This window comes from Triticum aestivum, chromosome 5D (genome assembly GCF_018294505.1).
Source record: "Triticum aestivum cultivar Chinese Spring chromosome 5D, IWGSC CS RefSeq v2.1, whole genome shotgun sequence".
NCBI lineage: Eukaryota > Viridiplantae > Streptophyta > Magnoliopsida > Poales > Poaceae > Triticum > Triticum aestivum.
Genome location: NC_057808.1, coordinates 427,910,470 through 427,975,696, shown reverse-complemented (window position 1 = coordinate 427,975,696; position 65,227 = coordinate 427,910,470). Strand labels below are relative to the sequence as shown.

General features: G+C 46.6%; 2 protein-coding genes, 1 long non-coding RNA gene and 1 pseudogene across 7 annotated transcripts; 2 read left to right on the top strand and 2 right to left on the bottom strand.

The window, feature by feature from the left end:
* Nucleotides 1–24,956: 24,956 nt before the first annotated feature.
* Nucleotides 24,957–27,408, bottom strand: LOC123122384 (protein POLLENLESS 3-LIKE 2). 2 transcript variants are annotated; one of them, XM_044542577.1, is made up of 4 exons: nt 27,056–27,406; nt 26,732–26,944; nt 26,483–26,638; nt 24,957–26,346 (listed from the first exon to the last, which is right to left on the bottom strand). In XM_044542577.1, exons 1-4 carry the CDS (start codon nt 27,404–27,406, stop codon nt 25,318–25,320), a joined length of 1,749 nt encoding a protein of 582 aa, XP_044398512.1. In that variant the 3' UTR covers nt 24,957–25,317. The 2 variants fall into 2 exon arrangements, with proteins under 2 accessions (XP_044398512.1, XP_044398511.1); XM_044542576.1 differs by having other exon boundaries at nt 26,483–26,944; nt 27,056–27,408.
* Nucleotides 27,409–27,621: 213 nt separating this feature from the next.
* LOC123122386 (uncharacterized) lies at nt 27,622–32,635 on the top strand. Of its 4 annotated transcripts, XR_006460207.1 has the most exons (7): nt 27,622–28,016; nt 28,117–28,262; nt 28,351–28,445; nt 28,590–28,663; nt 28,827–28,919; nt 30,014–30,107; nt 30,712–32,635. It is a non-coding gene; the product is annotated as an uncharacterized lncRNA (long non-coding RNA). The 4 variants fall into 4 exon arrangements; XR_006460206.1 differs by having other exon boundaries at nt 28,117–28,209; nt 30,014–32,635; XR_006460204.1 differs by having other exon boundaries at nt 30,014–32,635.
* A 529-nt stretch (nt 32,636–33,164) lies between these two features.
* On the top strand, nt 33,165–36,996 carry LOC123122385 (myb-related protein Hv1). The gene is made up of 2 exons (XM_044542578.1): nt 33,165–36,067; nt 36,198–36,996. Exons 1-2 carry the CDS (start codon nt 35,805–35,807, stop codon nt 36,733–36,735), a joined length of 801 nt encoding a protein of 266 aa, XP_044398513.1. The 5' UTR covers nt 33,165–35,804; the 3' UTR covers nt 36,736–36,996.
* Nucleotides 36,997–45,622: 8,626 nt separating this feature from the next.
* Nucleotides 45,623–45,764, bottom strand: LOC123126378 (uncharacterized; annotated as a pseudogene).
* Between the last annotated feature and the right edge of the window lie 19,463 nt (nt 45,765–65,227).

Here is a 65,227-nt window from a genome sequence, read left to right as displayed (position 1 = left end):
ACAAAATAAGTTCGCGCTTCCATGTTTCGGATTGAAATACCTGGCCGCCCCAATTCCAGCCCCGCAAAATCTCCTTCTCCACCGTCCCCTTCCGCGCCCACAACACTCAAATCCCTAATTCGCTGCCAACCCGAGCAAAGTTTGAATCGCCCCTCGTCTCGTCTCTTTCCCCACCTCTGTGCCGGACGATGATGACGAAGACGACGGTCGCGCTTCACCACCGCACCGAAGCTACCTCATCTACGCCCTCGTCCACCGCACCGGGTGGTCCACTGACAACGTCGGCCGCCGCAACTGACGTGCCTCACAGACACCGACTTCTACTGCATCAGGTGCGCTTCACCGACGCCATCTCCCACCTCACCGGGGCTACTTCCCCGAGCACATCGTCGCACCTCCGCCCCCCGAGGCCGTTGGGGTTTCACCAATGGTCTCGTCCACCGCATCATAGCGCTCCTCTGCTGCTCAAGATCTGCATCCGTGTGCGGCCAGCCAACGCTAGCGCATCACCCTCAACGGCTCTGAAGTAACCCGCACTCTAGCTAGGCGAGCATGCCCAATCGCCGGCCCGAACTAGGTATCGACATATCACTCCCTTGTGTACTATTCCGACAATGTTTGGATATCCTTTTACTACTCTCTTAGCTTACACGCCTATGCAACTCTGACTTTAACTCTTATTTCTTCTAGAGATATCATCTGAAACAAGCAAAACCATTTTTTAGCAAAGCATGACGGCCAAGGTTGTCAGAATCGCGATTCTGTTATACGATTCTACGACTTTACGATCCAAACTAACCCCTATGATTCTACGATTTTAGTTCTTAGAATCTATGTTTCTACGATTCTGATAGTGAAGATTCTATGATTTGCGATCCTACCATCGAAGTTTTGGTCCGATTCAAAATCGCGATTTTGACAACCTTGATGACGGCGCTATGGGATGTGGTACACATCCTGCACACCGATATAACCTTGTAAGTACCTGTCCTCTGGTACAACGGCAAGGTCAATTCCTCTTATTTGATCAACCATTTGCCGTGTCAAAAATGCAGAGGGGGATGCAAGGAGCACAAGGCCTGCACATCCAAGCAGGTGGTAACATGGACTTGTACATGGAACATCCCAAGTGCAAGTAGAGCTGCAGTGAGCCTGTACAACAAGCTAGCATAAGTACGTGCATTTCATTTAATTCGTACTGGCCTGCGTGTATGATTTGTGTGTAGTGGCGGATCCACGAATTCAAGTTACCAGGGGCGAAAATTTAACTTAAAAAATACGAAGGTACTTGCACTCCGGAAATCAACATAACTTGAGAAATGTGAAGCAACATGCACTTTGAAAACCAGCTAATGATCCAAAGTAGTTCCATATTATAAATCACCAATTGATGTAAGCACTAAAAAACACAAAATGCAACGTGGTGTACAAGGACTATTAAGATCGACTGTACCTGCTTGAATTATTTGTTCTCTGGATGAAAATATCGAAGTGTTATTGCACATATAACCAGTGCGCAAAGTGCATATCAATATATCTATCCTGCACAAGTATGTCAATAGTTTCAAACAACATATTAGAAAAGTATTTATGCTACGTTGTCATGATACGGGAACTTTCTGGTAGATGCCTCGACATTTCCTCAAGCCATGAAAATGTACTATAATTTGCTTGTCATCAATTCCTGCAAATCCCTCTCTCTCTCAACATAGCAGATCATCGTTAGACACTAAATCCTTCAATGGGAGCTTGCAAAATGCTTGCATTAGATCCCTCATTAGACACTATATGTTCATCACCAGGAGCATGTAAAATGTTTGCATCAAATCATTCATTAGCAGTCTGTTCATTAGACACTTCAAGCTCAAGAACAACATGATCTTGTATGTTTGCACCAGAAACTTGATTAGACACATCAGGTTCAGTATTGATTGGGGGAGTTGTAAAATAAGCAGAAATTGGTTTCATTTTCTTATAAATTAACTACATACAAGCAGTTTTACAACACCGTCAGGTTTAACTATTGGTTAGAAATTGAACAGTTGAATTAGATATAATCAGGGATGTGATGTACCTGCTCGTTGCGCATGCTACTCTTGCAAGCTGTGACTGTCCGTCTGCGCAAGCCCGATGCCATGCTCGTGCTGCCACCGCCTCCCACGCAGGCTACAACCAGGGTTGGATCTTCATCTTCTTGTCCTTTCATTCGCTTGAAGCCCGGCGACCGACGTCCAACGAGGGAGCGAGCAAGTGTTGTGTCGGTCCGTCCAGCGGCGGCTAGGTTAGGAGTGAACCAGATTGGAGGTTGGAGCGAATGAATTGGAATTTTTCCTACTATCGATCGATATGGGAGGCGCTCGTTTGGGCTGCGAGACTGTTATAGGGCCGGCCTTGCACTTACGTTATTGGCCCATCCAAATTGAAACATTTTTCTTCCTTTTTTACATTGCCTGCTCGTGCGCTGGGACGAACAAAACTAGCCTAGGCCAACCTGGATGACTCAAACTAGGTGCACACTTTTCAGCCACCCGAGGCGGCCGCCCATACTTGCCCCAACGATGGCATCACCCCTTTTTGCGTGTATGATTGGGGTAGTGAAAAATATTCCAGTGGCGCTTTTGATTTACCCACAGATTGGTTGAATTGCTTGTTTCTATGAACTGAGTTCGCCAATAATGTGAAGGATGCATGTCTTTTCATCCTATTGTAGATTGCTTAGATCTCGATATGCCAAATGTAATCGCATGAAATATACAGTAAAAGTCAGTGTGATGTGTGTTGCTACAACTAGTCTGACAACCCGTCCTCATATAACATATCAAGGACGCGCCATCTTATCAGATTAACCATTCGACTTACCAATGCAGTGTGGGAAGAAAGAAGTATTGGGACTGCGTATCCAAGCAATTGATGCCATGGACTCCTTCGTAGAACCTTGTAAGCGAAAAAGAAGTTGGAGTGTGCCTGTACAAAGAGCTAGCGTAAGTTCAGTTAACTGCTTCTTGGAATTTTAGTTAGCCACTTATTGCAAAATTGTTCAATTATGTTGCTTGGCTTAATTTAGTTTACTACTGATTACATAATGCCATAGCCTGTTAATCCTATTATAGACTGCGCCTATCTATGTGTTTGATACTTATTGTTAAGAATGACCTGTTTGCCTGAACTTAAATAGCTACTTAAGCACGTAGATAGCTGGTCATATGTACTTCTAGGGTGTACCATAATTCACGTGTAATTTATGTTCCAATACCCTGTTCATTTAAATGGTTTGCTGTTATCACTTGTAGCACTAGTAATGTTTCCATGTTCATAGATAGAAAACTGTCAGGTTTATATGAGGGACACCGTCTTTTTAACTTATATATATATATATGTGTGTGTGTGTGTGTGTGTGTGTCGGAATCATTTTGCTTACATCAAAGAAATTTATAGATGTCCGTGTTGCTGGTAAACAGTACCGACTTGTTACTTTAATATGTTGCCAAGAACTTGTTAGTTTTACTAGTTCATGTGTAATTAAATATGTTGCCAAAACTGGTTAGTTTTACTAGTTTGATGTTAGTTTATTATGGCTCTTAAACCCTTTATTTATGATTGCTAACATTCAAGTTTGCAGGATCCAACTGAAACTCCGTTGGCACAACAGGTATGTTTTCAGAAACTTCCTTGTTTACCTGGTTTGCTGCTGTAACTTGTTCCTGTAATCATCTTACCAACTTCAAGTTTTCAGGATCCAATTGGAAGTCCAATTGCACAGCAGGTACATTTTCAAAAAAAATATTTGTGTAACAGGTTTGCTGCTGTAACTTGTTGCTCTAATCAAGCTACTGATTACTCAACTTTTCAGGATCCAAGAGAAACTCCAATGCCACAACAGGTTCCTTTTGCAAAACTTGGTTATTTAACTGCTTTGCTGCTGCAACCGGTTGCTCTAATCATGTTACTGGCTACTCAACTTTTCAGGATCCAAGAGAAACTCCAATGCCAAACTAGGTAACTTTTGGAAAACTTGTTTGTTTAACTGCTTTGCTGCTGCAACCGGTTACAATGATGTTAATAACTACTTTTCAGCATCCAATTGAAACTCTTTAATTCCTTGTTTGTTTAACTGGTTTGTTGTTCTATGTCCCAGTTGAGATGTTTTGCTAACTTCAACTTTTTGGAATCCAATCGGAACTTTAATGGCAAAACAGGTTATCCCAATATCAAAGAGCGAGCTCCCCATGGATGTTGTATCATCCCACAGCAGTGGCATTGGCCCAATCATGCATCATGAATTGCCAACTGCTGATGCGCTATAGGCTAAACTATTGGTAGAAAGAGATTCTGCTTCTGCACTTAGAGATGAAGTTGACATGTTGAGGAAGCAAACATCACAATCACAAGCAGACAACCATTAAATATTTAGTGGATTTCAAAACAAAGCAATCCGAGACTGACCGCATTGTTAAGGTCCGGGAGGAAAAAAGGAAATTAAATTCCCACTTGGTAAATCATAGGTGAAATTTTTTTCCATCGTTGAATAACTTTTGTGTTGTTTGTTCAATCGATCAAACCATTTATTTTAGAGATCATGTAATAATTGCTTTTTTATTTGGTTTGTAATTTTTTAGCACGAGTCTGTATTAATTGATAAGACTCTGAGACATTTCATTTTGATTACTGTGCCAGACCTACAAATATACCAATCGGGCTGAATGTGCATGCAGCAATAATAGTAGTATAGATGGTCCTTAAGTGGCGCGCATCTGAAAGGGCCAAGATGATGTACGAGCTTCGCTAAAAAAATGATGCTCTTCTAGCAAAAAAGTACAGCAGCCTGGCTTATGTATGTTAGTTGATACTCTTGATCCATATACTCTATAAGTGATTATATGTCTATTAGTTTTGTACATTATTGGTTGATTGACTCGGTATTTTGAATCTTGATACATTGCTTGTGTACATATCTAAATGGGAGTACACATTATGCTGCGTGTGACACTTGAGTTGGACATAAAGTGGTTTCAAATATTCGAATTCACCTTAAACTGGATTCCAGCTTCTGAATTCGAGTATCGGCATTTGTAAATCATATTCATATATGACAGTGGAATACATCTTTGTTGTGCTTTTGAAGATATATATAAAAACACATAGAATGATTTATAAAGATTCATATAAGATTACAAAATGGATTCGAATTTAGTTGTCAGGGTAAACGTGGATGCTTATTGTCCCAAAATTCAAAAGAGGCGGCAAAATATCCACTCCCACGTCGGCTGCCCGAAGCCAGTGTTTGTGAGATGGAAATTACTGTCTACCCCTTACACGGACAATCCATCAGCCCCATTTCCACTACTCTCAACAAGGTAGGTTAGTAACTTCAATTAGGCGTGACACGACCGCCTCTGAGCCCATTCAGACACGGTGGGCACCAAACGTGGGTGGCAAAACACATTTGATTCAAGCTCGTCTGAAAGTCCTCTGTCTCTCCCTCCATTTCCCCATTCATACACTATGGGCAGCAAGACAAACTTGACTCAGCAGAAATCGATGTAGGCAAATATTTTCAATAGGGGCAGGTTTGTAACTTCACTCAGACGTGACACAACCGCCCTACCTGCCAGCCCCATTCATACACCATGGGTGCCAACCATGGGCGGCAAAACACCCTCTCCTCGCCCGAAATCGCTCTGGGCAAATATTGGGGAGATGTGAGATTACCGTCCTATCCCCAACTGACGAGATGTCCAAATTTTAAACGGGGGCTACGTTTGTAACTTTCCCATATTTCAGACAAGCGCGTCCTAAAAACATGGTTCCCCATACCCTCTCCCTCCATTTTCCCATTCATACACCATCCGCGCTAGAACACCATCCCCACACCAGGCTCCTCCGTCCGCCACCCCATCCATCGCTGTTGTCCTCCACCCCATCCATCGCCGCTGTCCTCCACCATGCCGGAGCGCCTACCAAGACCACGTCGTCCACTCCTAGACATGTACGTTTCTCATCCACGGCGACGGACCAGGAGCCTTTCATCGTGTCCTCTTGCTTCATCGGCGCTGTCGTCCTCCTTGTCGGGGCCGCTCCCACGACCTTCTCGTCCACCGCAACGGGACTTATCCCCCGATGCACCCGTCTACCATCGTAGATCTGCTTCAACGCCACCGACAGCCGTCACACCCCCGATGCCTACACGGCGCCGCAAGAGAGGTGGTACTTCATCTCTGCTCAACTTCTTGATATCAACCAGAAAATAGATCGTAACTTGGTTACTGTACTTTCTTTTCAGCTCTCAGAATTTAGTTCTTAGTTCAAAGCAAACAATGGTTGCTAAATAGCATTTTAGCGGTTTGCTGGTTAAAATCTGCCATGGCACAGTCATAATAGGGTTTAATTGATCATGCTTAGGGTTTCCCCCCTTTTATGATCACTATACGATCAGCATACGTGCTTCATGTCATAATAACACTGCTCCACCCATCAAGCTAAACAAGCTTAGTTGTTCAGATACGAATATGATATTATTAAAACAAAGTCGTTTAATTGGTCAGCTAAATGTTCCTAATTTAGTTTCGAAAATGCATGTACGCCGCTCAGAAGTGGATCTATAGGGTGCCCACGGTGGGCCGCGGCCCATCCTGGGATTTTGGGTCAGCCCAGGCCCCGATTCCCCTCTGTTCTGCTGCGCTTCCGATCTCTACTTGCCCCCAGCCACCTGCCTCGTCGGCGACTTGCCGTCCTCGGATGGCATGCCTCTAGGAGGAGACGTCGGACTAACAGGAGGTTAGGAGCCGCTCGCCCAACAGCGTCACCGCTGCCCGGGCGCAGCGTCGTGCCTACCTTCCCAGTCCGTTCAGGGCTCAGGCGTGCAGAAGCCACTAAGCCAACCCGATTTATCCTGAGATACGTCCTCAACACTCAGTAGCCACTCCTCCTCACCCATTTTCTAATTGGTTGATTACTCATTAGGCAGGACTGTCATTAGGGTTTGTTGTGTACTGAGCGCTACCTACACTTAATGGTTCAGATGTATTTCAGTAATCTTTAGTACCTGTAAAGTTCACAGGGTTTCAAAATTCCGGCCCTAGGAACAGACACTAGTCATTTTGGATTGTTGGTCATAGTGACATTTGAAGGAAATATGCCCTAGAGGCAATAATAAAGTTATTATTTATTTCCTTATATCATGATAAATGTTTATTATTCATGCTAGAATTGTATTAACCGGAAACTTGATACATGTGTGAATACATAGACAAACAGAGTGTCACTAGTATGCCTCTACTTGACTAGCTCGTTAATCAAAGATGGTTATGTTTCCTACCATAGACATGAGTTGTCATTTGATTAACGGGATCACCTCATTAGGAGAATGACGTGATTGACTTGACCCATTCCGTTAGCTTAGCACTCGATCGTTTAGTATGTTGCTATTGCTTTCTTCATGACTTATACATGTTCCTATGACTATGAGATTATGCAACTCCCGTTTACCGGAGGAACACTTTGTGTGCTACCAAACGTCACAACGTAACTGGGTGATTATAAAGGTGCTCTACAGGTGTCTCCAAAGGTACTTGTTGGGTTGGCGTATTTCGAGATTAGGATTTGTCACTCCGATTGTCGGAGAGGTATCTCTGGGCCCACTCGGTAATGCACATCACTATAAGCCTTGCAAGCATTGTAACTAATGAGTTAGTTGCGGGATGATGTATTATGGAACGAGTAAAGAGACTTGCCGGTAACGAGATTGAACTAGGTATCGAGATACCGACGATCGAATCTCGGGCAAGTAACATACCGATGAAAAAGGGAACAACGTATGTTGTTATGCGGTCTGACCGATAAAGATCTTCGTAGAATATGTGGGAACCAATATGAGCATCCAGGTTCCGCTATTGGTTATTGACCGGAGAGGTGTCTCGGTCATGTCTACATAGTTCTCGAACCCGTAGGGTCCGCACGCTTAACGTTACGATGACGGTTATATTATGAGTTTATGTGTTTTGATGTAACGAAGGAGTTCGGAGTCCCGGATGAGATCGGGGACATGACGAGGAGTCTCGAAATGGCCGAGACGTAAATATCGATATATTGGACGACTATATTCGGAATTCGGAAAGGTTCCGAGTGATTCGGGTATTTTTTGGAGTACCGGAGAGTTACGGGAATTCGTATTGGGCCTTAATGGGCCATACGGGAAAGGAGAGAAAGGCCCCAAAGGGTGGCCGCACCCCTCCCCATGGACTAGTCCGAATTGGACTAGGGAGGGGGGGGCGCCCCCTTCCTTCTTTCTCCTTCTCCCTTCCCTTCTCCTATTCCAACAAGGAAAGGAGGAGTCCTACTCCCGGTGGGAGTAGGACTCCCCCCCTTGGCGCGCCCTCCTCCTTGGCCGGCGGCCTCCCCCTTGCTCCTTTATATACGGGGGCAGGGGGCACCCCATAGACACAACAATTGATCTATTGATCTCTTAGCCGTGTGCGGTGCCCCCCTCCACCATATTACACCTCGATAATATCGTAGCGGTGCTTAGGCGAAGCCCTGCGTCGGTAGAACATCATCATCGTCACCACGCCGTCGTGCTGACGAAACTCTCCCTCAACACTCGGCTGGATCTGAGTTCGAGGGACGTCATCGAGCTGAACGTGTGCTGAACTCGGAGGTGCCGTGCGTTCCGTACTTGATCGGTCGGATCGTGAAGACGTACGACCACATCAACCGCGTTGTGTTAACGCTTCCGCTTTCGGTCTACGAGGGTACGTGGACAACACTCTCCCCTCTCGTTGCTATGCATCACCATGATCTTGCGTGTGCGTAGGAAATTTTTTGAAATTACTACATTCCCCAACAACATTGACCCAGATTACTACTGCAGGCCAGGTTTGTTGACAATTTTACTTGTCTTTTTACTCATTCGTTATGATATTCAATTATTCACGTTGATTAGGTGCAAACAATAAGTGCTAGACCAACTTCTTGATTCATATTTTGGACGATCTCTTATTGCAGTTACAATTCTGCATACTTGTTCTAGTAAGCTCACAAGTAATGATTGATTCACTACCTCTATGCTTGCCTTGTCATATTTGTTGTCAATATTCTTTTAGGCTAGATCACCCTGTTTCAAAATACTGGAACCGCAGACATGAGTGAATAGTATTTCTCTATGTGATCTCTTCCATCATGTGTGGGCAACGAACACTGCAGTGTATAGGAAGAAAGTGTCATATCCACCTTTTACATAGACTATGATCTTTTACATGGAATACAATCTGCCTACTTGCTTTGTGTGGCACTACCAGCACTCCACCCTTGAAGCTAAACATTACGCCATTCATAATTTGTTAGTTTATTTGTTCAAATATGAATTTGATATGATTCTAATGTTCCTACTTCAGTTTTTAAATGTGTGTCTTCCGATTATAGAGACATAAGGAGTTTGTATTTCTGTGTGTGGTCTGGTCAGCACGGTTGGGGGTGAACTTTGTATACGCAGGGGTTTATAGGGAGACACTCTTCGAGTTGAATCCGCAATGCATTCCATAGATAATCTGACTAATTTTTATGTTTTCATGAATCTCAGATACTAAACAGCATCATAATGATTATGAGCTTGCGCGCATGAAAAGAATAAAGCAGAACAATGCCATGGCTGTCAAACTTGGCATTAAGGGACCGAAATCAAGTGTGGATGCAATGCAATGCAAACGCTCTCCACCTACAGATTAATGCTCAGAATACGATCCTAACAGTGATTTTGAGCTAGAGGGAGACCTAAGTCAATGTAGCTCCCTAGTGGAGGAGTCAGATGCAGATGCCCTATATTATTCACCCATCAAGGTGCTTGCTCTAACTTTCCAAGGTTATATTGGTCGCACATATCTTGCAACTGATGCTTTGCATTGCTTCTACTTTGTTGCACTGCCATTAGCTTAGTTTACACATCATGTATGTGAATACGACCTGCCTATCCATTTTCAGTACATATTCCATCTGTCATCATACCATATTTATCCATTCAAATGTTGTTCTTGTGTATCAGATGTTCAAAAGGAAGAGGGCGATTGCTAATCATGGAGGAGAATGAACAAAGTATTTGGAAAAGGTAGTGACACCTGATAAATCAAATAGCCCATTAGGTGTAGTTGCAATATCACCAGACCTAGAAAACACGGCCACAACTCTAGTAGACTCTCGCCCTACTACACTGGCCATCTTTGATGCCCTAACTCAGCAGACCCCAACTGCCGCAGAGAGTATATATGATGATGCCAGTTGACATAGCACCATCTCTACGACGCAAAACCCCCATTCTAGCAAAGAGTACACCTAATCCAGTTGCCAAATCCCTTTTCGAATGAGAGAGAGAGCCCCAAGTGCAGCAAATAGGACTCATGTTCCACTTCTTCCCGGTTTAGAAGACGAAGCTTATGTTGTTGTCAGGAACTTTGTGCGCATCTTTCCTTCATGCAAAGATTATACCATAGACAAAGAACAATTTCCAATCTTCCTCTGCAACTTACGCATAAGTAATGTACTAATGTTATTCTCGTTAATTACTGTATATGTTTCTGCTGATAGAAGACACAAGATTTCATTCTTTTAAATAGGCGAGGACCAAACTGGATAGTCAAGATGAGCAAGGGTTGGTTGCGCTTTTCAAGCACTCGTTGATGAAGTATCGTTGCTACCTGAGGCAAGCGCACTTCGATGGCAAGCCTCTAAACGAAATTACTGTAAAGTCTCCGGTGCTACATTTATCAGATAGTGACTGGAATAATCTTGTTACACATTGGTCTTGTCTGCAGCGTAAGGTACTGTCTATGATATCACATCACAATTTGAACTACATTTTTGCATGTGCCTTAATGTCTCACTTGTACGAAAACTGTTTGCAGAAGAACAATCATTCTCAAGGGACCACAGAATCTCGCGACTATACTGCACACTACATTGCTCTTGTCAGTACCTCTTGCCCTGTATGCCCATACTTACTTTCATAACTTGTTGATTATGTAGCATCACTGCACATGTTAGCCTCGTTATCCTCCATTTGGTGGACATTATAAGATCCGTATCGACTCTTACATAGATTTAGAATCAACCCAATGCATTTGAAGAGGTTTAGCTTTGCAGTCCTTTTGTAAGGACTGAACGTTATCACTGTACTTACATTAACAGCTACTCCCTCCGTCCCATAATATAACAGCGTGTTGTACAGTACACCAGTGTTCAAAACACTCTTATATTATGGGAAGAGGGATTGGTTCATTGTGTAGCATTCTGCATCTTATCTCCCTCGCCCACCATTTACTAAAAAATATCAGATCTATATTTAATCTTACCAAAAAGCTGAATACACAGACAATGTCAGTGCACAAGTGTAGCCCATTGCTCTTGTCGGTACATTTTTTCATGTAACGCTTGTACTTCCAGGGATTGGTAGTTGATTATGTAGCATCAATCTGCATCTTATCTTCATTATCCTCTTTCCAGTATTATCATATACGTCGATTTTTAATCTTTGAATTATCAAAACAGGAAATGTCTGACGATGATAGGATCCCTGAGTGCGAGTACTGCACCGATGACGGGGGTATGTGCGGCAAGCATCACCTGGATAAAAGTAGGTGCTTCACCCACATGCTGGAGGAGACCATTTATCATTTTACGGTATGTAATGATGGCAAGTATTTTATCATAATTAAGCATGACTTGTGCTTTTTTGATTTAACGTGTAATTTTCGTTTTTTCACAATTCGACTAGTGTATCCCCTACTATGCAAGAATGTATGTCTTAGGCAAGATTGGTTTCGAGGATAGAGAGAGTATGGAGACAAAGAAAGCTCACCTAAGAATGAAACATGGTTTCACTTTTGTGGTTAAGTGAGGGAGTCCTGGATTAGGGGGTCCTCGGACAGCCGGACTATATCCTTTGGCCGGACTGTTGGACTATGAAGATACAAGATTGAAGACTTCGTCCCGTGTCCGGATGGGACTCTCCTTGGCGTGGAAGGCAAGCTTGGCAATATGGATATGTAGATCTCCTCCCTTGTAACCGACTCTGTGTAACCTAGCCCCCTCCGGCGTCTATATAAACCGGAGGGTTTAGTCCGTAGGACAAGAACAATCATACCATCACTACTAGGAAAAGGGCTATAGCTAATATGGACATTAATGGCACACCATGTATGTGGTGCGCCACTGCTATATAGCAGTGGTGCACCAGATACAGGTGCGCCATTATTGACATATTATTAATGGCGCACCTGATGTGTGGTGCGCCATTACTAGTTTAGAAAAAAATTGTTAGTAATGGCGCACCAGGTGATAGTGCGCCATTACTAGTTGATGACATAGTAATGGCGCACCTTCACCAAAGTGTGCCATTACTATGTGTATGACTTGGTCAAACCTTGGTCAAACTTAATAATGGCGCACTTTGCATAGGTGCGCCATTACTATGTCAAACTTAGTAATGCGCACCTACACAAAGTGCGCCATTACTAACTTTGACCAAGGTTTGACCAAGTCATATACATAGTAATGGCACACTTTGTGAAGGTGCACCATTACTATGTCAACTAGTAATGGGCACTATCCCCTGGTGCGCCATTACTAACTTTCTTTGCACCCCCACCCCCCCTTGTGGACCGCCTTTTTAGTTTTTAAAAAAATAAAAGAAAATGATGGAAATGTCAAAAAATAAAAGAAAATAAGTTTTCCATGTGATATGTGGTCTAGTTGTTAGGAAAATTTACAAATATGAATTTCAACTTTATTTGCAAAATCTCTCTGGAATTTAGTAAAATGGGCATAACTTTTGCATACGAACTCGGATTAAAAAGTTTTTTATATGAAAAATCATCGTCTCGAAAAGTTACATCTGCATTGAACCGGGGGAACCCCGTTCAAGATTTCCAGAATCCCCAAAAACCTAACAGAATGAAAGATACGGGGCTTTTAAGATCTAGAGGGGGGGAAATGGAAAAAGTTTCAAACTTACTAGTGGCGCACCATTTGCTAGGTGCGCCACTAGTAACAGAAAAAAATTGGTTTCGGTTTTTTTTTGGAATTTTTTTTCAAAATATGATACGTAATATGACAGGGAAGTTTGAAATATTTTTTCAAAATTTCATCACACTCATGAACATGAACAAAGTCTTAGACATCAACAAGGTTTAATAGGATTGATATGATAGATATATCAACAAGTGCCTGTGAAGTGAGCTAGTGCTGGGGTTGGATAGAACTGCGAAGTTAAGCGTGCTCGGGCTGGAGTAGTGTGTGGATGGGTGACCTTCCGGGAAGTTTGACCACGGATTGCGATTTGACGTGAGATTAAGCATATTGACCCAAGATTAAGCCATAGTGACCTGAGATTAAGAAAAAAATGAAAAAAAAATATGAAATTTTTTTTGAAAAAAAATTGTTAGTAATGGCGCACTTCTATGTGGTGCACCATTACTAAGTCAGATAGTAATGGCGCACCAGATAGGCATAGTAATGGCGCACTATAGGTGCGCCATTACTATCTGGGATACTAATGGCGCATCAGAGGTGCGCCATTACTATTTGTTACTAATGGTGTGATAATAGTGGCACACCTATATTACGCCATTAATGGCCAAAACAGGTGCGCCACTAATTAGCCTTTTCCTAGTAGTGCATAGGCTAGCTTCTAGGGTTTAGCCTCTACAATCTCGTGGTAGATCAACTCTTGTAATACTCATATCATCAAGATCAATCAAGCAGGAAGTAGGGTATTACCTCCATCGAGAGGGCCCGAACCTGGGTAAACATCGTGTCCCCCGCCTCTTGTTACCATCCGCCTTGGACGCATAGTTCAGGACCCCCTACCCGAGATCCGCCGGTTTTGACACCGACATTGGTGCTTTCATTGAGAGTTCCACTGTGCCGTCACCGTAAGGCTAGATGGCTCCTTCGATCATCGACAACGATGCGATCCAGGGTGAGGTTTTCCTCCCCGGACAGATCTTCGTATTCGGCGGCCTCGTACCGCGGGCCAATTCGCTTGGCCATCTGGAGTAGATCGAGAGCTACGCCCTGGCCATCAGGTCAGGTTTGGAAACTTGAACTATACTGCCGACGTCCGCGGAGACTTGATCTTCGACGGATTCGAGCCCATGTCAGGTGCGCCGCACAGTCACGACAGGCATGACTTAGCTCTGCCGACGGACAGTGTTCGGGAGATCCCACCTGTAGCTACTCCGGCCCTCGATCCGGAGCAGATTATGCCATCCGAGGACGACGGATGGACCCCTCCACGGAGGCCGCACACTCAGCGGCGATAGAGCCGAATACTGACTTCACCACTGATGAGACCCGTGTTGCCGGACATTTGGATTCGTCCCCGGCCACGGGCTCCGAACCGCCTGCGTCCGTGCCTATCGAATCCGATTGGGCACCGATCATGGAGTTTACCTCCGCGGATATCTTTCAGCACTTGCCCTTTGGCGACGTGCTAAACTCGTTGAAGTCTCTCTCCCTGTCAGGAGACCCTTGGCCGAACTATGTCCGGCTAGAATGGGATGCGGACGATGAAGAAATTCGCTCCCCACCCACCACCCACTTAGTAGCCATTGTCGATGATTTAACTGACATGCTCGACTTCGGCTCCGAAGACATCGAAGGTATGGACGACGATGCAGGAGACGAACAAGAACCACCGCCCACAGGGCGCTGGACTGCCACCTCATCGTATGACATATACATGGTGGACACCCCCAAAGAAAGCGATGGCAATAAGACAGCGGAGGATAATCCCTCCAGGAAGCAACCCAAGCACCGACGTTAGCGGCGCCGCTCTAAGTCCCGCCATAGCAAAAGCAGCGATACCGGCACAAGAGACAATAACGCTCCCGATAGTGCCGAAGTCGACGATAATCCCCTCCAGCCAGACCTCGAGCGGGAGGATGAACCAGCTAGCCCTCCGGAACAGGCAGCAGACGGAGAATCAGAGGATGACAATTACATGCCTCTCTCCGAAGACGAGGTGAGCCTCGGCGACGAAGAATTTATCGTGCCTGAGGATCCCGTCGAATAGGAGCGCTTCAAGCGCCGGTTTATAGCCACAGCAAACAGCCTAAAGAAAAAGCAACAACAGCTTCGAGCTGATCAAGATCTGCTAGCGGATAGATGGACTGAAGTCCTGGCGGCCGAGGAATACGAACTCGAGCGCCCAACCAAGAGTTACCCAAAGCGCCGGTTGCTACCCCAACTCGAGGAGGAAGCATTGAAACCTACATCACCAGCGTATGATGCGGCTGATCGGCCACCTCGTGGCCGAGACAGAGAGGCATATCAGCCCGAAGTCCAGCCCGCACCCCGCCGCCGTTCAAACAAAAATACCAAGGCCCGGGGCAACACGCGGGACCTGCGACACGCATTGGAAAACAAAGCAAAACATGCAAGATCGATCTACAGATCACGGGGGCGCGCCCCAACGCGAGACGATGACCGTCACACCGGACATACTAAAAGCAAATCCAGCCGGGCCAAATACAGCAGACAAGACTCGTATGAACTGCGTCGTGATATAGCCCGGCACAGAGGCGCCGCACACCCCCTATGCTTCACTGATGAAGTAATGGATCACGAATTCCCAGAGGGTTTTAAACCCGTAAACATTGAATCATATGATGGTACTACAGACCCCGCGGTATGGATAGAAGACTTCTTCCTCCACATTCACATGGCCCGCGGGGATGATCTACATGCCATCAAGTATCTCCCGCTAAACTCAAAGGGCCAGCTCGGCATTGGCTCAATAGCTTGCCGGCAAGCTCCATCAGAAGCTGGGAGAGCCTGGCAGATGCATTCCTGGACAATTTCTAAGGCACATATGTGCAACCGCCGGATGCTGACGATTTAAGTCATATAACTCAGCAGCTAGGGGAATCGGCCAGGAAATTCTGGACCCGGTTCCTAACTAAGAAGAACCAAATATCGATTGTCCGGATGCAGAGGCCTTAGCGGCATTTAAGCATAACATCCGTGACGAGTGGCTCGCCCGGCACCTCGGACAAGAGAAGCCAAAATCCATGGCAGCCCTCACGACACTTATGACCCGATTTTGCGCGGGCGAAGATAGCTGGTTGGCTCGTAGTAACAATACAGCAAGCAAACCTGGCACATCAGAGGCCAGGGATAGCAACGGCAAACCACGACACAACAAACACAAGCACCGCAAATATGGTGAAAACGCCGAAAATACGGCAGTTAATGCCGGGTTTAGGGGCTCAAAGTCCGGTCAGCGGAAAGGGCCACCCAAAAATAACAATTCGGGTCCATCCAGTCTGGACCGCATACTCGATCGCCAATGCCAAATTCATGGCACCCCAGGAACGCCAGCCACCCATACCAACAGAGAATGCTGGGTCTTCAAACAAGCCGGCAGGGCAGGCGCCAAAAACGGAGAAGGGGGGTCTCAAAGCGATGATGGCGACGAAGAGCCCAGATCACCGAACACAGGAGGGCAAAAGAAATTTCCCCCACATATTCAATCGGTGAATGTGGTAAATACCACCCAAATTCCCAACTCGGACCGGATATGCACCCTTAGGGATGCTGACTTAACGGAACTAGCCGTCCCACAATATAAACTAGGGCCGGTCACCTTCAACCGCATGGATCGTCCGGTTAACACCAATCAGGGCAATCCAGCCGCACTAGTCCTCGACCCAATAATTGACGGGTTCCACCTCACTCGAGTCCTTATGGACGGAGGCAGTAGTCTAAACCTGCTTTACCAGGACACAGTGCGCAAGATGGGCATCGATCATTCGGTGATCAAACCCACTAAAGCCACTTTCAGAGGCATTATACCAGGTGTGGAAGCCAGCTGTACAGGCTCCATTGCCCTTGAGGTAGTCTTTGGATCACCAGAAAATTACCGTACCGAAGAGTTAATCTTCGAAATCGTCCATTTCCGCAGTGATTATCAGGCACTGCTCGGACGAACCGCATTCGCTCGATTCAACGCGGTGCCACATTATGCCTACCGTAAGCTGAAGATGCCCGGTCCACGCGGCGTCATCACGGTTAATGGCAAGGCCGAACCTTCCCTCGGCACCAACAAGTACACCACTGCCTTAGCAGCAGAAGCAACGAGCAGCACCTTGGAGCCGAACCTCGAGTTGACGTCCAGGCTCCCGGACACCGTCAAGGGACTCCGAACTACTTCGCAGAAGGATAGCCCGGCTCGTCCAGAGCTCAATTAAACACTTCGGTGCAGGCCAGGACAGGCCGCACTCAGCGGCTCAACCGCTCTCCGGCACGCAAATATCTCTTACATTTCCTTCGCAGGTTCACCTTTACGCCGACCAGGACGGGCGATGCGGAGGCAGCTTGAACGCGTAAGGGAATCCTTAGACATTCCCCACAATGACCATCCGGCTATATTACGGATCCGCACTCAGCTTCTTCCCCCCTGGTCTCACCAGGTTCCGCAATCATATTCCTTTTTTCACATTACCTGTACTCATACGCATAGACGTACTATTCAAATACAACATATGGATTTATATGACGCTTACCTGCTGTTATTTCTTATTGAAATTCTTTTGTCAAGTGGCATCCGTACACAGCGACATGCCTTAAAATATGCCAGGGGCTTCGTTTTACCCATAACACGGCAATAAAGTCCGAACCCCTTCATGGAAGTTCGGCACCCCGAACTTATAGCACTATATGCATCAGCTCCGAATCATGTCTTGGGTCAATAGTTGGGTTTGCCTGGCTCCCATGTTTTGGTACCTTACGTTCCGCTATATCGGCTAAGGTAGCACTGGGAGAACTACTGCGATTGTGTCCCGGTTCTTCCGGACGAGCACCTCAGTAGAGAAAGCCGAAAACTGACTGTCATGATACGGCGAGAGCTGGTCAGCTATTCCAGAGGTCACAAAATCTTTAAGGATTTCTCCCGCATAATGCCATAACCAATGCAGCGTGCGATGGATCGGTTTTTCTTCCGATCAGGTGCTTATAGAGCCCCTATTACGGTCTTCCGAACACCAGGGGCTGCGCCTACCTTACTAAAGCTCCTATGGCTAAGTGAGAGTGATAAAGCCCTATAGTCCGATTGCGTGGTTCGTTGTGCTGAGCACCTCCTTCGAAGGACCCAAAACTGGGATTAAGAGTGCTCAGGTTTATCCCGAACACCCCCGTACTTCTTACGTGGGGGCAGAAGCCGACGACTGGCCAACTCTCAGGTTTAACATATAAAACGGCCGCACAGGAGGGTAAACTTTTATATAACAGGCAATAAATAAATGACCTTGTTCAAACATTACAAAGGACAACATGATTGGCATTCATGGAAATATAATGTCCTTGGTGCATAGCTCCGCTGCAAGGTAGGATCCTTTCCAGACACTCTCATAATATAATTCAGGCTTGCGGTGCTCCTTCCCCTCTGGCGGTCCTTCGGTCATCATCTTTTCAGCATCCATCTTCCCCCAGTGCACCTTTGCGCGGGCGAAGGCCATTCACGCACCTTCTATACAGACCGACCGCTTGATGACGTCAAGTCAAGGGCAAGCGCTTATAAGCCGCTTCACGAGCCCGAAGTAGCTGCTTGGAATCGGCTCGGCAGGCCATAGCCGGATAACCAAATCTTTCATGGCTAGTTCCGCCGCCTTATGCAGTTCGATCAGCTGTTTCAGTTGATCGGCAAAAGGCACCGGATAATTTGGCGCCAAAAACTGTGACCAGAAGAGCTTATCTGCAGTGTTCCTTTCTTCGGCTCGGTAGAATTAGGCGGCATCTGATATGCTGCGGGGTAGCTCGGCAAATACCCCTGAGAAATCCGGATTCAAAATTAGAAACATAGTTTTCCCTTCAAATACTTGCTTTACATGGAAAAAGCCTTACCCGCCGCAATCTTTCTTGCCTCTTGGATCCCCTACAGGGTGCTTTGGGTTTCCCCCCGGGCATCGCTCGTGGCCTGATGCGCCTTGGTGAGTTCGGATTCTTTCTCCGTTAAAATCTGCTCCAAGGTCTCGCATTTCCTCACGGCCTCTTGCAGCTCCTGCTCAGCTTTAATAACCCTGGCCTCGTGCTTCTCACGAAGAGCCTGCTCTGTGGCTGCCCTTTTCTCGGCCTCGGCCACAGCCTTCTTAAGGGCCTCGACTTCGGTCACAATCCCTAGCACAAATCATGAAGCTTATTTCATACTGAAAATTCATTCGCAAAAAATGCGAACAAGACTTGTGCATACCTTGTTTGTCTCTCAACTGCATTTTCAACTGGCCAAGTTCTTCTTTGGCCCGCTCCAAACTTTGATTCAGTCCGGAGATCTCTGCAGTATGAGAGGCAGCAGCCTCTACAGACGCCTTCTCATAACAGAAGCGAAATAGATGTCATTCAATGAGTCTTCCTGCGGACATAAATTCGATCCTCTGTCCGGTTCCTTTTTTTTCACCGAACAGTGTATCAGGGGCTACTATCTATACTATGACACTCTTCGAAAACTCATAAAACATACCTCAAAGCCTCTTATAAGGCTGATACAGGCTTCGTTCAGTCCACTCTTAGATGACTGAATCTTCTCAATCACCGCACCCATAAGGGCACGGTGTTCATCAACGATGGAGGCGCTCTTCAGCGCCACCAACAAAGCATCCGACACCTCTGGTTGGACAGAGGTTGCCGGTATGCCCCCTCCAGCTGGGAGAGGCCACCTGCCTAATTCTGGAGCCGTATTGGTTTCCGGAACTGCACCCGGCTAGGAGCCGAATTCAGGATGGCCCCCGCCTTCAGCTCCCATGGGAATCTTTTCCCCCATGTGTCCGGCCCCTGAAGTTTGACCTCCAGGCGCCGCCTTCACGGTCTTTTCCTCTCCTCCTTGGTCGGGGTCCTTCTGGGACGAAGCCTCGGTGTTATGCACCTGTTTGGAGGAAGGGGCCTTTGGGGGCGTCCCGCTCTCCATAGCATCCGAGCTCAGCGAATCCTCTGATGTGGATTGTTTGGTACGGGATCTCGTCGGACTACAAAAAATATGGCTTAGGTTAAAATACTTTGCCATGATGAGTCTGGACGCATAAACGTACTCGGATTTTATATACTCACGAGTTCACCAGGGGCTGGGCCCTGGGATCCCACGCCGGGCCGCTGTCGGCGGCGGCAGTGGACTCCTCCGGAAGAGGAGCCTTTCCCCTTTTGGGTGGCTCGGCCTCCAAGTGTACGGAGGCCGTCCTCTTCTTTCTTCCCCCCGCAGGGGATTCATCTTCCTCCTCCTCCTCGTCCTCTTCGGAGGCGGAACGGGCATCAGAGCCTTCGGATATTGTGTCCGAAGTGTCGCGGCGACGAAGGCCGCCCCGGGTCTTTTTGGCCTCCTTCTCTGCCGTCTTCTTCGGCACCTTGTAAGGCGCCGGGACCAGCATCTTCGTCAGAAGTGGGATGGCCGGTTCTTCGGGCAGCAGGGCCGGACAATGGATCCGCTCCGCCTTCTTCGTCCAGCCCTGGAAGAGTTGTATAAAACACGTTAAGCGCTTCCCTTGGGTTATGCGGATAAAAAGTATGATGACTTACCGAACTTGCAGGGCGGGACAGTTGGTACCCGCGGTCCTCGGCGGAGTCTGGCCATGATTTGCTGGACTTGAAAAGCACCTTCCAGATGTCCTTGTGCGAAGAGCCGAAAAGCTCTCGCAAGGTTTGGTGCTTGGCCGGATCGAATTCCCATAGATTGCAAGTCCGGTGTTGACAAGGCAGGATCCGACGAACTAGCATCACCTGGACCACATTGACAAGTTCAATATTCTTGTCTCCCATATCTTTAACGCGCGTCTGGAGCACCGACAGTTCGTCGGACGAGGACCAGCTCAGGCCCTTCTTGACCCAGGATGTAAGCCGCAAGGGGGCACCGGATCAAAATTCGGGAGTAGCGGCCCGTTCCGTGCCGCGCGGCTCAGTGACATAAAACCACTGTTGTTGCCACTCCTTGACAGAATCGTTAAAGGTGCCCGTTGGCCATATGACATTGGGCATCTTGCTCACCATAGCGCCCCCACACTCGGCGTGCTCACCGCCCACTACCTTGGGCTTCACATTAAAAATCTTCAGCCATAGGCCGAAGTGTGGTGAGATGCGGAGAAAAGCCTCGCACACGACAATGAATGTCGAGATGTTGAGGAAGGAATTAGGGGACAGATCGTGAAGATCGATCCCATAGTAATACATGATGTCGTGAACGAACGGGCGGAGGGGAATGGATAGGGAAGAAGAAAGGCGTGGGCGCAAATGGGCGTTCTCATCCCCTTATAAAGGCAGCAGGTATTCTGCGCCTCCCCACTTGTCTGGTAAAACTGCTTATTCCCCGAGCGCCGTAATTGATGGCACGGTTGGGTTACCCACACCCGTATTGATGAGAATCCCGTGATAAGGGGGCACGATCTCTGCTTCGACAAGACGTGCCAAGAAAACCACCTTGCGATATGTGCAGTGGCTGGTTGAGAAAAACGGTTCGAATAATGACCGGGCCATGGTATGATATCATGCTACAGAATGTGTCAGCTGATTTGATTTGTGGAAATATTATTCTCTCTACGGCGGTATGTGGAATTTGTTTTGCAGAGCCGGACACTATCCTTGTGTTTAAAATCTTCTATGGAGTATTCGGAGGAGGAACCCGCCTTGCAATGCCGAAGACAATCTGCGCGCCGGACTTATCGTCATTGAAGCCTGGTTCAGGGGCTACTGAGGGAGTCCTGGATTAGGGGGTCCTCGGACAGCCGGACTATATCCTTTGGCCGGACTGTTGGACTATGAAGATACAAGATTGAAGACTTCGTCCCGTGTCCGGATGGGACTCTCCTTGGCGTGGAAGGCAAGCTTGGCAATACGGATATGTAGATCTCCTCCCTTGTAACCGACTCTGTGTAACCCTAGCCCCCTCCGATGTCTATATAAACCGGAGGGTTTAGTCCGTAGGACAAGAACAATCATACCATAGGCTAGCTTCTAGGGTTTAGCCTCTACGATCTCGTGGTAGATCAACTCTTGTAATACTCATATCATCAAGATCAATCAAGCAGGAAGTAGGGTATTACCTCCATCGAGAGGGCCCGGACCTGGGTAAACATCGTGTCCCCCGCCTCCTGTTACCATCCGCCTTAGACGCACAGTTCGGGAGCCCCTACCCGAGATCCGCCGGTTTTGACACCGACATTAAGCTCTACAATGCAGTAAATCACTCACATTTTGGGTATCCAAACTGGAGAGGACTATGCAAAGCCTATGGATTTCAGGAGGATGTGGAAATAACATTCGATCTTGGTGCTGAAGATGATCATGAAGATAATATCGACATTTGGGTGGATGTTGACATGATTCCAGTTCTACCTCTATGTGAGTTTGTGAAACAAATTTGTTAAGTAATTTATACTGTTTATTTAAAAACAGTTGGTATTCATCCCTACTAAGCTCGCTTATTTATAATTTACAACATATTTCTTTTCTCCAAGAAATACTCAAAAGGTTGTTGACAAGACTCCTCATTAGTACTGTACAAAAATTGTATAACGGTGCATAAATACAGTATAAAAAATGAAATACGCTCTAATAGTAGTGGCACGGGGCGGGAACACGCGCTACTGCTATCTATGCTAATACCAGTAGCAGTAGCATGGAATCGAACCCGCGCTACTAGTAAAAGTTAGCTATAGCGCCCTAGCAGTAGCGCGGGGCACCCATGCTACTGCTAGTTCTTAAACTCGCGCGACTACTAGGGTTTTCCCTAGTAGTGATCCGTCATCAACTACATGGCTTCCTATCGTCGTCAGGCATCTCGTATCGCACCATCATCCTCCACTCCTCCATGTGTGGAGTCGCGACGGCATCCTCTATGGGTGGTGGACCAGGCAAGAAGGATTCACGACACGGTGCTCAGCTGGTGGAAGTGCACAGACGAGCTGAAAAAGACACAAGTTCTCGCGGAGGGCTTCCAACTTTGCAAAGATCGTATGAAGTGTACATTGAGGAATGCAGCGGAGGTTATCATCTTCAAGACCATCATGCAGAGCGTGCTTGAATGCCGACTCATAGCAATCAAAAATGGGCATAAAAAGGGCATTACAAGAAATGAAATCTCTCACACAGGTTCAAAGAGCCTGATGGGGATGTATCCTGGGGTTAATGTTGCCGAGGATAATACCACCACCGCCAGATTCAGCCGACATTGTTAACTACTAGTATACATGGTAGTACTATGTTAAGTACTAATATGCATGGCTAAAAAAAGCTTCCATGTCACCATTTAGGACTACAAAAAGGGCATTTAGCTATGTGTAGGTACTATGTGGTATTTAAAACACCTTGTACTATTTGGTAAATTATGTTGCAATATGCTATTAATTGTGTTAGACTGTTTAGGACTACACATTGAATTTTTTTTATTCTGTCTAATTCTACCAACATCGTCCACAGGATAGCACACGCTACACACACTTACAACACAAAGTAGTCACGCTCGACTGCTTGAAACACTACAACTCTCTTCCGCACTAGTAGTGTTCAGGTCGAACTTTGCTAGATAGATCTACAGTAGCATCGTCCGGGCCGAACTGCTAGTTGTCTGTTATCAGCGGCATCGTACTAGTAGCGCTTAGTCTGGACGCTGCTAGTGGGCACCTTGAAACGCTACTGATGAGGGGGGGGGGGGGTCTGTACTAGTGCTGACGGAAAGAAGAGGGGTAGAGGAGAAAGTTTCAACAAGGAGGATAAATTGTTGTGCAACATGTGGTGGCCACTAGCATCGATCTGATCCATGGCACGAAGAAAAAGAGGCACAACCTTTTGGGGCAACATTCATTGTTGGTTCCGTGAGCACAAGAGCTTCGAGCCCTACCGCAATGAACTCATCTGTAACTATGGGATCAAGTCACTCAACCATCGATGATACATCATCCAACAGGCTGTGAGCAAGTACTGCGCCCATTTCAAACAACTCATCGACTGGTGGCTAAGTGGTGCACTAATCATTGAGCAAGTAAGTTGTTCTTTGTGTTCATTTGGCCGGATATGCTTTATATCATTTGGCCAGATACACCCTATGTCATTTGGCCGGCTATGCTGCACATTGTTGACAATGTCTTCTTTTTTGTAGTCATCATGTGCGTGCAACTTGTTCTTGAAGGTGAAGAAGAAGAACTTCGTCCTCATGCATTGTTGGTTCAAGTTGAATGGGCAACCCAAACGGCAAAATGGCATTGCCAATTCCATCAAGACAGCAGGCATCGACATGAGGAAGAAGCATCCAACTGACCCAACAAAAGAGCCGCCTAAGAAGGTTAGAAGGGAGTTCTGTGGAAAGAAGTGGGAGGAGGAGAAGATAAAGGGAGAAGGGGCGGCGGTCAAGATGACAGAGTGGTTCGAGGACATCTTGGCGAAGAAGGAGACATGTGTCTTGTGCTCCAAAATGAATGAGCAAAAGAAACCGGGGAAGTTTAACATCTTGATGGCAGCGGCCGATAAGAAGGTCAAGCTCGAAGAGAGGAGAGCTGAGCTTGCCGTTGCTTCGAAGGAGTAAAAATAATCTTGTGCGCGCCTCCGTGTCAAGATGTTGAAGTGCTTGGCGATCAAGATGAAGGAGGCCGAGAATATGGCAACCGGTGAGAAGGAGTCGGCGGCAGAGTGAGCGAGGAGGCTCAGACAGCCGGTCTGGCAGGCCGAGAATATGTCCAAAGACTTTTCCTCCTGCCATTGTTGTTGTCGTCGTCCTGGCCTCCTTGTTGCTGCTCTGCTCCTTGGTCTGTCACCAAAAGGGGGAGCTTGCCTGAACTTGGACCTCGGTGGTGACGATCTTTAAACACTGATGAACAGAACTTGCATCGACAAATACCGATATCCAGAGCTAAATTTCTGATCGATCTTTCAGCTGAATGAGTGACAGTCAAACAGAACTTACATTGTCAGATATCGATATCAAGAGCAAAGCAACAGATATATGATCGAGATGCAATCAGGTAACTTTGTTATTTGAGCTTTGAAGTGATTATCGAAATCAATTTCTGTTACAAGCAACAGAAGATGATCAGGAGGAAACACACTCCTTGCCAATGTTATTTTGACTGTGTTACAAAAATAATAATAACGAATCAGCAGCAAACTGAAAAAAAAAAGAACCAAGTCGAGCGGTAATGTCGATCGATCCCTCCCTATCTTAATTTTTAACTTAAAAACCGCGATGCAGAAACTCCGAGGAGAACAAGCTCATCTCCTTCGCAGCGTCGCCACCTCCTCCTCTTCGGTTGTGTGAGCAGCCAGCCAGCAGCAGAAAAGAAAACCAAAACCAAGCCTCGCCGTCGGTCAGAGCACGTTGAGCGTCTGCGTGATGTCCTGGAAGATCCTCAGCCTCTTTCCGACCTTCTCCTTCACCGCCGCCGGGCTCGTGTCGCAGCAGCTCGCCGGAGGAGGCGCCTTTGCTGACGGCTTGCAGTTCTCGTCGTCGGCGAGGACCGGGGCCAGGACCGACGCCACCAGGGCCTCGTCGAACGCGCTGTGGTCCGGCAGCTCCGGCCACCTCTCCTCGGCGGTGAGCGACTTCCTCCGGCCGTTGTTGCTGGTGTCGTCCTGGTTCTTGTCGGCCTCCTTGTTGCTGCTCTGCTCCTCCTTGGTCTTCTCCCCGGCTGCCGCAGCGGCCGCGGCCTTGTCCATGGCGGTGCCGGACCGCGTCCTCTTCAGGTTGCCCATGGGATCGTGATGCATCTGAGAGGGCGCCTTCTGCTGCGGCAGCTGCTGCTGGCGCGGCGCGTTCTGCGGTGGCTTGGCGGCCAGCGGCGGCATGCGGTGAGAGTAGAACGGCTGCGCGTCGATGTTGAGGTTGGCCTGCTGCTGCTGCTGCAGCGCGGCCATCTTCTTGCCCGCGGCTGCGGCGGCGGCGGCGGGGCCGGCGTTGTTCTCGTCGGCGAAGCTGTCGCGCGGCTGCTGCGGGACCGGCGGGGGCAGCAGGTGGTCGATGCACGGCTGCGGCTGCCAGATGCTGGAGGAGGAGCCGAGCATGAGCGCGTCGAAGAGCCACTTCTTGTCGACGAGGTTGTCGGCGATGGCGCCGGCCCATCCGGGGCGGCCGACGAGCTTGACCTCGAGGTCGCGGAGCATCTCCTGCGCGCGCTCGTAGGCCTTGAGGTGGGAGTCGGCGCCGCGGAGGCCGTCGACGCCGGCGGGGCGCACCTGCTTGAGCACGTCCTTGGCCTCCAGCACCCGGCCCTGCTTCATGAGGCAGATCCCCAGGTTGCACATCTTGTTGTTGTCCGGGCCGATGACCAGCGCCCGCCGGTACGCCCCCTCCGCCTCCGTGTAGTTCTCCTTCTGCATCAGCGCCCACCCCAGGTTGCCCTGCGCGAGCACAATCCAATCGAGCCAAGTTATTATTACGCCATTGATTCTTACCATATCGGGCCGGCGGCTCGATCTCGATCTGAACTGAATTTGAAATTTTGAATGGAAGGGGGAGAGAGAGGGAGGGACTTACGAGGAGCCTGGTGGCCTCCTGCTCGAGGGTGACCTGGAACTTGCGGCCCTGGGAGCGGGCCGTCTTGGTGCGCTTGCCGTTGAAGGCGTGGCCCTGGTGGATGAGCTGCAGCTTGTGCTTGAGCAGCGAGATCTGGTCGTCCAGCCGCCCGCACCTCTGTCGTGTGGGATTAAAATATTGAGTTGCCATCCCAACGGATCTACTAACGGATTTGAAATTTGAACTTTGAAAAGAAAAGCTTGGTACTACCTTGTAGAGGTCGAGGAGGATGTTGTCGAGCGACTCCTGCGCCTGGTCGGAGCAGCGGACGCGGAGCGACTTGATGGCCTCGATGGCCTCCTCGGCGCGGTTCTGCTGCTTCATCACGATGGCCATGTCCTTGAGCGCGCTGTCCACCCGGTCGCCGGCGTTGATCGCGCCCCAGAACAGCGCAATCGCCTTCTCCGGATCCTTGTCCACCAGCTGCCATCCATCCATTACAACCACCATCAAACCTCAGCCCCGGCCATCAGCAAATTCAAATCCCAGACAGAAAAAAAAAAAGCAAAGCTCCAGCACAAAAAGAGGACGCACCTGGACGCGCTTGGCGCGGACGTAGGGCGTGTCGCCGACGGGGACCTTGTGGGCGACGTGGAAGGAGTCGGAGTGCGTCCGCAGCATGGACACCGCCGCCGGCTTGACGGGGGAGCAGGGCGCGGACTTGGTCGGCCGGAGCACCGCGCCCACGCCGCCAACGCCGCCACCGGCGAGCCACTGGTCGAGCTGCTGGTGGTGGTGCATCATGGCGGCGCCCTGTACCGGATCAGATCTCCCCCGCGAGGACGGATTTGAATCGGATCGCGAGGGCGGAGGGAGGCGGCGCAGGGCAGGGGAGGAAGCGGACGAGCGCTTTGGGGGAGGGAGGGAAGGGGAGGGAGGTGGCATTGGATTCCATTACCAACGATTTATATACGAATCGTCCGACCGTTGGAGGATTAGGCTAGCCGTTCGGCGAACTAGCCGTTGGGGTCCTCGCCCTCTCGCCCTCTCGGCCGGGCCGGATGGGCCGTGATTACGAATGGCTTATCTTAACCAACATCGGCACAGCCCGGCTGGGCCCAGCTAGCAGGCCGCCGTTCCTTCTCCTTCGCGTGTCGTTCGAATCTCTGACCGCCTCGCCTCGTTCATCTGAAAAACAAAACATAGACCGCCTCGCCTCGTCGGGCGCTCTAGCAGCAGCCGGTCGCCGCCTCCGCCTCCTCCGCTAGCTGCCTCGGTTTCGCGTGCCGTGGTCCGCGTCCGGCGCCGTTGCGCTGCGGAGGCTGCGGATGTGCCTTGTTTGTGTCACGGTGGGGCGCCGTTTTGGCCTCCTACTGTTGGCCGCGGCCGTTTGACGCTGACCCGCGAGGTGTTCGACGCAATGCCGGGGCCTAGCAAGGCGATGGAATCGCGTGTTCCGCATGCCAAGCTTCAGTGCCATGGCCAATGGATGTTTGAGTGGGTGTTCTTTGCCGCTGAAAGGGGCCATGCCGCATGATTATGCAACTATGCAGCGGTGAGTTAGTGATACACACACAACTGTGAGGAGGGCCGAACTGATGTGGCGATGAGCATGAGTGTCAGACGTACTGAATGTTCAGTTATGTTGGTTGCAGGGTGTCTCCGAATCAGAATAACGCGTGCGGATTCGGATCCGGGTTGACTGGCTAAAAGCGTGTGAGACGGAAAGGGCATTAACTTTGCAGCATGTAAGCGCTACAAACTTCAATTATGCTCACCTGTGCCGTTCCCTTAGATTCGGGTAATGGAAATCTTCATCTGCTCAGTAATTATGGTGTCGTGAGTGATGAATGTCAAGTATGCTGAATCTTCAGTTGTGCTGATTGCAGGGCGTTTCTGTATCGGAATAACACGTGCGAAATTGGAAACCAGGTATGGCTGGTGCAAAACACGTGAGCCGGACAAGGCGATAACTTGGCAGCCTGTAAGTGGTGCAAACTTTAATTATGCTCATCAGTGCGTTCCGTTAGACTCTGGTAACGTAAATCTTGATCTGGTCTGCTATAATGGTGTCTGTCATACATGATGAGTATCAATTGTGCTGAATCTCCAGTTATGCTGATTGCAGTGCGTTTCCATAACGGAAAACGCTTGTGAAACCAGATCGAGGATGAGTGGCACAAACCGAGTGAGCCAGAAAAGGTATTTACATTGCAGCCTGTAAGTGGTAGAAACTTTAATTATGCTCATCTGTGCCATTCTGTTAGACTCTGGTAACGTAAATCTTGATCTGCTCTGCAATAATTGTGTCTGTCGTATACGATGAGTATCAAGTGTGCTGAATGTTCAGTTATGCTCATTGCAGAGAATATTGGTGTCGGAATAACGCGTGCGAAGCCGGATCGGGGATGAGTGGAGCAAATCGCGTGAGCCGGAAAAGGCATTAATTTTGCACCCTGTAAGTTCTACACAATTTAATTATGCTCATCTGTGCTGTTACGTTAGTCTCTGGTAATGTAACTCCTGATCTTCTCTGCAATAATGGTCTTGTGTCGTATACAACAAAATGTGGTTTTACACCATTTTGTTTATTTCCTCATTGCTTTAATACGAACTTATTGCAATCTCATCGGATGGGTTAGCATATAACAGATATCATCAGGCTCTTTCGTTGTCATGTATAAGGCTAAAAAACTCGACCGACAGAAACTAGAAATCTTCACGTGTGTTAGGCATACTGAAATCTTTGGTTATGGTTATTGCATGGCATTTCTGTATTGGAATAACGCGTGTGAAGCCGGTTTGTGGATGACTGGTGCGAAGCTTGTGAGATGGAAAAGGCATTAACTTTGCAGCATGCAAGTGATACAAACTTTAATTATGCTTGACTGTGCCGTTCCGTTAGACTCTGGTAATGTAACGCTTTATCTGCTCTGCAATAATGGTGTTGTGTCGTATACGATGAAGTGTGGTTTTACACTATTTTGTTTTCTTCCTCATTGGTTGATTATGAATTTGTTGCATCTTGTCCGATGGCTTAGCATATAGGATTCACATCAGGCTCTTTTGCCGCCATGCATAAGGAAAGAAAACTCGACAGACAGGAACTGAATCTTCATGAGTGTTAGGCGTACTGAAATATGTTGTAATGCTTATTGCAGGGCGTTTCCATATCGGAATAACGCATGCAAAGCCGAGTTAGGGATAAGTTGCACGAACCACGTGAGCCGGAAAAGGCATTAACTTTGCAACCTGTAAGTGGTACAAACTATAATTATACTCATCTGTGCCATTCCGTTAGACTCTGGTAACGTAACTCCTGATCTGCTCGCAATAATGGTCTCGTGTCGTATACGAGGAAGTGTGTTTTTGCACCTTTTTGTTTATCTCATTGGTTGAATATGAACTTTTTACAGCTGATCTGATGGGTTAGCATATAACCGATCTGATCAGGCTTTCGTCGCCATGTATAAGACTAAAACTCGGCCGACGCGAACTAGATATCTTCACGAATGTTAGGCATACTGAAATCTTTGGTTATGCTTATTGCAGGATGTTTCCGTATCAGAATATCACGTGCGAAGCCGGATTGGGGATGACTAGCGAAAAGCTTATGAGCCGGAAAAGGCATTAAGTTTTGTAGCATGTAAGTGGTACAAGCTTTAATTATGCTCGACTGCGCTTATCCGTTAGACTCTGGTAATGTAACTCTTTGTCTGCTCTGCAATAATAGTGTCGTGTCGTATACGATGAAGTGTGGTTTTACACGGTTTTGTTTTCTTCTTCATTGGTTGAGTATGAATTTGTTGCATCTGTCCTGATGGCTTAGCATATAAGGATTTCCATCAGGCTCTTTTGTTGCCATGTATTAGGAAAAAAAACTCGAGCACCCGTGGCATTTTTTTTAATTAGAAGAAACTACCATGAGCAACACCCGGGTGGGCTGGGCAGGCACTCGTGCCTCTAACCAACTGAGTGGCACTCAGTTCTTGTAGCCATGCATAAGAATGTCACTGTTCTATGAAACTCGTTTTCATGATACAGTTGTAGCTCTAGAGTCATCTATGTGCACCAAAATCTCTGAGCAAGTTGCATGTACTGTGGTTGTGTTGGATTTGTATGCCTGACATGACTGATGTGATGTAGACATGTTGACAACCTTGATACAGTACTAAATAGCCTATAAAGCTAATGACTAAATGCACATTAAAGTTGGGTTCAGCATGGGTATGTATTTATTGTTTTTGCAGGGTGGCGCTTGCTGGTATTCTGTACCATAGCGATGGCTTAACTCTGCCTTTGACCCGTCGTATGGAGAGTATGGATATGGATGTCACAGAAAAGGAGCAATGTTTCCATATTCTGTTCCATGATCATCCTTATATAGTTATTGACATTTCATATTGTTTTTCTCTTGAAACTTTCCCGTGGATCACTGCGTTATATACAGACGTTGTTAAAAAGATAAAAAAGCAAAAAACTTAGTATCACTCTCGTCATTACTTTGCCTTGATAAAATCATCAGAAAGATGCCTTAAGTGACATCTGACGTTTGCAAGGCCTTAAATATGCAATTCGGTACATTTTAGCTGCAGTTACAACGCTGTTAGACTACCTTTAATTTATGTTCCATGGATCTTTTGCTCACGACTCAGACGTTTTGGACACGTTTCTAAGGTTTTTTCTATTGAAAGGTTTAAAAGCATTGCATGTTTGTTCTTTTTGTCTGTTATGTACTAGTCTTAGGAGAAATTGTGCTTCTCTAAATTTATTATATGGGTTCAAAGTAACGAACCACCTATCTCTTAATAGTATGGTCAGACAAGAACAATGATAGACCATCTCTCAATTGAATTGAGATGATAAGTGTTTGGAGGAGCTGGATGCACAGAAATGAAGTCATTCTAGTCAAATTGGACAAGGATAATATATGCGAACCAAATTATGTCCATGCCACTGTAAAGTTCCTGAACTTTTGGTCTCAAATCATTGCGTGATTATGGTTTCCGGTATTTCTTATGCGTATTTCTGGGGGGCCTCCATTATTCAACTACCAATCATTCCATGCAGCTGAAATAAATACTATATATTTTATTTATTATAAGTAGATTAGAAGGTCCACCTGTACTCAACTCAAAATGAGTTGGTCTAGCAGTAGTTAATAAAGGACAATTGACTAACAGGCAAGGGTGGCATATGTGTATTATTTGTATTAGCTTGCAGATGTATCAACCTGACCAAACATTTGTATGTAGCTAAATCTGTAGATCTCGGGTGTTAGTTTAATGTTGTTTCAGACTTTTAGTTTCAATTGGCTATACTACTCTGTTTAAACCGAAGTTGTAATTGTAAAGCTTGACCTTTTGATGCAACTTACCATTCAATACAGTAAAACCCATTAGCCATGGGCAACGCCATATGCCTGCACATTCTAATCTGACACTAGTTCTCCATGAACTCAAATCGAGTTCATGGAGTTTTGATGGCTTCTTTCTCTGCAGAAAGCCACAATCAGTGGAAGCTGCACAGATATTTGATGCTAACTTTCATGATAGAAGCACTGAGGAAAAGGAACTCAGAAACCACTGTAAGCATGAATAATTTCTAACTTGTAGTCTCATACTCTTATGTCGATTTGTACATGAAGTGCTTTTAATAGTGGAAATTTGATATGGTTAGTGCTCTAGAGCAACAAGCACTACGCATCTAGAGTTCTAACAAACATAGGTTACTGCTGAAGTATGTAGACTACTCACCTTTGCTAAAAAGATGAGCTTTCGAATAAACTAATTGTTTCATGGGGAAACATGCTATCGAGAGTCACGGTAAACCTCATGGTTTCTTTCACGAATCCAAAGATGTGACACGTGATGATCAGGATCTCTTTATGCCTTCATTCAAATGACAAAAGCATTGTGTCTGCTGACTTTTGTTTGACCTGTCATTTGGCGCTATGAACATTGGTCTTGGACAGTGGGACTAGATAGTATTTTTTTTCTACCCCTGATATTCTAGTTGTTTGAAGACAGTCAAAGTCTCTGGTAGTGGAGGACTAGTGTTGGAAGGTTTTCTTGTCTGTTCAACGAACAATCATCCGCGTGAAGGCTGAAACATCACGTGTTGTGGCCAGAAGAGCACATATTCAATGATTCTGGGGGCAAACGGAAAAGTAGTCACTTAGTTCGCCGAATTCCTGACTGACCAACCCAATTCTTGCGTTTGCAGTATCACACTACTTGCCTGCTTGGTAAAACCAGTGTTCAGTAGCGAAAGGGCGAAAGGAAACTGCTAGCCTGCTACTAGATAACTAATGAATTTGGGTTGAAGTCGTGGAGACCAACACCACACCTAACCTAATAATAGCCGATTGGATGGAAGAATGGAAGGACTGGTAGGTAGGAGGAGGATGCCATGGGGAGTTTGGAGCTTTATGCAGGCATATAAGGGGCATGTAGGTAGGAGGAAACAAAGAGGGAGTTGGGAGAGAGGAGTCATGGATAAGTGCTGTTAGTGCTCGTGCCATGTGGTGTGGGGGCTGGCTAAATGGCCTTGGCCATGCCTCCCTGGAAGAGATAACAGCAAAAGAGCGGCCTAGACCTACCTCTCTCCTTACCTTCTTCTTTCCCTCCCCCCCCCCCCCCTAACCTATAACTGTCCAGCTTGCAGAATGGTGGATTCTTCCACCACAAGTGCGTGGCTGAGAAGTGGAAGGTAAAGCTACTGCACATAGCCAGACACCACTCCTCAACCAGACAACTAAGAACTATTTCCCTACCTTCCTCTTGCCGGCCTTCATGCTTTCTAGAACTAATGCCTACAATTTAACAACTAAAGGGCCATGGTTTATGGGTTTTGTTTAGGGAATAGGGATTGCACTCTTTTGGCCATTCAGGGTCTGATTATGGTACAACAGAGATGGTTTACTTGATTAATTTGATGCACCAAAAGAATAGCTATTTGAGTGTATTAAATCTGTGTGTAACAAAATGGTAGGACGCCGAACTTGATTTATGGCCAACTAACTTATTTCTAGTTAGAAACCGCAAGGAAGACTAGTCATTGATAGCTATGCAATAAAGCAGTTTGGTGTCTGATAATCTGACTTTCTGGTTTGCATTGCATGGTAGGCAAATCGGTACATGCACCGGTACTGCTCTGTTGAGGTGCAGCTATTTTCAAAAGAATCCTATTATTATAGATTTAGCTTTCAGCCTTGTGCTGAAAAGTGATACAAACCATCCCCTAACATGTCGGCTTGAAAATAATAGAAATTTGGAGTTAGATCTGGAGGTGTAATCACCCAATTCTTGCAACAAAGGAATTATGGGGGCAATATAGGAAGCATGGACATTTCAAGTAGAGGACCATTGTGGAGTGTGAAGTCCCAATCATTCTGGCCCCAACTGAAGCAAATGGTTTGGGATATTTCCCTCTCCTTGCACCCAACCAACGATGGTCCATAGTTTGGTAACCATCCCAAAAGAATATATTAGGTAGGCAAATATTATGTAAGCGCATCTGGATTTCATCATGGACTTGTAAGTTGCTCCTAACATGGAACAATTAATGGTCCACCTCAGCAAGTCATAGTTTCATCTGCATCCTCAGAATGCTATGCCCACAGCCTTCATTACCGCGGAGTGAATCCTAATCTGTAGAAAATTCAGCATATTCATATTAATCTACGTTCTCCATGAGCAAATGGCAAAGCACATGTTGCCGAAGTCGAATAAGTCCTGATCATAATTGATGGTGTCCTTATTAAGCATCACTGATAACGTTATCTTTTGCCATGCGGATTAGCGTATACTCTATTGCCATGTGGATTAGCATATATAACTACGATATCCAGGAGATCTGGCTTGCTACAGAAAGTAATAGGAAGCAGTTGCAGGACTAGCAAGTTTGGTGATTTTTTTCTTAATTTATTAGGGTTGACCAAGCAGCTCAACTAACCAATACTAGAGTACAAAACAGAAATGTTGTATATGAAACTAGTTTCATCGGACTATCGGCAAATGGCAAAAGCTATGATTGTGCAAGCAGACCATCCTAGTAGGCAAAAACAAAGAAAAAAGACGGTGGGTGGGCAAAAGAAAATCCGTTTGAGCAGCGTCGGATACCTGTTCCGCCTCATCCTGTTTTATTATTGAAGAATAAACAAGGAAAAGGGGCTGTATGATGAAGTGGGGCATCCTTTTGTTAATACCTCATCCAGTTTGCACTATGGACATTGGCTTGTATGGGTGCACCAGAGCATTATTTCCTTGTTAAATAAATGGAGAAATGGTAAGATGATTGGGGCTCGTCTACAACTAATACTCTGTTCTACTAGTATACAATACAGATCATCTTCATGTCGACATGATTGAGTTGGAGTATCAAAACAGCCCCCCCATAGTCCATAGACGACATCATGTAGGACACACGAATTGCACTGCATCACTCACAGGAGGTCCTAGAAAATGGCTCGGGGAGTAGTGTCCAACGCGGCACATATTCTTTATCTAAATAAAATTCTTGGCAGACAAATTATCATTGAGTTTGTGTCATACAAAAAGATTGGGGATTCTATATCCGATCTCGGCAATCGTCGATGCGGATAATTTACTTGTAGACTGAACGGGTTCGGCACCCTGGCCCTGGATTGAATGGGTTATTTGCTTGTGTTGCACGAGGAGTTTTTAGGCAGGGAGGGCAGCATCAAGGGAAAGAGACTGGGACGGGAAATTGGGTGAACCTAATAATCCCCCACAAACAACTTAGGAAGAGGGAGGCATCACGGGTGGATATGCGGTTAGTTAGCTGTTAAACCGAACGAACGAACGCGCCAAGAGGGTAGGCAGGGGGAGGGGGAGCTTACCTCACTTTACACCTGCCTGTGAGGCTTGTGAATCGGGCAAGTAGGCAGGCAAATTGAGCCTGTTGTCCTGTGCCCTGTGGCTGGCTGTGTCATTGTTGCCTTTCTATCTTCCTCTTTTTGTGCGTGTAATAAACTGGTAAACAAACCGGTGGGGTGATGAGTTGAGGTGAGGTCATGGCCTGGGGGAGAGTCCGGGAGGGGGAGGGGGAGGGGGAGGCCTACCAGTAGCAGTACCAGCCTAACCTTTTTCCCACCAACTCAGCCTCTAGAAGACCTTCTTCCCCGATCCAGTCAAGTGCAGTGCCGCCTATAAAGATCCAGCCAAAGGCTCACCCACCCCTCCCCGTAGCACTAGCCCCCAACAACAACAACAGCACCAACTTCCACTCCTGCAAACCCAACCCAACCCAACCCACCACCGAGCACAAGAAAAAGGAGAGCCATCGGCGGCGGCAGACCATCGTCTAAAGAGATAGTGAGATGGGGAGGTCGCCGTGCTGCGAGAAGGCGCACACCAACAAGGGCGCCTGGACCAAGGAGGAGGACGACCGGCTCACCGCCTACATCAAGGCGCACGGCGAGGGCTGCTGGCGCTCCCTGCCCAAGGCCGCGGGGCTGCTCCGCTGCGGCAAGAGCTGCCGCCTCCGCTGGATCAACTACCTCCGCCCCGACCTCAAGCGCGGCAACTTCAGCGACGAGGAGGACGAGCTCATCATCAAGCTCCACAGCCTCCTGGGCAACAAGTACGTCCATCCATCGTCGTATCCATAGCATATATAGCACCGATGGATGAACCATCCTCTGTTCTGTTCCACATGCATGGCCTTGTGAAAACATAGCGCTGACAGTATTGTTTCTGTTTGACGAACGCAGATGGTCTCTGATAGCAGGGAGACTGCCGGGGAGGACGGACAACGAGATCAAGAACTACTGGAACACGCACATCAGGAGGAAGCTGACGAGCCGGGGGATCGACCCGGTGACCCACCGGGCGATCAACAGCGACCACGCCGCGTCCAACATCACCATATCCTTCGAGGCGGCGCAGAGGGACGACAAGGGCGCCGTGTTCCGGCGAGACGCCGAGCCCACCAAGGCAGCGGCAGCGGCGATCACCCACGTCGACCACCATCACCGTAGCAACCCCCACCACCAGATGGACTGGGGCCAGGGGAAGCCGCTCAAGTGCCCGGACCTGAACCTGGACCTGTGCATCAGCCCCCCGTCCCACGAGGACCCCATGGTGGACACCAAGCCCGTCGTGAAGAGGGAGGCCGGCGCCGGCGTCGGCGTCGTGGGCCTCTGCTTCAGCTGCAGCATGGGGCTCCCCAGGAGCACGGAGTGCAAGTGCAGCAGCTTCATGGGGCTCCGGACCGCCATGCTCGACTTCAGAAGCATCGAGATGAAATGAGCAGAGCAGAGCACCCCCTCCCTCCTTTCTCCTGTGACTCTTGGATATTGGTTTAGCCTGTAGGTGAAAAATTACAGCGAGTGAAAGAGAGACAAGAAGAAGGGTGAGGATGATCTTGTGTTTCGCCAAGGTCATCTTCCTCTTCTCCTCCCCCCGCTGCTCTCTTGTTGCTCCATTTTGTTTGTCCCGTTGTAAAAAAAAGGTACCGTTTGACTAATCATGAGCAATAATACTCTGGTGCTGGCTGGATCACTGTATAAATTACAGTAGTGCTTTCAAGAAAGTGTAATAGTAATATGAAGGTGAGAATTCTTTTGGCAGGAGAGGAGAGGAGAGCAGACCAGATGGGCAGATTCAGTGTGCCCGTGTGGGCGCTGATCTCGAGACCGGGGCACTGAACCGGGCAGAGGCAGACCCTGAGCCTGAGCGCGTGGGCGCATGTGAGCATTGCCTAATCCTGCATCCACGGCAAAGGCAGCGGCTCGTGACACGCTTTGCGACCTGCTTTTCTTTTCGATGCCCAAACTTTGGGGTGGCTACATACACACATAACCCTTTCTTTTCTCGCGAAAATGCATAACCTATTTTAGTCCATGTGAATATTTTTCGAATCGAAACCGCAGTCTTAAGTAATTTTACATCCGTTGTTAAACATCGAAGAGCATGCCGTCAAACTTGTCTAACCTTTTTTACATACATAAAAAAAAAGCTTCTCTAACCTTGGCTCGTGATTGATTATAATAAGAAACAAAAGTAATTTGCTCTTGGCATATCCACACGCAAGTGGCTAAAGGTAAGACCGTGTGTATCTGAAACCAGGTGTGTTCGTTCAGGGAGAAGGTGGTAATGGCATTAGTGTTGGAGAGTCATGGTTACTGCCGTTAATGGACGAGCGGCTAACCACGGCAACAAAGAAAAGAGGAAGGTACCAGGACGGACAGGAAGGTGACAAAGGGACAAGGGAACCATTTTAAAACGGGGCTTGCTGGTTAGGTAAGGCCAGCCCAGCCACCTCTTCTCTTCTTCTAATCTAATCTAATAATATTATTTTCTAGTACTCGGCATCGGGCAGCCAACAACTCACTCACTCGGCGAGTCCAGTCAGCAGCACCTCTTCATCATCATCCGCGGTCGGGTCGAGTCTCCCGGCGAGGCCATGGGCCGGGGCCGCACCAGAAAGAAAGGCAGAGGGTTTTGGACGGATTCACTTCTGGGTGGGTGGGCAACTTGCGCCGTGCTCCTCCGTTGCGCTGAGCCGCGTGCGGCGTCATGAATGAACGAACGGCGGCGTTGGTGAATGAAGCGGTGTGCATGGCGGCGGCGGCGGTAGGTCGGCCTCGGTGGGTTGGTTGTGTTCGCGGTCGGGCGAACGGTTTTGCTGTTCCCGGCGACAAGAGCATCTCCAGCCGTTCAGCCCCAGGGCGTCAAAAAAGAACGGCTTGAGGACGAACCGGCGCTAGATTGGCTCCTGGGACGACCTACCTCTCAGCCACGCCCCCAGGCGCCGCTCCCCATGCCGCGGCAAATTCAAACGTAGTCATTCCCGCTCACAAAATAGACACCACAAATCCGGCGATCAAGCGGCCATAGTTCGGCGATCAAATGAAAAGTTCGACGTACAAAAAAGAAAGGACGTGCGTGCAGCGCATCAGACGGCGAGGTCGGCCTCCGGCGTCGGCGGAGTCGGCGTGCGCGGGCTTGGCGGGGTCGGAGCTTCTTCTGTGCTGGGCTGCATCGGCGTGGCTTCTGTGCTGGGAGTCGTGGAGGCATCATCGCTCGGGCTTGGCGGCGGCGTCGGCATGGGCGTGGGCGTGGGAGTTGGCGGAGCCGTCGACGGCAGCTGGTTCAGGATGAGGCCACGCTCCAAGTACCACGCCTTGACCGCCTCGTTGTTGCTCTGGAGCATGTCTGCCCCACCTAGCAGGAAAGTCAGGTCGGTGTTCCTCTTCTTCGCGGCGACGTTGGTCCGGAGTAGGTCGAGCTTGACGGCGCTGCTCGTCATCAACGCCGACCACCGTGCCTCGGTCTTCTCTTCACGTAGGGCGGCCCGGGCCTGTGCGTCGGCGAGGCAATGCTCGATGGACTCCTGCACTCGCGCGGTAGCCGCGTCGGCGTGTTTCCCCTTCTTGGCCCCTTTGTTGCCATCCGGCCGCCCTTCTGACGCGCCCAGCATCGGCGCGTCCGGCTTGTAGGTCTCCTTGGCCTTGTCGAGGGTGCGCCGGACTTCCGCCCACTTCTCGCACTTGTCAATGCGCTTGTAAACGTGGAGGTACTTGAATTCTTGGTCGCTGTTGCCCTGGCGATACATGGCGAACATGCGCACCAGCTGCGCAGAGGAACTAACAGTTGGCGGGCGCACACGGCGAAGAGAAGCGGGAGACCGGCGTGCCATACCTGATCCTCAATGTTGGCGCCGCTCTCCGGACGAGCCGCGACCTCCTCGACGATTCCATGCCGTTTGTTGCACGCCGCCTGGATGAGCCCCTAATGGTTCGCCATTGCCTTCGCCCCGCGCTGCATGTAGATGCCTTTAAAGTAGGGGTCGACGAGCTTGCGCTCGCCGAACTCGGCCTTGATGCGCTCCCAGTATGTCTCGATGCTCTGGTTTGTGCCGGTGGTCGGGTCGAGGTAGATGACTTTTCACGCTTCGGCGAGGCATTCCTGCTCCTTGGACGCCCACTTGATGCGCGGCTCGCCGGTCCTGGCCGCCCCCTTCTTCTTCTTGCGCCTCCTCGCTGGAACAGTCGCCGGCTTCCTCCTCCTCCTCCTCCTCGTCCTCGTCCTGCTCCTCCGGCTCCTCCTCACCGTAGTCGAGCTCGCCGTCCATGCCGCCGCTGAGATCCACCGTGTCGTCTGGGGTAGCGAACCCGGGGGACGCGGCGGCCGCGGCCGAGCCTGCCGCGATGATGTCGTCCATGTCGGCGTCGGTCTCGTCGGGGTCGCCGAGGTGCGACGTGGAAGCTTGTGAGAAGGGCAGGGCGCCAAGACGGAGAGGGGCGTCGGGGAGGACGCGTAAGGCGGCGGCGAGTAGTTGTATGGAGGGTACTGCACACCGGCGAAGGCGGGCAAGGGCGTGCGCTGGGCCGGGTGTCCATGGGGAAAGGTGACGTTGGGGTTGAACTCACCGTGCGCGTCCCCGTCGGTGTATCCCGGCGACGGCGTGCATCCCCATGGCTGCGGCGACGACGAGAAGCCGGATGGAGAGCCGACGCTTTGCTGGCTCCAGGGCGCGTACTGGCGTGGCCGCCGGGTGGATTCATCATCCCCACTCGAGTCGCCTCGGCCTCGGCTTGGTCCGCCGCAGCCGCAGCCGCACGCGCCACGTTGTCGCGGGCCTTCTTGGCGATTGCCCTATTCCGCTCGTCGGCGGTGACAGCCTCCCGTCACTGAGCTTCCGCCCTCCACTCGGCGTTTGTCATGTCCGGTGGCTTGGACGGCGGCGCCCTCGGCTTCCTCTGCTTCGGCTGGGCGACGGAGGCGGTCGCGGTTGTCGCGGCGAGGGGGATCATGTACTTCTTCGGCGGCATGGAGGCCGGCTGGGAGGCGAGCAGGAGGGAGATTGGCGGGAGGAATGGAGAGAATGGGAGGGGAGTGGGGGAAAAGCGACAAGAAACGGCGGGAAGAGGCTCTCGACTCGCCGACAGAGCGGCCCCACGCCCCTTTTCGCTTGTGCCGGCGCCCCAGGCGCGCCCCCAGCGCGCCGGGTTCGACTCGGGTCCGTCGGCACCAGTTTCGGCTCGAGCCGGCGAAAAACGGGCTACCGGGAGCGCGACTGAGTCGATTTTTGGGCGCCGGCATGGCAAAAACGCCTGAAAAGAGCCTGTTAGGAACGCTGCTGGAGATACTTTAAGAAGGGAAGGATCGTGGTGGCAGATGGATGCGGTGTCTTTTTCCTTCTACTACTAGCTAGTGTATATCGTGCGCCGCCGCTGTAGCTGGGCTCGTGCTCGTGCTCTTTACAAATAGATAAATATCGCCGTCTTTGTTGTAGCCAACGCGCTATGTGTGTCGTCACGTCCGTCCATCTGTCCATGGTAAACCGTGCATTTATGGTGGAATGGTGTAGGGAGTAGTGTAGTTTTCAGCCATTTGTGGTGGAGTGTGTATAGAGGGAGAAAGTGGGGTTCCGGCCATTTCTTCCACTCAGGCCAAGGGATCAGGAAGAGCAGCAGGTGGTTTCCATACACTCCCAAATAATCTTGCTGTCCAGCATCGAGTAAAGACAAAATATCTGCCTCGTGAGTCACGCAGGATGACTGGTAAGTAGGCTTGGCCAATCGATCCGGTTTCTTGCATCATCAGACGCTTTCGCTATGCGGTTAGAACAAGTTCCGTTCCAAGCCGGTCTGTTGTTAGCTCTCAAGGTGCATTTCCCAATTCGAAACAAGCTGAACTTTGATGTTGGGCAGGAGGGTGGAATACTACCTATGTTTCGTCGCATGCTGCGCAAGACTCAATTAGGAGCAAACGATGCTATTTCGGATGGATGTTACAGGTCGATCGATCATCAGTACTCGTACGTGCACGGCCTTGTCACTCTGCGTACATACTTTGTTTTTCCTTCTTCCTTTAATACGCATGAACCATAGAGCAATTGTTCTACCGTACGACATACATACGTACGTACTCGATTTATTCACCTAGTGGGAGAATGAGAAACCGCGGACCTGGATCCACCAACCTGTGGTATACATCACGGTATTGTAACACGCTACTAAAAGATTGCGTGGAAGCGTATGCCTTTGGGCAGGGACGCGTACGTGTTATATAGCCAAGGATAGATTACAAGGTGTGGTAGTTCGGTTATGGATTGATCCTCAAGAAAACCTATACAAGATCTGAGGATAAACCCTAACAACCTAACTACCTAGATTACAACAGAACACACGCACGCGATCTACCTCTCTACGGGTATATGCGGTTTATACAATAGCGTATACCTTATACATAACTCTTTCTAACACGCCCCCTCAATCACAGCTTCACCAAGTTGAGATTGCCCTTGAAGTCTTCTAACTTCTTCCATGACAAAGCTTTGGTAAATCCATCTGCAACTTGATCACCTGTGGGAATAAAACGGATATCCAGCAATTTGTTAGCTACTCTCTCTCAAACAAAATGATAGTCCACTTCTATGCGTTTTGTCCTTGCATGAAATACTGGATTTGCTGACAGATATGTAGCACCAATATTATCACACCAGAGACGTGCAACTAGTGAGTGCATGACTCCAAGTTCACGTAGCAAAGTTTGAACCCAAATAATCTCAGCAGTGGCATTGGCTAAAGATTTGTACTCTGCCTCTGTACTAGACCGAGAAACAGTAGCTTGCTTACGTGCACTCCAAGAGATCAAATTTGGACCAAAGAACACACAGAATCCTCCTGTTGACCTTCTGTCATCTGGACATCCTGCCCAGTCAGCATCAGAGAAAGCACTAACAACATTGAAAGTTGACTTGGTAAATTTCAGACCCGTACTCATAGTACCCTTGAGATATCTCAAAATTCTCTTAACGGCTGTCATATGTTGAGAAGTGGGAGAATGCAAGTACTGGCATACTTTATTAACAGGGAAACAAATGTCAGGTCTTGTCAGTGTTAAGTACTGCAAAGCACCTACCATGCTCCTGTATTTTGTTGATTCCTCGGCCCCTAAAGGCTCCCCTTCTTCTCTTGACAACTTTTCTGACGTGGAGAGAGGCATGTTTGAAGCCTTACAATTTACCATTCCTGCACGCTTAAGCATATCCAAGACATATTTTTCTTGAGTAAGAAGTATTCCATCTTTTACCTTTCTCACCTCAATACCCAAGAAATAATGAAGATCACCCAAATCTTTCAAGGCAAAATCCTTCTTAAGATCTTCTAGTAATGCTACAGTTGCATCTTGTGATGAGCTAGCAACAATAATATCATCAACATAAACCAACATAAAAATGGTGATATTTCCCTTTCTGTAGAAGAACAAAGAAGTATCTCCCTTGGATGATTTGAAACCAAGTATTTGAAGTTTTTCACTCAACTTGGAGTACCAAGCCCTAGGTGCTTGTTTTAGTCCATACAGAGCTTTATCAAGTTTGCATAGATAATTCTCCTTTCCTTTTACCTCATACCCAGGTGGTTGTCTCATATAGACTTCTTCCTCTAGAACGCCATGAAGGAACGCATTCTGAACATCCAATTGCCTTAGGCTCCAATTTCTTGATACTGCAACAGAGAGAACAAGTCTGATAGTGGCTGCCTTTACAACAGGACTAAAGGTATCTTCATAGTCTATACCATATCTCTGTTTAAAACCTTTGTCTACTAGTCTTGCCTTATACCTATCAACTTGACCATCTGCTTTCCTTTTAATTCTGTAGACCCATTTACAATCAATGACATTCTTGTTTTGTGTTGGTGGAACTAGATGCCACGTCTTATTTTTAATAAGAGCACCATACTCATCATTCATAGCCATTTTCCATTTTGTGTCACTTAGAGCTTCATGCAAACTACTTGGCTCACCAATAGTCGTTAAGCCTCCAAACCGAGGTTTAAGCTTGTCATACCTGACCGTACCGTCTGTACGAATTTGCGGTTTTACAATACCATGTTGTGATCTTGTCCTGCGAGACGGCATATCAGGAGCTGCATGAGGCTGCGCCGCAAAAGATCCGGCCAAGGGAATCACGGCCGCACGGGATCCCACGTCGATCCTGCCGTCAGTTGCATGAGATCCCGTGTCGATCCCGTCGTCAGCACCAGGGGATCCGACATCCCGCCTTGTCACTTCTGCGTTGGCCGACGCCCCCACACCAGATTGGTCCACCTGGCGGTCATCATGAGGCAGCGCGCGGCGCGAGGGACCGGTCGGCTGGTCCTGCACCATGTGCCCATCAGGAGTTGGCCCACCTAGGGAACCGACGCCCGACGCGCCCACGCGCCTTCCTGGCCCACATGGGGAGCCAGCGCCCGACGCGCCCACGCGCCCCCTGGGAGGGGTGCGATCCGAGGCAGATTCCCCTGGGCTGCCGCCTGCACCTGCGCTGTCATCCTCGGGATCAGCGGCGGCAGCACCTGAATCTCCTCCGTGCTCCGTGCCATTTTTGTCATGTACTGCCTGCATAAAATGACGCATAGGAGCTGGATTTTCACCAGAATTAGCAGGAAATTTTGCATGTTGATCAAGCACACGTTCACCCCCATGATCAATAGGCTCAGAAGGTGTAGTTTCAGGTAGCAATAAGATCTCAGATCGAAGGGGAGTGCCTGCATTAGGGTTTGAGGCCTTGAAAGGAAAAACCGTTTCATCAAAGATGACATCCCTAGATATGTAAACTCGGCCAACAGCAACATCAAGACATTTAAAACCTTTGTGAAGATTGCTGTATCCGAGGAAAACACATTGTTTGGATCGGAATTCTAATTTTTTAGAATTATAGGGACGGAGATTGGGCCAACAGGCACATCCAAAACTCGAAGTGCATGATAGTTTGGTTGTTCATGAAATAGACGACCCAGGGGAGTTTCATAGTTGATCACTTTACTAGGGGTGCGATTTATCAGATATGTGGCAGAGAGAAAAGCCTCATCCCAAAATTTGAGAGGCATGGAGGCATGAGCCAAGAGGGAAAGACCCACATCGACAATGTGACGATGTTTTCTTTCAGCTGATCCGTTCTGCTGATGAGCATGAGGACAGGAGACATGGTGGGTGATTCCTAGTTGGCGAAAGAAGGAATTTAGACGTTCATATTCGCCACCCCAGTCTGTTTGCATGGTGATAATTTTCCTATTGAACAACCTTTCAACTAATGCTTGAAATTCATGAAAGATTTTGAAAACTTCAGATTTATGCTTAAGAAGATAGATCCATGTGAATTTGCTATAATCATCAATAAAGGACACATAATAGTTTTTCCTATTGATAGAATCACGGGCAGGCCCCCATACATCAGAGAAAATTTGCTCTAAAGGAGCTTTAGATACACTGATCGAACTAGGATACGGTAGTTGGTGGCTCTTGCCTAATTGACAAGCGTCACAAACACCTTCTTTATTCAACTCACTACTTGAAAAGGGAATGTTGTTGTGGCTAAGGACATGACGAACTATGGTTGATGAAGGATGCCCTAGCCGACTGTGCCACCTGTCCGTGGACACTTTATTGACACCAAACGCCTGCTTGCTGGAGTTCACCGGAGCCGATGATAGGGGGTAAAGACCACGTCTACACCTGCCTTGGAGAAGGGTTCTCCTCGTTCCCTGTTCCTTAACGAAAAAGAAACGTGGGTGAACTTCAAGAAAGGTATTGTTGTCAGTGGATAAACGATGAGCTGAAATAAGATTTTTGGTGGCATCGGGTACATGCAATATATTTTTGAGATGAAGATCAGGAGTGGGGGTTCGAACAGTGGATTGACCAATATGACAAATTTCCATACCTTCTCCGTTTGCAGTATGAACTTGCTCGTTGCCGTTGTACTTGTTGCAGACGGTCAACTTGTCGAGCTCGCTGATGATGTGGTCCGTGGCCCCCGTGTCCAGGTACCAGTTTGTGTCCACTCCATAGGACGAGGTGGTGGCCGATCCTGCACTTTTCTCGTTCTTGGCGAAGGAGATGTCGAAGCGGTGGTAGCACTCGACGGCGGTGTGGTTTGGCTTCTTGCAGATCTGGCAAACAACCTCAGGGAGATCATTGCCTCCTCCATTGCCGTTGCCACGGCCTCCATTGCCGCGGCCACCGCCTCCATTGCCACGGCCTCCATTGCCGCGGCCGCCTCCGTTGCCACGGCCTCCATTGCCACGGCCGCCTCCGCGACCGAAACCACCACGGCCACGGGACACGGCGTTGGCTGAGGATTGAGAGGACTGATTTCCCCCTTCAAACATGGCAAGAAGCTTTTCAAAACCGATCAGCTGAGAGTAAAGTTCATCTACCTTGATGGGCTCGGTTCTTGCAGCGCAGATGGACGAGACAAACGAGATGTAGTCGAAGTCGAGTCCGGCGAGGATGTAGGAGACCATGTCATCATCGTCGAGCGGCTTCCCTGCTGAAGCCATCTCGTCGCCTAGCGCTTTCATGCGCCCGATGTACTCGGCGATGGTCGCGGTGCCCTTTTTGGTGGTGGAGAGGGCGATCCGCGTGTTGACGATGTTGGCCTGCGTGTGGGAGAGAAACATCTCCCTGATCGCGGTCCATGCCGCGGCGGCCTTGGTGCAGTGGGCGACTTGGATCATCACAGGAGCAGAGATTGAATTGAAGATAAAGCTGAGCACCTGGGAGTCTTGCGCCAGAGCGATGTGATGCGTCCGGGTTCGGCACATCGGTGGGCTTGCCGTCCTTGTCGGCAAGCTTGGGCTCCGGGAACGGGTGATCGGGGTTGAGGTGGTCGATCAGTTGGGCTCCGCGGATGGTAGCTAAGGCCTGTGCGCGCCACACGAGATAGTTGCCGCGGTGAAGCTTATCAGCGATGGGAATGAGGGCATATGGAGCGGCGGCGGCGGTGCTGGAGCTAGCCATGACTACTAGGTTGGATGCGGTAGAGGAACTAGGCTCTGAATACCATGAAAGATTGCGTGGAAGCGTATGCCTTTGGGCAGGGACGCGTACGTGTTATATAGCCAAGGACAGATTACAAGGTGCGGTAGTTAGGTTATGGATTGATCCTCAAGAAAACCTATACAAGATCTGAGGATAAACCCTAACAACCTAACTACTTAGATTACAACAGAACACACGCACGCGATCTACCTCTCTACGGGTATATGCGGTTTATACAATACCGAATACCTTATACATAACTCTTTCTAACAGCTACTACTAATACTTACCACTAATGTTTCACTCTTGGAAACATCTGGATTCGGTTAACTTTAACAGCGATGTTCCTTGCAAGAAGAAAATATATTAGGGAGGAACAAAATCGAGTGATGGAAAAAGACATGAACCGCTTTGGCAGGCGCAAAGCTAGTTCCCACTAGCTACCACATCACGGTCCAACACAGGTAAGAAACATAATAATACACAATATTAGTTAACTAATCAGATTACCTCGGTGAATCTCAACCCAAGATTTCCATCTGTGCTGGCTGCCTTATCTGCCGATGGTACAATCAATACTTTCTACCAAAAGGAAACTGCCAAGCGATGCCGGCCACCAGAAAGATATCTCTCTTTGTTACTTACCTCTGTTTTCGTCAGCACAAAATGGTAGAAATGGTGATGTGACTGTGTTCTTTTTTGACAGCATGTGATTGTGTTCTCTTTGTCTTGAATGCGTTCGTACCATTGAAGAAAGCAGTTAAAGAATAACTAGCAATCTACTCTCTCCGTCCCATGTTAGTCGTCGCTGAAATTGACGGACGAAATATCATTTATGTATGGCTTGGTTCCATCGACCGGAGGTGCGTACGGGAGATGGGATTGAGTGCCATGGCAAAGCACTGCGGTGATCTGAGCTGAAAGCTTATGATGGATAGGAGCAGATGGTTGGGTTGGTAGCCAATCCCCATTTATTAATTCCCGATTAGGAGAGGTACACTGCTCCTGTTCTAGTAATTGATAGTTAGTTGCTTTGTCCCTAGTTTTGAGTAAATTAGACTAACTAGATTCGTTCGACCCATTAACAATGAGTACTTGCATTGGGGCCCTTAGATTAGTTTGGGAGTAATGTGGATCCACGTCGGCAAATTCTGATCCCATGTCCGGCAGAGTAGTTCGCCATTAAACAAAATAATGGGTATTGATTATTTTTTTTGCGGGAAAACTTTCAATCTATTCATCTTCAATCATGGCAGTATAACGAACACCAGAAATAAAAATTACATCCAGATTCGTAGACCATCTAGCGACGACTACAAGTACTGAAGCGAGCTAAAGGCGCGCCGCCGTCATTGCCCCTCCAAGATGCGTACCATTTCTTTTTCTCCTTCTGGTTGTTGTGAGGAGTACATGCAAGACAATAGGCAATCAACACTCCGAGAAACCCAACATTTCTTCAGGTGATAAATCTTCATAATTTGAGAGGCAAGTGTGTTCTTTTCACGCCTCAACTTACTGCGAAGTGTAATTTTCAGGGTTTCCCCCCTAAGATCGCCAGCAAAGCTTTTCTTCGATAATGGAGTAAAGCTTATATTATCTAATAAATATGGGATAGTTGTTCCTCGCTGTTTTTGCTGAGAGCTGTGTGATGGTAATCTCTAGTCAGAAAAGAAATGCTATTTCAGAAAAAGAAGAGGAAGGTTACTTGAGAAAAGGGGGGGAAGGGTAGGGTTGCCAATTTCTAGTCCATCCAAATATCCTATGACCTTGAAACAGTTGATGCACAAAGTCATATGTATATGTTGATACATATTACTATGAACAGTGATAGACATGCAAAGAAGTCATCACACAACATTATGCTCTGAAAATCAGAAATGATTGGCAAGTACATCAAGTCACCAACCAAAAATATTTTCACATGTTGTTGTGTTATTCTGTAGAGGCATGGGCATAACATGTCAAATGTTTGTCATCTTGTCTTATCTTTTGTGAACCAATTGTTTTCATCTCATTTGCTATTTTCGGTAATTTCTGTAGTAAACTCTTCTTTTTTGCGGGTGAATTTCTGTAGTAAACTTATGGCCATGTGCATCATCATTTCGTGGGTTTGCGAGTAAAACTTTTCTTCGATAATGGAGTGCACTAAAGGTGTGATAATTTCTATCTTTTTTCGTGAGAGTTGCATGATAATATCTAGTCAAAGAAGAAATGTTATTTCAAAAAATGGGGAGGTTTCTGTTGAGAGAAAGAAAAGAAAAAGGAAGAGATGCCTATTTCGGTTCCATCCATCTATGTATATCGTATGACCTCGAAACAGTTGACGCGCAAAGTCATACGTATACCATGAATGAAAGACATTTAGAGAAGGCAGCACATATCATTTATGCTCCGAAAATCAGAGACGATTGGCAGGTTACATCAAGTCACCTTCTCCATGATGTATTAAGTTGAACTAGTGCCGTGGAGGAGAAGAAGATCGTTTCTCTTCCTCCATGACGCATGCATGTACCAAGCCGGCTTATGCATCTTGTGCGATTATCCTTTTGTATGACTCCATAGCCATTTCATTTCTCTTATCCAAAGCACGTTGTCGTATTCCTAGCTAGCAGCTAGCTGGCCACTGCCGTTGCTTCCACGAACACTACTGTATAAGCTAATCTACTAGCTACTTGCAGACGTGCAACTCAACATAACATGAAAATGAAAATCAAAATATGCCCGGCTGCTCTGTGAAGGCGTTGACACGCATAAATTAACTTTTGCTAGCAACTCAGGGGCTATACTATACGAGTATACTGTATAGTATACCTGTCCGGTACATGCATATGCAGCGGTAGTCCTTTTCTGGTGCATGCATAGCCGGAGAGGAGAGTATATATATACGCGGGGTCCTTTTCTGGTGCCTACCTACCCACTGTTTATAGCCAGGTCGCCATTTTTGGGCCGTTGGGTAGGTACCGGAAAGCAACCAGAGCCCCATGTTGCCTTCCTCTTCATGCCCAATCCATGTCGATCGCATACACATTTTGTTTGCTATCTTTGATTGGACTAAAATACGGCGTTACAAGCATGCGTCACGGTATCCGGCCCCGGCAGTTGCGTATTTGCATGCGTGCATACATAGTTTATATGTGCAGATATTGAGATATACATATATACTTAGCCATCGGAGATCGATCGGGATCATGTGGAATAATCAAGTGTTCATACTTGCTATCGTGCCGAATGGTATATATATATACTCATTCTGTTAGAAGGTAAAGAAAATGTAAGTGGGGTACAAATGACATCACCAGCTAGAGTTAACTTTTCTCTAACAGGAAATTATATTCCACATGCGGTGGCTGGCTATTTGTAGGCTTGACCATCAAATAATTAAAGAAAACACACACCCAAATTTTTCGATAAAGCACATTTCATTGAATAGATATATCAAGGTGATACAATCGCATCGAAAGAAGCCCGGCCTCTGCATAGCTAGATGCACACAGCCAAATTTATTTGCTAGAATTGAAAAAAATGAGTAATTGATTGGCAGCTAGCTGTGTTTTAGGCCAATATTTAATCTTTTTTTCTGCTGGACAATATTCACTGTTTTGAGTTGTCTGATTTTCTCTTGTCAGCTTCTCTAGCTCCAACTTATTCATGTATGAGCCCATCGTACGTGGATGCGTCTCTGTGCACTGTATTCTGGTGGTTGCCGAGATTAATGGAGGCCATGATTCAGCTCCCAACCTCTGCGCAAGTGTGAGGATGGTGACACGAGGATTCCCTCTTTGGTAGGTAGGCAGGTGCCAACGACGCTCCAAGCAGTTGAGCACCACTTCATCACCTCATTGCCGTGTTCGTTATCTGGTGTTTGTTTGTTCCTAGATGCTGTCCTTGTTTGTTGTGGTTGTTGCACACCCTTGATTGTTGTTTCTTAAATTGCGCACGTACTCTGTCCAGTTTAAGTGATTTAGTGTCGCTAAGATTAGGCTCTGTTAATTGAGATTAGACAGTCAGGCCAAGTAATGGTAGAAATAGTGTGCGTGTGACGTCCGTCTTTGTCATGACAATATACATAAACAACAGCCATTCATGGAAGCTCCAGAACAGGAGCACCTAAGGAGAGGAGCCACAAATATAGTAGTCTTAAATATAAGCCTTTTTAGAGATTTCAATATGGTACATATAGATGTATATAGACATATTTTATAGTGTCGATTCACTCATTTTGCTCCGTATGTAGTTCATGTTTTTTTCTGATTAAAAAAGGGGGGCTCCCTCCGATTTCATTGACGAAACCAAAACGAGGCAGACAAAGTCGTTTCAGCACTGCTAGTCAGGTTTTCAACTAAACATAAAAGCGCAAAATAAGAGGTAGACGACTACCGGGCCCTATTACATCAAGGGGTTTTCCCAGCAAATCAAGACCACAAGTTCAAAAGTAAAAAACATCAAGTGATATGAGACGCCAATGGTGAAGCAGGAATAGAGAAGTCCCATCGATTCAGCAGCCCAGTCTTCTAACCCCCGGTCTCCATCCTTGCGACGCTCAATATATCTCACTTGCCACCCGCTCTATTAGTCTTGCTCCCAGCATCCATAGCTTTTGCTTTTGTTTTCTCGGCAGAACAGCCCAATCAATAATCCAGTTGCATAGAGTTCGAACAATGATCATGGGATCATGAAAATTCTTAGATCTAAACACAATATCATTCCTGCATTTCCAAATGGACCAAAACAAAGCAGAAATCCCAACTGACATTAATTGTTTTTGTGGTTTCTGAAAGGTTTTAATCCAAGTATCTAAGCAATCACTCAAATTTTGAGGAGTTGTTTTGAGGTCAAAGGAACATTTGACCAAACTCCAAATCAATCTAGCAGCAGAACATTCAAAAAAATAAATGGTTAATATCTTCATCTCTCCCACAGAAGACACAATGCTTTGCCTCTTTCCATCCTTTTCGGATCAGATTATCCTTAGTTAGAATACTTCTCCTAGTGAGTAGCCTAAAAAACATTCTAATTTTAGTAGGAACATTCAGTTTCCACAAGAATTTGTGTGGGAACCGCATGTCTGTCCTAATCAAGAAAGCATAAATAGATTTCGCAGAGAATTTTCTGTCTTTTGTAAGCATCCACATGGGCTGAACTATGCCCCCATACATTCTAACTTCCTCACATCTAGCTCTTAAGCTAGCCCATAAATCAACAGCTTCACCAATCAGGGCTCTCCTGAAGGTAAAACCATTCCATCCTTTATTAATGGCATCAGCAACAGATATATTGTGATCAAAGTTGATGTTGTAAATTCTGGGATATGCCACTTTTAGGGGCTTGGATCCCACCCAACTGTTGGGCAACGTTGCATGGAAAACAAAAAAAATATCTACGCACACGCAATGATCTATCCATGGAGATGCATAGCAACGAGGCGAGAGTATGTCTACGTACCCTCGTAGACCGAAAGCGGAAGCGTTTCACAACGCGGTTGATGTAGTCGAACTTTCTTCGCGCTCCACCGATCGAGTACCGAACGTATGGCACCTCCGAGTTCTGCACACGTTCAACTCGGTGACGTCCCTCGCCTTCTTGATCCAGCAAGGTGTTGTGGTAGTAGATGAGTTCCGTCAGCATGATGGCGTGGTGACGGTGATGGTGTAGTGATCCTCGCAGGGCTTCGCCTAAGCACCGCGAAAATATGACCGGGAGTGTAAACTGTGAAGGGGGCGCCGCACACGACTAACAATTGATGTTGTTTGTTCTAGGCGCCCCCCTACCCACATATATATAGGTGGGAGGGGAGGAGAGGCAGCCAGGGGCGCCCCAAGTAGGATCCGAATCCTACTTGGGGTTTCCCCAAGTGGCGCCCCCCCTTTCCTTTTTTCACCGGAGAAGAAAGGGAAGGGGGAAGAGAGAAAGGAGGGGGGGGGGCGACGAACCCCCCTTTTTCCTTCTCCAATTCGGCCTCCTGCCATAGGGGGGCGTGCCACCCCTTGTGGGCTGGTTTTCTCCCCTCTTATGGCCCATATGGCCCATATATCCCCCCAGGGGTTCCGGTACCCCGATAAATACCCGATACACTTCGGAACACTTCCGGTGTCCGAATACTATCTTCCTATATATCAATATTTACCTCTCGACCATTTCGAGACTCCTCGCCATGTCTGTGATCTCATCCGGGACTCTGAACAACATTCGGTCACAAATCACATAACTCATATAATACAATATCGTCATCAAACGTTAAGCGTGCGGACCCTACGGGTTCGAGAACTATCTGTTGGAAATATGCCCTAGAGGCAATAATAAAATGGTTATTATTGTATTTCCTTGTTCATGATAATTGTCTATTGTTCATGCTATAATTGTATTAACTGGAAACCGTAATACATGTGTGAATACATAGACCACAACATGTCCCTAGTAAGCCTCTAGTGGACTAGCTCGTTGATCAATAGATGGTTATGGTTTCCTGACCATGGACATCGGATTCGATGAAGAGGGTCCTTATGAAGGGTAAATAGCAATTGGCATATCACCGTTGTGGCTTTTGCTAGGTAAGAAACGTTCTTGCTAGAAACCCATAGCAGCCACGTAAAACATGCAACAACAATTAGAGGACGTCTAACTTGTTTTTGCAGGGTATGCTATGTGATGTGATATGGCCAAAAGGATGTGATGAATTATATATGTGATGTATGAGATTGATCATGTTCTTGTAATAGGAATCACGACTTGCATGTCGATGAGTATGACAACCGGCAGGAGCCATAGGAGTTGTCTTAATTTATTGTATGACCTGCGTGTCAATGAAAACGCCATGTAATTACTTTACTTTATTGCTAACCGTTAGCCATAGTAGTAGAAGTAATAGTTGGCGACACAACTTCATGAAGACACGATGATGGAGATCATGATGATGGAGATCATGGTGTCATGCCGGTGACGAAGGTGATCATGCCGCGCCTCGAAGATGGAGATCAAAGGCGCAAGATGATATTGGCCATATCATGTCACTTTATGATTTGCATGTGATGTTTGTCATGTTTACATCTTATTTGCTTAGAACGACGGTAGCATAAATAAGATGATCCCTCACTAAAATTTCAAGAGATGTGTTCCCCTAACTGTGCACCGTTGCGAAGGTTCGTTGTTTCGAAGCACCACGTGATGATCGGGTGTGATAGATTCTAACGTTCGCATACAACGGGTGTAAGCTGGATTTACACATGCGAAACACTTAGGTTGACTTGACGAGCCTAGCATGTACAGACATGGCCTCGGAACACAAGAGACCGAAAGGTCGAACATGAGTCGTATAGTAGATACGATCAACATGGAGATGTTCACCGATGATGACTAGTCCGTCTCACGTGATGATCGGACACGGCCTAGTTGACTCAGATCATGTATCACTTAGATGACTAGAGAGATGTCTATCTGAGTGGGAGTTCATTAAATAATTTGATTAGATGAACTTAATTATCATGAACATAGTCAAAAGATCTTTGCAAATTATGTCGTAGCTTACGCTTTAGTTATACTGTTTAAGATATGTTCCTAGAGAAAATTTAGTTGAAAGTTGTTGTAGCGATTATGCGGACTGGGTCCGTAAACTGAGGATTGTCCTCATTGCTACACAGAAGGCTTATGTCCTTAATGCAGCGCTCGGTGTGCTGAACCTCGAGCGTCGTTTGTGGATGTTGCGAACATCTGACATACACGTTTTGATGACTACGTGATAGTTCAGTGCGTAATGTTAAACGGTTTAGAATTGAGGCGCTAAAGACGTTTTGAAACGTCGCAGAACATATGAGATGTTCCAAAGACTGAAATTGGGATTTCAGACTAGTGCCCACGTCAAGAGGTATGAGACCTCTAACAAGTTTCTTAAGCCTGCAATTGGAGAAAAGCTCAATCGTTGAGCATGTGCTCGGATTGTCTGAGTACTACAATCGCTTGAATCAAGTGGGAGTTAATCTTCCAGATGAGATAGTGATGGTTTTCCATAGTCACTGCCACCAAGCTATTAGAGCTTCGTGATGAACTATAACATATCAGGGATAGACATGATGATCCTTGAGCAACTCGCGATGTTTGACACCGCGAAAGTAGAAATCAAGTAGGAGCATCAATTGTTGATGGTTAGTAAAACCACTAGTTTCAAGAAGGGCAAGGGCAAGAAGGGATACTTCATGAAACGGCAAATCAGTTGCTGCTCCAGCGAAGAAACCCAAGGTTGAACCCAAACCCGAGACTAAGTGCTTCTGTAATGAGGGGAACAGTCACTGAAGCAGAACTACCCTAGATACTTGGTAGATGAGAAGGCAGGCAAGGTCGACAGAAGTATATTGGATATACATTATATTAATGTGTACTTTACTAGTACTCCTAGTAGCACCAGGGTATTAGATACTGGTTCGGTTGCTAAGTGTTGGTAACTCGAAATAAAAGGCTACGGAATAAACGGAGACTAGCTAAAGGTGAGATGACGATATGTGTTGGAAGTGTTTCCAAGGTTGATGTGATCAAGCATCGCATGCTCCCTCTACAATCGAGATTGGTGTTAAACCTAAATAATTGTTATTTGGTGTTTGCGTTGAGCGTAGACATGATTGGATTATGTTTATCGCAATACGATAATTCATTTAAGGAGAATAATGGTTACTCTGTTTATTTGAGTAATACCTTCAATGGTCTTGCACCTAAAATGAATCTCGATCGTAGTGATACACATGTTCGTGCCAAAAGATATAAAATAGTAATGATAGTACCACATACTTGTGGCACTGCCATTTGAGTCATATTGGTATAAAACGCATGAAGAAGCTCCATGTTGATGGATCTTTGGACTCACTCGTTTTGAAAAGATTGAGACATGCGAACCATGTCTATTGGTAGATATGCATGAAGAAACTCCATACAGATGGATCGTTTGGACTCACTTGATTTTGAATCACTTGAGACATGCAAATCATACCACATGGGCAAGATGACTGAAAGGCCTCGTTTTCAGTAAGATGGAACAAGAAAGCAACTTGTTGGAAGTAATACATTTTGATGTGTGCAATCCAATGAGTGCTGAGGCACGCAGTGAATATCATTATGCTCTTACTTCACAGATGATTTGAGTAGATTCTAAGTATATTTACTTGATGAAATACAAGTCTGAAGTAATTTCAGAGTGAAGTAGAAGATCATCGTGACAAGAGGATAAGATGTCTATGATATGATCATAGAGATGAATATCTGAGTTACGAGTTTGGTACACAATTAAGACATTGTGGAAATTGTTTCACAACTAATACCGCCTGGAACACCATAGTGTGATGGTGTGTCCGAACATCATAAATGCACCCTATTGGATATGGTGCATACCATGATGTCTCTTATCGAATTACCACTATCGTTTATGGGTTAGGCATTAGAGACAACCGCATTCACTTTAATAGGGCACCACATAATTCCGTTGAAATGACACCGTATGAAATATGGTTTATAGAAACCTAAGCTGTCGTTTCTTAAAAGTTTGGGGCTGCGACGCTTATGTGAAAAAGTTTCAGGTTGATAAGCTCGAACCCAAAGCGGATAAATGCATCTTCATAGAATACCCAAAACAGTTGGGTATACCTCCTATTTCAGATCTGGAAGCAAAAGTGATTGTTTCTAGAAACGGGTCCTTTCTCGAGGAAAAGTTTCTCTCAAAAGAATTGAGTGGGAGGATGGTGGAGACTTGATGAGGTTATTGAACCGTCACTTCAACTAGTGTGTAGCAGGGCACAAGAAGTTGTTCCTGTGGCACCTACACAAATTGAAGTGGAAGCTTATGATAGTGATCATGAAACTTCGGATCAAGTCACTACCAAACCTCGTAGGACGACAAGGATGCGTACTACTTCAGAGTGGTACGTAATCCTGTCTTTGAAGTCATGTTGCTAGACAACAATGAACCTACGAGCTATAGAGAAGCGATGGTGGGCCCGGATTCCGACGAATGGCTCGAGGCCATAAAATCCGAGAGAGAGGATCCATGTATAAAACAAAGTATACACTTTGGAAGAACTACTTGATGGTCGTAAGGCTGTTGGGTGCAGATGGATTTTAAAAGGAAGATGGACAATGATGGTAAGTGTCACCATTAAGAAAGCTCGACTTGTCGTCAAGATGTTTTCCGACAAGTTCAAGGAGTTGACTACGATGAGACTTTCTCACTCGTAGCGATGCTAAGAGTATGTTGGAATTATATTAGCAGTTACTGCATTATTTATGAAATCTTGCAGATGGGATGTCAGAACATTGTTTCCTCAACGATTTTCTTGAGGAAAGGTTGTATGTGATACAACCAGAAGATTTTGTCAATCCTGAAATATGCTAACAAGTATGCAAAGCTCCAGCAGTCCCTCTAAGGACTGGAGTAAGCATCTCGGAGTTGGAATGTTTCTTTGATGAGATGATCAAAGATTTTGGGTTTATACAAAGTTTATGAGAAACTTGTATTTCCAAAGAAGTGAGTGGGAGCACTATAGAATTTTTGATGAGTATATGTTGTCAACATATTGTTGATCAGAAATGATGTAGAATTTCTGAAAAGCATACAGGGTTATTTGAAAAGTGTTTTTCAATGGAAAACCTGGATTAAGCTACTTGAACATTGAGCATCAAGATCTATAAGGATAGATCAAAAACACTTAATAGTACTTTCAAATGAATACATACCGTGACAAGATTTTGAAGGAGTTCAAAATAGATCAGCAAAGAAGGAGTTCTTGGCTGTGTTACAAGGTGTGAGTATTGAGTAAGACTCAAGACTTGACCATGGCAGAAGAGAGAGAAAGGACGAAGGTCGTCCCCTATGCTTTAGATGTAGGCTCTACAGTATGCTATGCTATGTACCGCACCTGAAGTGTGCCTTGCCATGAGTTAGTCAAGGGGTACAATAGTGATCCAGGAATGGATCACATGGCAGCGGTCGAACTTATCCTTAGTATCTAGTGGACTAAGGAATTTTCTCGATTATGGAGGTGGAAAAGGAGTTCGTCGTAAAGGGTTACGTCGATGCAAACTTTGACACTAATCCGGATGACTCTGAGTAGTAAACTGGATTCGTATAGTAGAGCAGTTATTTGGAATAGCTCCAAGTTGCGCGTGGTAGCTGCATCTACAAGATGACAGAGATTTGTAAAGCACACACGGATCTGAATGTTGCAGACCCGTTGACTAAAACCTCTCTCGTAAGCATAACATGATCAAACCCTAGAACTCATTGAGTGTTAATCACATGGTGATGTGAACTAGATTATTGACTCTAGTAAACTCTTGGGTATTAGTCACATGGCGATGTGAACTTTGAGTGTTAATCACATGGTGATGTGAACTGGATTATTGACTCTAGTGCAAGTGGGAGACTGTTGGAAATATGCCCTAGAGGCAACAATAAAATGGTTATTATTGTATTTCCTTGTTCATGATAATTGTCTATTGTTCATGCTATAATTGTATTAACTGGAAACCGTAATACATGTGTGAATACATAGACCACAACATGTCCCTAGTAAGCCTCTGGTTGACTAGCTCGTTGATCAATAGATGGTTATGGTTTCCTGACCATGGACATTGGATGTCATTGATAACGGGATCACATCATTAGGAGAATGATGTGATGGACAAGACCCAATCCTAAGCATAGCACAAGATCGTGTAGTTTGTTTGCTAACAGCTTTTCTAATGTCAAGTATCGTTTCCTTAGACCATGAGATTGTGCAACTCCCGGATACCGTAGGAATGCTTTGGGTGTACCAAATGTCACAACGTAACTGGGTGGCTATAAAGGTGCACTACAGGTATCTCCGAAAGTGTCTGTTGGGTTGGCACGAATAGAGACTGGGATTTGTCACTCCGTATGACGGAGAGGTATCTCTGGGCCCACTCGGTAATGCATCATCATAATGAGCTCAATGTGACTAAGGAGTTAGACACGGTATCATGCGTTACGGAACGAGTAAAGAGACTTGCCGGTAACAAGATTGAACGAGGTATTGGGATACCGACGATCGAATCTCGGGCAAGCAACATGCCGATAGACAAAGGGAATTGTATACGGGATTGATTGAATCCCCGACATCGTGGTTCATCCGATGAGATCATCGTGGAACATGTGGGAGCCAACATGGGTATCCAGATCCCGCTGTTGGTTATTGGCCGGAGAACGTCTCGGTCATGTCTGCATGGTTCCCGAACCCGTAGGGTCTACACACTTAAGGTTCGGTGACGCTAGAGCTGTTATGGGAATTAGTATGTGGTTACCGAAGGTTGTTCGGAGTCCCGGATGAGATCCCGGATGTCACGAGGAGTTCCGGAATGGTCCGGAGGTAAAGATTTATATATGGGAAGTCATCATACGGTCACCGGAAGTGTTCGGGGGTATGCCGGTATTGTACCGGGGCCACCGAAGGGGTTTCGGGGGTCCACCGGGAGGGTCCACCTGCCCCGGAGGGCCTTATGGGCTGTAGGTGGAAGGAAACCAGCCCCTAAGTGCGCTGGGCACCAACCTCCCCCTAGGGCCCATGCGCCTAGGGTTGGGGGAAACCCTGGAGGGGGCGCCCCCCTTGACTTGGGGGGCAAGCCACCCTTCCTGGCCGCTGCCCCTCCCACCAGATGGGATCTGAGGGGGCCGGCCCCCCTCTCCCTTTCCCCTATATATAGTGGAGGGATGGGAGGGCAGCCATACCTTTTCCCAAGGCGCAGCCCTCTCCTCCTCCAACTCCTCCTCCTCCTCCGTAGTGCTTAGCGAAGCTCTGCCGGAGAACCACGAGCTCCATTGCCACCATGCCGTCGTGCCGCTGGAGTTCTCCCTCAACTTCTCCTCTCCCCTTGCTGGATCAAGAAGGAGGAGACGTCCCCGGGCTGTACATGTGTTGAACGCGGAGGCGCCGTCCGTTCGGCGCTAGATCGGATCTTCCGCGATTTGAATCGCCGCGAGTACGACTCCATCAACCGCGTTCTTGTAACGCTTCCGCTTAGCGATCTTCAAGGGTATGAAGATGCACTCCCTCTCTCTCGTTGCTAGCATATCCTAGATTGATCTTGGTGACACGTAGGAAAATTTTGAATTATTGCTACGTTAACCAACACTATCTAGACATGACCGAGACACCTCTCCGGTCAATAACCAATAGCGGAACCTGGATGCCCATATTGGCTCCTACATATTCTACGAAGATCTTTATCGGTCCAACTGTTATGACAACAAATGTTATTCACTTTGTCTATTGGTATGTTACTTGCCCGAGATTCGATCATCGGTATCTTCATACCTAGTTCAATCTCGTTACCGGCAAGTCTCTTTACTCGTTCCGTAATACATCATCCTGCAACTAACTCATTAGTCACTTTGCTTGCAAGGCTTCTTATGATGTGTATTACCGAGAGGGCCCAGAGATACTTCTCCGATACGTGGAGTGACAAATCCTAATCTTGATCTATGCCAACTCAACAAACACCTTCAAAGATACCTGTAGAGCATCTTTATAATCACCCAGTCACGTTATGACGTTTGATAGCACACAAGGCATTCCTCTGGTATCCGGGAGTTGCATAATCTCATAGTCGAAGGAATATGTATTTGACATGTAGAAAGCAATAGAAATAAAACTGAACAATCATTATGCTAAGCTAACGGATGGGTCTTGACCATCACATCATTCTCCTAATGATGTGATCCCGTTATCAAATGACAATTCATGTCCACGGTCAGGAAACCTTAACCATCATTGATCAACGAGCTAGTCAAGTAGAGGCTCACTAGGGACACAGTGTTTGTCTATGTATTCACACATGTATTTAGGTTTCCGATCAATACAATTCTAGCATGAATAATAAAAATTTATCATGAATAAGGAAATATAAAATAACAACTTTATTATTGCCTCTAGGGCCTATTTCCTTCAGTCTCCCACTTGCACTAGAGTCAATAATCTAGATTACATAGTAATAATTCTAACTCCCATGGAGTCTTGGTGCTGATCATGTTTTGCTCATGGAAAGGCTTAGTCAAAGGGTCTGCTACATTCAGATCCGTATGTATTTTGCAAATATCTATGTCTCCTCCTTGACTTGATCACAGATGGAATTGAAGCGTCTCTTGATGTGTTTGGTTCTTTTGTGAAATCTGGATTCCTTTGCTAAGGCAATTGCTCCAGTATTGTCACAAAATATTTTCATTAGACCCGATGCACTAGGTATTACACCTAGATCGGATATGAACTCCTTCATCCAAACTCCTTCATTTGCTGCTTCTGAAGCAGCTATGTACTCCGCTTCACACGTAGATCCCGCCACGACGCTTTGCTTGGAACTGCACCAACTGACAGCTCCACCATTCAAAATAAATATGTATCCGGTTTGTGACTTAGAGTCATACGGATTAGTGTCAAAACTAGCATTGACGTAACCATTTACGACGAGCTCTTTGTCACCTCCATAAACGAGAAACATATCCTTGGTCCTTTTCAGGTACTTCAGGATGTTCTTGACCGCTGACCAGTGATCCACTCCTGGATTACTTTGGTACCTCCCTGACAAACTTATAGCAAGGCACACATCAGGTCTGGTACACAACATAGCATACATGATAGAACCTATGGCTGAAGCATAGGGAATGACTTTCATTTTCTCTCTACCTTCTGGAGTGGTTGTGCATTGAGTCTGACTGAACTTCACACCTTGTAACACATGCAAGAACCCTTTCTTTGACTGATCCATTTTGAACTTCTTCAAAACTTTATCAAGGTATGTGCTTTGTGAAAGTCCTATTAAGCATCTTGATCTATCTCTATAGATCTTGATGCCCAATATATAAGCAGCTTCACCGAGGTCTTTCATTGAAAAACTCTTATTCAAGTATCCTTTTATGCTATCTAGAAATTATACATCATTTTCAATCAACAATATGTCATCCACATATAATATTAGAAATGATACGGAGCTCCCACTCACTTTCTTGTAAATACAGGCTTCTCTGAAAGTCTGTATAAAGCCATATGCTTTGATCACCTCATCAAAGTGTATATTCCAACTCCGAGATGCTTGCACCAGTCCATAGATGGATCACTGGAGCTTGCACACTTTGATAGCACCTTTAGGATCGACAAAACCTTCTGGTTGCATCATATACAACTCTTTTTTAAGAAATCCATTAAGGAATGCAGTTTTGACGTCCATTTGCCAAATTTCATAATCATAAAATGCGGCAATTGCTAACATAATTCGGACAGACTTAAGCATCGGTACGGGTGAGAAAGTCCCATCGTAGTCAACTCCTTGAACTTGTCAAAAACCATTTGCGACAAGTCGAGTTTTGTAGACAGTAACATTACCATCAACATCGGTCTTCTTCTTGAAGATCCATTTATTCTCTATGGCTCGCCGATCGTCGGGCAAGTCCACCAGAGTCCACACTTTGTTCTCATACATTGATCCTATCTCAGATTTCATGGCCTCAAGCCATTTATCAGAATCTGGGCTCATCATAGCTTCTTCAGAGTTCGTAGGTTCGTCATGGTCTTGTAACATGACTTCCAGAACAAGATTACCATACCACTCTAGTGCGGAATGTGCTCTGTTCGACCTACGAGGTCCAGTAGTAACTTGATCTGAAGTTTCATGATCATCATCATTAGCTTCCTCTCTAGTTGGTGTAGGCATCACAGGAACGGATTTCTCTGATGATCATCATCAAGTTCTACTTTCCTTCCACTCACTTCTTTCGAGAGAAACTCCTTCTCTAGAAAGTTTCTATTCTTGGCAAAAAAGATCTTGCCTTCGGATTTTTGGTAGAAGGTGTACCCAATTGTTTTCTTAGGGTATCCTATGAAGACGCACTTCTCCGATTTGGGTTTGAGCTTATCAGGCTGAAGCCTTTTGACATAAGTGTCGCAACCCCAAACTTTAAGAAACGAGAGCTTAGGTTTCTTGCCAAACCACAGTTCATACGGTGTCGTCTCAACGGATTTAAACGGTTCCCCATTTAACGTGAATGCAACTGTCTCTAATGCATAACCCCAAAACGATAGTGGTAAATCTATAAGAGACATCATAGATCGCACCATATCTAATAAAGTACAGTTACGACGTTCGGACACATCATTACGCTGTGGTGTTCCAGGTGGCGTGAGTTGTGAAACTATTCCACATTGTTTTAAGTGAAGGCCAAACTCGTAACTCAAATATTCTCCTCCGCGATCACATCGTAGAAACTTTATTTTCTTGTTACGATGATTCTCCACTTCACTCTGAAATTCTTTGAACTTTTCAAATGTTTCAGACTTGTGTTTCATTAAGTAGATATACCCATATCTGCTCAAATCATATGTGAAGGTCAGAAAATAACGATACCCGCCGCGTGCCTCAATACTCATCGAACCGCATACATAGGTATGTATTATTTTCATTAAGTCATTGGCTCGCTCCATTGTTTTGGAGAACGGAGTTCTAGGCATCTTACCTATGAGGCATGGTTCGCAAGTACCAAATGATTCATAATCAAGTGATTCCAAAGGACCATCTGCATGGAGTTTCTTCATGCGCTTTACACCAATATGACCTAAATGGCAGTGCCACAAATATGTTGCACTATCATTATCAACTTTGCATCTTTTGGCATCAATATTATGAATATGTGTATAACCACAATCGAGATTCAACACAAATACACCACTCTTCAAGGGTGCATGACCATAAAAGATATTACTCATATAAATAGAACAACCATTATTCTCTGATTTAAATGAATAACCGTCTCGCACTAAACAAGATCCAAATATAATGTTCATGCTCAACGCTGACACCAAATAACAATTATTCAGGTCTAAAACTAATCCCGATGGTAGATGTAGAGGTAGCGTGCCGACGGCGATCACATCGACCTTGGAACCATTCCCGACGCGCTTCGTCACCTCGTCCTTAGCCAATCTTCGTTTAATCCATAGCTCTTGTTTCGAGTTACAAATATGAGCAACCGAACCAGTACCAAATACCCAGGCGCTAATACGAGCATTAGTAAGGTACACATAAATAACATGTATATCAAATATACCTTTGTTCACTTTGCCATCCTTCTTATCCGCGAAATACTTGGGGCAGTTCCGCTTCCAGTGACCAGCCCCTTTGCAGTAGAAGCACTCAGTTTCAGGCTTGGGTCCAGCTTTGGGCTTCTTCCCGGGAGTGGCAACTTGCTTGCCATTCTTCTTGAAGTTCCCCTTCTTTCCCTTGCCCTTTTTCTTAAAACTAATGGTCTTGTTAACCATCAACACTTGATGCTCCTTCTTGATTTCTACCTCCGCAACTTTGAGCATTGCGAAGAGCTCGGGAATTATCTTATCCATCCCTTGCATATTATAGTTCATCACGAAGCCTTAGTAGCTTGGTGGCAGTCATTGAAGAACTCTGTCAATAACACTATCATCTCGAAGATTAACTCCCAACTGAGTCAAGTGATTATGATACCCAGACATTTTGAGTATGTGTTCATTGACAGAACTGTTCTCCTCCATCTTGCAGCTATAGAACTTGTTGGAGACTTCATATCTATAAACTCGCGCATTTGCTTGAAATATTAACTTCAATTCCTGGAACATCTCATATGGTCCATAACGTTCAGAACGTCTTTGAAGTCCCGATTCTAAGCCGTAAAACATGGCACACTGAACTATCGAGTAGTCATCAGATCGAGCTTGCCAGATGTTCATAACATGAGCATCTGCTACTGCAGCAGGCCTTTCACCTAGCGGTGCATCAAGGACATAATTCTTCTATGCAGCAATGAGGATAATCCTCAAGTTACGGACCCAGTCCGTGTAGTTGCTACCATCATATTTCAACTTAGCTTTCTCTAGGAACGCACTAAAATTCAAGGGAACGGTAGCACGGGCCATTGATCTACAACATAGATATGCAAAAACTATCAGGACTAAGTTCATGATAAATTAAGTTCAATTAATAAAATTACTTAAGAACTCCCACTTAGATAGACATCCCTCAAGTCATCTAAATGATACGTGATCCAAATCAACTAAACCATGTCTGATCATCACGTGAGATGGAGTAGTCATCAATCGTGAACATCTATATGTTGATCATATCTACTATATGATTCACGTTTGACCTTTCAGTCTCCAGTGTTCTGAGGCCATGTCTGTACATGCTAGGCTCGTCAAGTTTAACCTAAGTATTCCGCATGTGCAAATATGTCTTGCACCCATTGTATGTGAATGTAGAGTCTATCACACCCGATCATCACGTGGTGTCTCAACACGACGAACAGTAGCAACGGTGCATACCCAGGGATAACACTTTTACCTTGAAATTTAGTTAAGGGATCATCTTATAATGCTACCGCCGTACTAAGCAAAATAAGATGCATAAAAGATAAATATCACATGCAATCAAAATATGTGACATGATATGGCCATCGTCATCTTGTGCTTTTGATCTCCATCTCCAAAGCATCGTCATGATCTCCATCGTCACCGGCTCGACACCTTGATCTCCATCGTTGCGTCGTGGTCATCTCGCCAATTATTGCTTCTACAACTATCGCTAACGCATAGTGATAAAGTAAAACAATTACATTGCGTTTGCATTTCATACAATAAAGAGACAACAGTAAGGCTCCTCCCGGTTGCCGATAACTTTTACAAAACATGATCATCTCATACAATAATGTATATCACATCATGTCTTGACCATATCACATCACAACATGCCCTGCAAAAACAAGTTAGACTTCATCTACTTTGTTGTTGCAAGTTTTACGTGGCTGCTACAGGCTTCTAGCAAGAACCGTTCTTACCTACGCATCAAAACACAACGGTGTTTCGTCAAGTTTGCTGTTTTAACCTTCTTCAAAGACCGGCCGCAGTCAAATTTGATTCAACTAAAGTAGGAGAAACAAACACCCGCCAGCCACCTTTATGCA

Excerpts from the sequence above, each read along its gene's own strand:
- LOC123122385 (XM_044542578.1), top strand. The coding sequence starts at position 35,805 with ATGGGGAGGTCGCCGTGCTGCGAGAAGGCGCACACCAACAAGGGCGCC. Across the intron at positions 36,068-36,197 it reads CACAGCCTCCTGGGCAACAA|ATGGTCTCTGATAGCAGGGA; the intron begins GTACGTCCATCC and ends TGACGAACGCAG.
- LOC123122384 (XM_044542576.1), bottom strand. The coding sequence starts at position 27,406 with ATGCCACCTCCCTCCCCTTCCCTCCCTCCCCCAAAGCGCTCGTCCGCT. Across the intron at positions 26,945-27,055 it reads TCCGCGCCAAGCGCGTCCAG|CTGGTGGACAAGGATCCGGA; the intron begins GTGCGTCCTCTT and ends GATGGATGGCAG. Across the intron at positions 26,347-26,482 it reads AGGAGGCCACCAGGCTCCTC|GGCAACCTGGGGTGGGCGCT; the intron begins GTAAGTCCCTCC and ends GTGCTCGCGCAG.